Source organism: Capsicum annuum, chromosome 3 (assembly GCF_002878395.1).
Source record: "Capsicum annuum cultivar UCD-10X-F1 chromosome 3, UCD10Xv1.1, whole genome shotgun sequence".
Lineage (NCBI taxonomy): Eukaryota > Viridiplantae > Streptophyta > Magnoliopsida > Solanales > Solanaceae > Capsicum > Capsicum annuum.
The window spans coordinates 125,916,294-125,988,382 of NC_061113.1; the positions used below are offsets into that span (position 1 = coordinate 125,916,294).

At 35.4% G+C, this 72,089-nt stretch overlaps 2 protein-coding genes across 12 annotated transcripts; one reads left to right on the forward strand and one right to left on the reverse strand.

Moving 5' to 3' along the window:
• The first annotated feature begins 30,509 nt into the window (after nt 1–30,509).
• Nucleotides 30,510–32,151, forward strand: LOC107863585. The gene is made up of 2 exons (XM_016709578.2): nt 30,510–31,280; nt 31,474–32,151. Exons 1-2 carry the CDS (start codon nt 30,836–30,838, stop codon nt 31,959–31,961), a joined length of 933 nt encoding a protein of 310 aa, XP_016565064.1. The 5' UTR covers nt 30,510–30,835; the 3' UTR covers nt 31,962–32,151.
• An 11-nt stretch (nt 32,152–32,162) lies between these two features.
• LOC107863584 (2-hydroxy-6-oxononadienedioate/2-hydroxy-6-oxononatrienedioate hydrolase) lies at nt 32,163–57,422 on the reverse strand. Of its 11 annotated transcripts, none has more exons than XM_047408285.1 (9): nt 56,963–57,101; nt 52,227–52,452; nt 51,967–52,096; nt 44,186–44,284; nt 38,118–38,604; nt 37,154–37,493; nt 33,263–33,361; nt 33,015–33,135; nt 32,163–32,583 (listed from the first exon to the last, which is right to left on the reverse strand). In XM_047408285.1, the coding sequence occupies exons 3-9, from the start codon at nt 51,977–51,979 to the stop codon at nt 32,399–32,401; spliced, it is 1,344 nt and encodes a 447-aa protein (XP_047264241.1). In that variant the 5' UTR covers nt 51,980–52,096; nt 52,227–52,452; nt 56,963–57,101; the 3' UTR covers nt 32,163–32,398. The 11 variants fall into 11 exon arrangements, with proteins under 11 accessions (XP_047264241.1, XP_047264239.1, XP_047264244.1 ...); XM_047408283.1 differs by having other exon boundaries at nt 38,118–38,613; XM_047408288.1 differs by lacking the exon at nt 44,186–44,284.
• Nucleotides 57,423–72,089: the final 14,667 nt, after the last annotated feature.

A 72,089-nucleotide genomic window follows, 5' to 3' on the forward strand; every position in this document is an offset into this window, starting at 1 on the left:
CTACACTTAGTATCTAAAATCCTTAGGAAAAATACTTTAAAAACCTTTTCTTTATTGGTAGAAAAGAAATAACTCATCTGTAAGGGAAAATACTTTGATCTTAAGGGGGTACTTTCAAAAGTTTTTCATAACTAGTAGGGAAAGTACTCAAAAGCTATTTATTTAATTTTACTAGTAGGGAGGTTCTCTTAACCGACATAAACTATGCGAGCTACATGGAGTCCAACATTTTTTCCTCTTAAGGAAGAAACCTCACACTGGGGAGCATCATACTCTTGCCAGGGAGTATCACCTCAACTCAGTGATTACTATCTCAGCCTTGGGCCCATAAATCTCAATCCTACGGTGGCACGTAGTTTTGGGGCATGATACCTTAGGATCATACCCAACTCGGTGCTTAATACTACTCCCTTTAATATGCTACACTTAACTTATTGGAAATCTACTATTAAAATAATCTCATGGTTTATAATGAAACCAACTATGAAATTTGTAATCACATGCAGTGAAGTGGATTTCAAATCTATTATGACCGTCAAGGTCAAACTTTCTCAATAATCTCAAATTAATCAAATCATGGGTGCTTATAGCACAAAAGTTCTTAAAATTACAATCTCAAGTAGGGTTTAATGACCCATATTTCAATCTCAGGTTAAGATATATCAAAATGCATACTAGATATCACAAAGATTCATAAATCATATAGAAATCTAGAAATTTTCAGCAATATGCCTATAGCCTCAACATACTCATGTACTTCAATTTCTAAAACATTGAAAACATCATAATCTCAATAATAACAACATAGGGCAAAAACCCATACTTTAATTCCATAATAAAAAATGTAAAATCATATATCTTTGTAAGTAAAGATAAGTTTTGGGCATAACGATGGAAGGGTTGTCCTTGTTCAAACCCCACATACCTTAGATTATGAATTTAGATGAACAAGCTTGCTTGAGACTCTCTTTCATACTCTTGAGTGAGGGTTCTTGAAGCTTTTGACATGGGAACCTTAAATCTTAAATCAATTTGTAAAAACTATGGTGAAATCTTAAGGTTCTTGAAGAAAGATTTGGATCTTGCTCTTGAGGGTTAATCTTGAGATGAAACCCTAGTTTTTTATTCTAGAGAAGTATATAAAATTTGTTCCTTGAATCTGATGTATTTAGATGTGAAAAGGGAGGAAAAAGACCCAAAATCCCTTTTAAAAATGACTAATTCATTGAACAGATGTGTGTGATAGCCTGGGCGACGGTCTATCGCTAGCTCGACGGCCCTTCGACCTTCCCATTATACTTGGCCAGAATATGACTTTTCTGCCTCTGTTGCGACGGTTTGGGTGATGGACCATCGGCCTTTCCATCACGCCTTTCCAGAAGGTAGGTTCACTACCTCAACTACGATGGTTTGGGCGATGGTCCATCGGCCTTCCTATCATACCTGGGCAGTTCAGACAGCTTTCTGTAAAATGGCCATAACTTTTTACTCCGATGTTGGATCTGAGCAAAATTAGAATCATTGGAAAGCTAATTAAATTTTCCACACGATAAAAGTCAAATTTTGGAAAATTCTATATGATTTAAACATTACTCACTTTTGAAGTCACCCCTTAATCTTCTAGAGATAACATTTGGATTGAAGGAATTTTGGGGTATTATAACTTAGCTAGATTTTCTAAGTCTAGTAACTCTTTGGGCACGTTTTAAGGGACTTAGGCGATGAGATTTTGTGGGCTATTACAATATCTCCCCCTTTGGAAGATTCATCCTCGAATGTTGGATAGGAATTTGTTAAAGTCTTACAGGTATGGAATAACATTGACATGATCCATCTTCTGAGAAGGGATATAACTGAACCACAATATTTAAACTTCTATCGTGAAACTGAATTCAGAGATGACTTAACCGTACTTGCTTTAAGAAGCTGATTCATACTGAGAGTTTTTGATTTACTTGGAGTGTTCATGAACCAATCATATATATATAGAATTGGGAAGTAATGACTTAGGTAGGTACGAATCATGAGATATCAAGACTTAGATCGTACCAGGGTATTACACCGTTTGAGCTAATATACTTAGAAAATTTTGATTATGCGCTGAATACTTAAGAATTGAATCATGAATAAATAACTAAACCTGAAACATGATGCTTGGACTGAACTAAATTCACAATTTATATGGATAGAATAGATTATCTCTTGGAATGGTCACAGGCATGAGACTTCAGATAGTAGGACCGAGCAAAAAGGTGGAAAAGCCACAGGAACTTGTTTACCTAACTGTTAAACTGGATTGTTGGTTGTACTGATTGAATTATACTAGAAACTTATACTTAACTGGAACATCTCTCCAGCTCTCTTTCTAAAGAAGTTCTAGTAACATTAGGGAGTAAAGAACCTTGGACACGATCTAAACAAGACATCTGACTATGAAATCTAAACATTGACTCTACTCTATAGCATGGAATATAGACACATCACTCATAATCTAGGATAGAATTTCCTGGTCTAAGGTAATGCAATTTCTTATTTCCAAGCTTAGCAACATATCCTTGAATACTCTCTCAATTAAGTTATTCCCCTTATTTACTATACTCATTTCATTCAACTTATAGTTCTCACCTGGGCGTTGATAAATCCTTCTACTAATGTGTAAAGTAAATTAAATCCTCTCACAATGATCGAGCCTAACTCTAAAACACAAGATACGACATGCTGCACAATAATACTAGTCTAAACTATGAGATTCAATCTTCTATCTCCTCTTAGAGCTCACACCCTAAGTATAGCATGCTTTACCACTTCAATGACTAACTCTGAACCCTTATTATGGATTCACTAACGCATATTGTGACCCTTCTCTTAAATCCCAACATGACATTAAGGCCTATCTTTATAACAACGTATGAATTTCAAGGAAAACACCCATACAGGCATACTTTACATATTCTCTAAACCAATATCAACACAACTCGTATGCGCTACTCCAAAAACATACACGCCCAGATTTCAACTAGCCATAACATGTCTTAAAGACTGGGCCCCAATCTTACTTCACACTTATAGCCTTATCTAAAATAAGCATACAAGAATCTCTTCTCAATAATAAATTACTCATCACCACTATCATTACATAAAGAGGAGTCACAAAAGGTTAAAACATGAGATCTTGAGACATTAAAGAATACTATATGTAACTTGACACTTAACTGAGGCCTGAGGAATAGAGAGTCAACATCATGGATTCATTAAAGTGATCTAAATTGAGAGCCTACACTATTATAAGCTGAACCTCATTGATCATTAGGAGCGTAACATGAGTTATGGAAGCTGAGCATACTGTAAAGTGTGAGTACTTGGGTCATGGACTGCATAACCTTGATTTGGAGTTCATAACCTATGGAATGTGATCCGACTACTGAATGGACTGGAATTCGTCATTTAGGGACCATAAGAGCACATAATTCTCTATCACATGTATGAACATAAACTATGATCATGAAACTAAAACGTAAGGCATGAATAGGTTCCAGGATAACTGAAATCACCCTCACTTTCTGAAGTTCTATATCATGCTAGCACTACTATTTGAATCGTTGAACCTAACTTAGTTACTTATCCTATTATCTCCCCCTTAGCTTTTAAGTCAAATTTAGGAAAATTCTATATGATTTAAACATTACTCACTTTGGAAGTCACCCCTTAATCTTTTAGAGACAACTTTTGGCTTGAATGAAGTTTGGGGGACTACAACTTAGCTAGATTTTCTAAGTCTAGGAACTCTTTGGGCATGCTTTAAGGGACTTAGGCGACGAGGATTCTGTGGGGTCTTACAGAGGTAAGGAACTTTAATCAGTGCCTTAAATAGCTTAAGCGAGGGTTGTGAAAGTTGAGGCATCATTTCCACACCTACATCGCGAGGTCAATAATGCAAAGATTGAAGAACATGGTGAGGCTGCTGAGGGTGTTGATCCTGCTGCTCAGATTGCTGTTTCTTTTTGTTTTATTGATCTTATTAATTTTTGTTTTTTTCTGTTGTATGGATGGCCATGATTGTTCTTTAAATTTCAGTCAATCAATGAATATTTTTTATTATTATTAGACTTGTTTTATATTTATGTAAATAATGAAACGTACAAATCAATTAAAGGACTGGCGATTCATACAACTTATCAAAAATTTTTGGTACAAATCCTAGATTATATTTTGAACACAATTAATATTAATTACATTTAGATGAAGAAACTTATGGGAAAACATAGTTTTTTCGAATCACATTCAACTTCAATTTGTATTTTCACTACTCGGGTATATGAAAAATTCTCTAGTGCCATCAACTTCAAAGTAAAAGTTTCAAATGAAGAAAGAAAATGTTTATTGAAGCCAATTAGTTTCCTTCAAACTTATTAAAAAATTATCTTTTCTTCACTTGGATAAGGAACTGCAACAAATAATATGGCTACAACAGAAAGTCACTTCAAATGAAGCATTGAAACAAAATAAAATAATTATCATGTTTGACACTTCAACTTTCTCTTTAATGTCCACATTTTTAACTCTACAAGTCCAATTATCCAAGCACAAACCAAAAAAATAGTATTAAATGTGATCATACATTGACATAACTAAATACATTGATGACTAGATTCTCAACTAATAGTCTTGATAAATTGAGCAAGGATATAAAAGAAAGTTTCTAATCAAATAATAATTGAATATAAAAAGAGAAATTAAAAAGATATTTGAACACACTCCAAAATGGAAAGTAAAAAAGAATGGAGGGAGGATTCTTCAACATCTTTTAAAAAAAAGCACTATTTACATAATAAATGTGCTAATTCATAATGTAAAGATATGTTAAATGAATCTTCATGTGCCAAGTAATATGAGTAGGAAAAAATAAAGTTGAAATTGTCCATGCTTACGTTTACTAAAATCATCACAAAATGTATAGTAAACACGTCACTATGCATGGACAATTTCAGTGTTTACAATACGTTTATGATAATTTTAGTGAATGCACAAATGTTTACAAACTTTACAATACGTTTACACATGTTCATTATTCCATTCACTAAATAAAAATAATGAATAAAATGATTCAACAAACTTTGATGGGTGGTACACTGCCACTACGCATCACATAATAATATGAATGTAACAATTTCAAAAGTTAACATAAAAAATATTAGACTATTATTTGTACCAAATTGTCCATATTATTCAAAATGAATGAAAAATAATGAATTGCACATGAATGAATTAAATCAATAAAGTTGATTGGGTGTTATTTGTGGCATATCCAAACTTGTACATTTAGACAACAATGAACTTTCTTCTAGGTTAAATTACACAAAACTCAAACTTAAGAGACTATATTACTCAATATCCCTTACCTTTTAAAAAATTTACATACAATCCTGGTTTTAAACTTTACTCTTGAAACATATCAATAAAAATCCACATCCTATTTTTACTCCACCATTATGTAACGCCCCAAAAATTTATCCCGAGACGTCACACGATGCTTAGAACCACAATCCTAAGCTAACCCTTCAACTGGCATAACTCATAAGCAACTGAATGATATGCAAAAAATGACTGAGTTTACTGTGCGGAAACATAAAAATGATAGAATCTGGGAAAAATATAATATCAATACAACTTTTACATTCTGATAAAGTCTGAAAGAGGTACTGAAAATACATAATTGAGTCTAACTAATATTTGTGAAGCCTCTACTGTACTTACTATAGATAGCTGGGACGCGACTCCAACTATCTCTAATTAATACATATGAATAAGAAAATAAAGTACATCAATAACATCTAATTGAAGTCCCCGAAGTAGGAGGACTCATCATCTGCTGGCTGGAATCTGCAACTGTCTGAATATATTATACGTGCTGCAACTAAGCTGATACCTAAACTATGAGATAATGTAGCACATATACATATATGTTTATTAGTACTTTGAGGATATACTGTGTATATGGGGTGAATGCATAAGTAAAACATTATCTCATCATCATAATTTGTAAAACAATGCATGCTAAAAGTAAATGGCTCACATAAGCTTAAATATCTGAAATACTAAAAATAATAATCATGAGAAGCAAATCATGCTTTATAAATCAAGTGAGTCATAGCATTTAGTTCTAAAAATTATACTTGTAATCTCCCTTTAAATCCTACTATCTAAGTGTAGAAAGGACTTACTCAAAATCTAAAATCTGAAAGCTAAAATTTGAAACTATTGTCTTACTGTAAAGCATAATCTGAGTAAAACTTGTGAGCCTTACACTTAGTTTTTCTAAAAGCTTTTCTGTTACTCTTTCTATTCTAAAATCTGTAGTCTGTAACCTTTAAACCTTTAGGAAAAATACTTTATCTGAAGAGAGATACTTTAAAACTATTTATAACAGCTTATTATAGGGAAAAATGTTCTACAAGAGAGGTTTTCTTAACCGACATAAACCATGAGAGCTACATGGAGTCCAACGTCTCATCCTCCTAAAGAAGTAACCTTATGTTGGGGAGAGGTGTCATACTCTTACCAAGAGTATAACCTGAGCTAAGGGATCACATATATAACTATCATCCACATAGAAGTGGAAATAATTTAATAATATGTACCTACGTAGGCTACGTAGTTCTATGGAAGTAGGATGTGCTAAACCCATATTTTTCACTCGGTGCTAAATACTACTTCCTTTTTATTTGCTACGCTCATTCTACTAGAAATCCACTTTAAAACTAGCATAAGGGTTTATCTAAATCCAATTATGCATTAATCTGATAAAATTTATAATAATCTGAAAATTGGATTTCAAAGCTAATCTAAGAATCAAAATATCAAAACTTTATTGTAAATCTGATATAATCAGCTCATAAGGTGCTTAAAGCATCATTTTTCTCAAAATCACAACATATAAAATTAGGGCTTAAAACTCATGTGTCAAACTCATGTCAAAGATCATAATAATCATGTTTGATAATGAAAACAATAATAATTCATCTCAAAATCTGGAAATTACTGCAATAAGCATGAAAATATAAAAATAAACATGCAATTCAACTTTAATTCACTTGAAATCTCATAATCTTGTAAATGGCAACATTGGGTATGAACCCTAATTTCCAATTCATGGGAAATCATATAAAATCTACAAACTTTGAAATTTAAACAAATTTTGGACACAAGGATGAAAGGAGATCCTTGTTCATAAACCCCACATACCTTGATTGATGATTAGATGAAGAAGCTCGAATTATTAATACCAATTTGAGTTCTTGAAAATGAATTCTTGATTATTTTGCCTTGGGAATCCTCAATCTTAAGCTTTCTTGGAGAAACCATGGTGGAATTTGAATTCTTGGAGAAGGATCTTTGAACTCTAGGATTTTTGTTTGAGAGAAAATTGATTAATATAAGCCTAAAGTGCTTAGAATAGGCTTAAATCTTATGTTTGGATGAATTGGGGACTTGGGTATTGACCAAAATACCTTTTTTAAACTCCTAAACGGATCTAGAAAAATGACCAAAAATCTTTATTTACTGGGGCACCGCGATGTACCACTATCATTGTGGCTCACTGGAAAAAAGGACGAACGAGAACTAGGATTTCTCTGCGACGCAGAGCTATCGCGGTGCGCTGTAATTTTTTTGCCATTTTGGCCATTGGCGTGACGTGCCAACATCGCGTTGGTCTATTAGATTTTGAAAAATGGGAATTTAGACCTCTCCACTATAAACTGATGTCGCGTAGGTCCACTGGAATTGACAATTATGAATTGTGCCTTCACTATGATGCGCTGAGAGTCCAGGTGGCACACTGTTTTACTTAAAATGCTCTAACTATTTTACTAAAAATGCTCTAACTTCTTCAAATTCTCACACAAGGAAAAGTCAAAATCTTGAAAATTCCAAATGTAATAAATAGTATTTATTTTTAAAGCTATCCCTTAACATTCTAGGAACAAATTTAAGCTAGGAAAAATATGGGGTATTACAATATCTCCCCTTTGGGAACATTCATCCTCGAATGTGGCTAATTAGGTTGAAATTTCTGAGGAATCTGAGGCTATAAGCTATCATGCACAACAAAAATAAACCGTATGATTGAATTCCAACGTAGTAGGCTACTGAATTGATCTGTGAATGCATGAACTTTCATGAGAATAGCTATATGGCTGAGATCAAAATAAAAGCGTCAACTTATGAATAACCATTACTTTAGGTTGGATCTTATTTCATAAGGAAAGAATGAGAGGTTTTTGACATGAAAACTCGGGGTATTACAATATCTTCCCCTTGGGATCGTTCGTCCCCGAATGATATTGATTTGGTTGAAATACTAGGAAAAGACTGAGATGATACGCAAAATACTTATGAACTAATCATGACTTAATATCTGAATCTGAAACTGATGCATGATGCATATACTGAAATGGCCATACTCACAAAATTTCAGGTAGTGAGACTAGACTAAATCTGAAGATGGAAAAACCATAGAGATTCATTTGTTTGACTGTTACGCTAGATTGCTGGCAATACGGACTGAATCATACTGAATGCTTACACCCAAATAGGGTATTTCTTCAACACTCTTATCTAAGAAATTCCTAATGCTATTAGGGAGTAAGGAACTTTGGGCATGATACGAACAAAACCTCTAAATTCAAAAATCACAATATTGCTACATGTCTATAGCATGGAACATAGATCTATAAATCATAAGAGAGAATAGAATTACTAGGCCTCAAGCAACACAACTTCTTATCTTCAAGATTTGCAACACTTCCTCAACTATTCTATTCCCTTAAATATGATAATCACTTGATTTAACTTATAATCCTCGCATGGCATTGATAACTCCATTTTCTAAAGTCTAAACTAAACTAAATCCCCTCATCAAGGTCAAGCCTAACTCGGAATTCACAAGGCACTTCACATAACACTAGCCTAAACCATGGATTCAATACCCCAAGCATTGTCACACAACTACTTACTCTAGGATGATTCTTCCTATCACCTTAACAACTAAATCTAACCTCCTACTAGAAATCCTCTAATGTATAACACACGTATCCCTTAGATACCAACATAACATTCAAGCTTATTTTCATATCTACACATGCACTTTTAAACAAATACCCATAAGAGCATCTCTCCCATATTCTCTAATACCTATATCAATAACAACCTCCATGACCATTCAATTCTTAGGATGATACACATACAATATTCTTAACTAACCGAGTCATACACAAGAAAATTAACTTCACCTTAAAAATTATTTCAAACTTACTGACTTACATAAAAACAGCTTACAACAATCTTTCTAAACATAATACATTTACTACTCCCATCCATAAAATTGCTCATCGTCACTATCTTGACCAGGGAAAGGTCACTGAAAAGTTAGAATACCATGGCCCAAAACATAAAGGGATACCAAACATAACTTGACACTTCACTGGGTCCTGAGGAATAGAGTATTCACGACATAGATTTATCAAAGAGATCTAATCTGACGATGCACATAATATAAATCTAAATTTCGCTTATCATTAAGAGTGTTGCATGAGTACTGGAACTGAACATACTGTAAGGCCTGAATTTGGAGTTCATAACTTATGGAATGTGATTCCAACTGCTGGATGGACTGGAACTCCTCTTACTAGGAACTGAAAGAGTACATGACTCTTTATTATACATATGAACATTAGCTATGGTCAGGGAACTGACACGTGAGGCATGAGTAAATATTAAGATAGTTGAAGTACTAAATTTTGTACTGAGATGAGAATGGGTTGAGCATCATCCTCTCTTACTGACTTTCTATACTACACTGGTATCACTTACTAGAATCTAGAAGTCTGGTTTGGTTACTCATTCTATCATCTCCCCCTTTGGCTTTAAGCCATCAATCTAAGTCTGTGAACCACTAAATAAACTTCAATCTAAACTGCAATCACTTTACTCTTGAGTCTGGAGTATATTCAATACACATAAAACTAAACTTACCCTGAAGAACTGTATCTTAACGTATAACACCCAATGCTAATACCTCCGTCAGAGATACTACTCTATCTTTCTATAGATAAATAATCATCATATAATATCTTGAGCACTTACTAACTTAGAATCTACATGGGTATCACCATATCCTGAGTTCACACTATCTAGAGCTTTCAACTCCTTTTACTATTTGCTCAATCTTCAAGGATTCAAGCTTAGACCCTAACACTTAACACGGTTATAATCAACCTTTAATAAACCAAACTACTCTTGTCATAGCTTACTAATAACGCATCTCTAAACTTGTATTTCTGAACCATGAGAATCAAGATCATACCAAAAAAAGGCTCAATATCACCTACCCATAACATCATGTTAAATTTCAAATCAACAAACTTAAATTCTTACATGCACTGTTCAAGCCTACTAGATCACTTCCATATAATTAGCATCATTAACCAAGAAATCATTATATCCACCTTGATGACCATCAACTGTTCAAACTTAATGTCTAGGGCTAAACATAATTTAACCCACCATCTTGCATACAATTCTCACTTGAAAGCTATAAAATAAAATATCAAAAAACACTAGCCCACTAGAATCTCACAACAACAATAATCGGTCATAATCATATGGTCTATCTTATCACAATCCATTAACACATCCTCCTTCTACACATCATTACTATCTACCCTTCTATACACCTAAATTACTATCATAGCTCTATGAGTTTCAACTAAATTCTTTTTGGTAATCTCAAGGAAAGCCTAAATTAATGATATCAAACCACCAAACACTTCATTAACATCCTAAACCTTTCAAACACAATAATTACCATCAATAACTCTTTTCGTGCTTCAATCAAGCAACAATTCACCTTAACTAATAACTCCTCCTCTTCCTTTCACTAAACTAACACAAAAAAATGTATCACCTCAACACAAACTCGTTAACATGAATGAGTTTATATCTATACTTTCTATCAATTGACACTATCACTTTTCTCATCACTACTCTTCTGTACCAATACTTACAATTATAACAGGGTTCTACTATTTATAAATCATAACTCTGAGGTTCATAATATCCCTCAAATGCATACTATATTTAACTGTCTAGGTTCATACTATCTCCACTCATGAGCATTATCTGTACTATAGGAATAGTGAGGAACCTGAATGCATATCTAATTTGGTCTCAACTGAATAACTCTTAAGGATGAGAACATAGACTTTCAGCTCAAGGAACTTAACACACTAGGGAGCTCCTCTCAAGCTCGTTGTGTGACATCTGAAACTTTTCCTAGCAAATCTGAGAGCATTATCTAGCGAGGAATTGGAACTTGCTAATTATATTATCTCAAGAATAATACATAAATGAGGAATTTTGGGGTAACACATGAATAGACAGAAGATTCTGATAAAACAACTTTACTACTTGATCTAGAGTAAGAAAGAAAGGAAACTTTTATTAAATCCCTCGTAGCCTCTTGAAGAAAAGTATAGACGTCTCCATACCATTCCGCAAGACTCTATTAGACGTGGCTTCACAGATACCCTAGGACACTTGAACCTTGTACTCTAATACCAAGTTTGTAACGCCTCAAAAATCTATCTCGAGATGCACACGGTGCTTAAAACCACAAGTGATCCCAAGCTAACCCTTCTACAGGCATAAATCATAAGCAACTGATGATATGCATAAAAAGACTAAGTTTACTATGCGGAAACATAACAATGATGGAATCTGGGAAAAATACAATACCAATACAACTTTTACATTTTGATGAAGTCTGAAAGAGGTACTAAAAATATATAACTGACTCTAACTGACATCTGTGAAGCCTCTACTATCTGACTATAGATAGCTGGGATGCGACTCCAACTATCTCTAATCAATACATATGAATAAGAAAATAAAGTACATCACTAATATATAACTAAAGTTCCCAAAGTAGGAGGACTCATCATGTGTTGGCTATAATCTGCAACTATTTGAATATAGTATACGTGTTACAACTAAGTTGATACCTATATTATGAGACAATGTAGCACATAGACATATATGTGGATCAGTACTTTGAGGATGTACTGAGTATATGGGGGTGAATACATAAGTAAAACATCATCTTATCATCATAATTTGCAAAATAATGCATACTAAATGTAAATGACTCACATAAGCTAGAATTTCTGAAATGCTAAAAATAATAATCATGAGAAGCAAATCATGCTTTATAAATCTTGTGAGTCATAATATTTAGTTCTAAAAGTTGTACTTGTAATCTCCCTTTAAATCATACTGTCTAAGTATAGAAAGGACTCACTCAAAATCTGAAAGCTAAAATTTAAAGCTTTTGCCTTTTTGTAAAGCATAATCTGAGTAAAATTTGTAAGCCTTAACACTTAGGTTTTCTGAAATCTTTTCTGTTACTCTTTCTGTTCTAAAATCTGTAGTCTATAAGCTTTAAAACTATAGGGGAAATAATTTATCTGAAAAGAGATACTTTAAAACTATTTTGAAAAGTAAAACTATTTTAAAAAGCTTATTATGGGTAAAACTGTTCTGCAAGGGAGGTTCTCTTAACTGACATAAACTATGCGAGCTACATGGAGTCCAACGTCTCGTCCTCCTAAGGAAGAAACCTCACATTGGGGAGAGGTGTCATACTCTTGCCAGGGAGTATAACCTGAACTAAGTGATCATATCTGTAACTATCATCTATATAGAAATGGGAATAATCTGATAATCTGTACCTACGTTGGCTACATAGTTCTGTGGAAGTAGGATGTGTTAAACTACACTTCCCGCTCGGTGCTAAATACTACTCCCTTTTTATTTGCTACGCTCATTCTATTGGAAATCTACTTTAAAACTAGCATATGGGTTTATCTAAAACCAATTATGCATTAATCTGATAAAATCTATAATAATCTGAAAAGTGGATTTCAAAACTAATCTGAGGATCAAAAGATCAAAACTTTATTATAAATCTGATATAATCAGCTCATAAGGTGCTTTAAGCATCATTTTTTTCAAAATCTCAAAATATAAACTTAGGTCCTAAAACCCATATACCAAACTCCTGTCAAATATCATAATAATCATGATTGATAATGAAAACAATGATAATTCATCTCAAAATCTGAAAATTACTGCAATAAGCACGAAAATATAAAAATAAACATGCAATTCAACTTATAATTCACTTGAAATCTCATAATCTTGTAAATAGCAACATTGGGTATGAACCCTAATTTCAAATTCATGGGAAATCATATAAAATAATACAAACTTTGAAATTTAAACAAGTTTTGGGCACAAGGACGAAAGGAGATCCTTTTTCATAAACCCCACATACCTTAATTGATGATTAGATGAAGAAGCTCGAATTATTGATTTCTTTTTGAGTTCTTGAAGATGTATTCTTGATTATCTTGCCTTAGGAATCCTCAATCTCAAGCTTTCTTGGAGAAACCATGGTGGAGTTTGATTTCTTGGAGAAGGAGCTTTGAACTCTAGGATTTTTATTTCCGAGAAAATTGATGAATATAGGCCTAAAGTACCTAAAATAGACTTAAATCATATGTTTGAATGGATTGGGGGATTGGGTATTGACCAAAATACCCTTTTTAAACTCCCAAATGGAACTAGAAAAATGACCAAAAATCCCGATTTACTAGGCCACCTCGACGCACCACTATCGCAGTGGCTCACTGAAAAAAGGACGAACGAAAACTGGTCTTTCTCTGTGACGCGGAGCTATCGCTGTGCCCTATAATTTTTTTCCATTTTGGCCACTGGCGCGACACGCCAACGTCCGTTGGTCTACTGGTTTTGAAAAATGGAAATTTGGACCTCTCCGCAATGCGTTGATATTGCGGAGGTCCACTGGAATTGACAATTATGAACTGTACCTTCACCGCGACGTGCTGAGAGTCCAGGTGACACATTGTTTTACTAAAAATGCTCTAACTTCTTCACCGAGTGTCAAAATTGGGCGAATTTGGTATCGATGGAAAGCCTATTCAATTTCCCACACAATGAAAATTTGAAATATTGAAAAGTCAACATGGAATAAATACTATTCATTTTGAAAGTTATCCCTTAACATTCTAGGAACGAATTTAAGTTAGGAAAAATGCGGCGTATTGCACATTAACTCATGCAAGGTATTTTTTTCCAAAGATTTTCTTTACTAAAATCTCTCCGAAATTATAATCAATTAAAACATCTTCTATCTCCAAGCCATTTTTTCCCCAAAGATTTACTTCCCTAAAATCTTTTCCAAATTATCATTAGTTAAAATATCTTTCATCTCCATTACTCCATCTTCTTCAAATCATCAATGCACTACATTAAATTATAAATTTTTTCAGTTATTTTGAAAAGGTAGGTTAATTGTTTAAATGGGTTTTAAATAATATTAAACTACACATATACATATATAAAAATTTTAATTTTCATTAATCCAACGTAGATACAAGTTGTACATAGATTTTGTTAATCCGCTTGATACATATATAAAAATATTAATTTTTTGAATACATTGTTATAGTGTAGCGGTGATTCATATGAATGATACTTTTGTTATTAGTACATACGTGATACATTTGTTGATAGTGCATGAGTGATATATTTTTCTGTTAGATTATTGGTGATACATTTGCGGTCAGATTATTGGTGATACATATGTCCTAAATGTTTCTATATCTATTATCTTTTTTTATTCATTTATAAATGGATTATACACTTAACATATGAATGAATGAATCATCTTTTAAATTGTGTTTTTCTCAGCACATTTATTTTAACTATAAAAATATATTACTAATATAATAGATAATGTCTTAAAACTAATACAGATAATATTGATATGAATCACAGAACTTTTATAAACATTTAATATGAATCATATAAATTTCAAACTCACACTCTTTAAATATGAATCAGCAATTTCAAACTTCAACTTATTTGTCAAGTATGCTAAATGTATCATATATATTGAATTTCTAATTTTGAAAAAAAAATCATAGAAATACAATCAAATGTATCACACATATTTCAAATGTATCACGTAGCAATCCTTCGTCATCAAATAATAATTCAAATAATATTTCAGATTTCAGATATATCACGTATTTAGATTTTGCTTGAAATTTAAAAGTTGATTGGGGATATAAGTAAACAGCGAGCAACGAGACAATAATGCGGATGAGTGCAAATCATAAGAACACAATAATGGGAACCTTTCTGTGTTTCCCCATTAGTCCTTTCGCGAAGGAATAGAGATGAGATAACACCCAAAAACTGAAGAAAACACCTCTAAGAAGCTTGCTCTATTGTGGGAAAGGATTATGCACAGTTTTAAATGTTCCCACTGCAATTGCAATCATGTTGTATCAATATGATTGTGATTGATGGAATCATTAGGACAGTCCAACGGAACTCGTATAGCTCTGCAAATTTGTCCTCTCTATCATCAGGCACAGAAACTTTTGATGTCAATGTAAAGAAGGAAGAAACTCAATTTGACTCGACTGTTCGCTTGAAATTTGAAAGTTGATAGGGGGTATTGCTAATTTTTTTAATCTCATTAATTCAGTGTGTAACTGATTGTGCGTGATTTGCTCCACAGAATAAAAGAGAATAGTTACTTTCTTAAATAAATATCTAGTCTGTTAAATGTATCACGTTAAAACAGATGTATCATAATTTTGAAAAACCGAATATGATGTCATTAACCAAATAGTTGGGATAAAATGTAATAACACTTAAACATTCAGGGATTTATGTAAGTTACTCTTTTTTCTAAGTATATTTTTTTTCATATTAAGCAAAACTTCACCACAATCCTAACTTGTATATCAAGCCCCAAAAAAGGCACATGAAAATTTTTCATATGCAGAACATATTGGACCCAAACTTAAGGATACTTGGAACATTCTTCTTAGTAGGAACAGACCCAAACTTGAGGATATGAAACATTGTTCTTTATATCTGTTACATTAGATAATTAGTAGGAAGATGAAAAGACTTGAGGAGAGAGTGGGGCACAAGACAACTCTTGAAAAGAGTTGTGTCAGCTAGTGTTGGACTAAATTTAGAGATAGGCCAATGGTTAGTCAAAATCTGTTAAATATTAAGGATGATTTCATTATGGGAGGGTAATTTGGGTATCAAAAAATTGTGAATTAAAAATAGGACCCTCCCTTACCATTTTAATTACGAAAATATCGGTCAAATAGTATTTTTTTTGTGCCATTAATGCGAAAATCCTTCGTGCTAAGTATAATTTTTGTTCAAATAAATCACAAACTTGTTGAAGGTTATGATGGTTGACAAACAGGTGTAACTTTGAATTTAACAGGAACTTATATGAGCCTATCCCCACCTCGCCGTACCCACCCCTCTTACCACTAATTTCATTAACTTCTTACCATGTGTATTTAAGATGTTAGCTATATTTTTAAAGACTTACAATAATATTATCTCTTGATAAACCAAAGTTAAAATATTGATGTGTCCAGAAGAACCAGATACTCTACCAATTAATAAAACATGAAAATTTTAATAAAAATTAATCTTTTTTTTAAAGGCTACTAAGTGGGTGTTTGGCTTAGCTTTTAAGTTGGTCAAAATAGCTTATAAGCTATTTTTTGCTTAAAAAAGTGTTAGACAAATGTTATAAGTTTTGGCTTTTTTAAGACAAAAATAAGAAGCTAGCATTCCTAACTTTTTTTTTTTTGAAAGATTATAAGCTATTAAAGTTGACTAAGTAAATTACATTTATGTCCCTTATAATTATTCCTTCTTCCAAATTTACCCTTGTAGCCCTAATTCTTCACTACTTTATGGCACTCTTTTATACACCCATTTTTGTTCCATATTTTACCATACATAAAATAATACATAGATCAGCATAAAATTTATGCAAGTATTATCTATACGGATTATGGAAAGAAAAAACATGAATAAAAATATTATATTATTAGAATTAAGCAGACAATTGAAAGCTGCTATTTTTTCTTTTTGATCCTATACATGTAATCTTGTATTCAATAATATATGGTCTCAACTTTTTTTGAAAAAAAACAAAAAAAATTGGAGGTATTTATGTAATAATGTTGGTCCATATACCAATAAATTTGAAAATAATATTAGTAATAACTATAAAATTATTATTAGTTTTGTATTATCAATCTCATAAAACTCATTACTAAGACTGTATACATGAATCCCCCTATATATACAAAAAGAAATAATGATGTGTTAAATTTATTGGTCAAAATTGGACGTAACTATTGTAGTGCCCCGATTTTCTGAATTAGAATGCTACACGATGCTCATGACCCCAAGGGACCACAAGCTAACCCATGACTGATATCTGTACCTGTACACTACATATATAACGTAATAATACGAAAAACATGAACATATAGGCCATAAGGTTCAACTGAATAAAGAATTTGTCAAAACATAACATCCATATGGGTGAAAGATACCCAAAACAGCTGAAGACTGAATCAAATCTGAACATAAGTCTAAATACTGAATCTAAAAGACTTTAAGTACTGTCTGAATAAGGAGTTGAAGGAATATGACTCCAACTAACTCCGTCAACTGATAACTAGCTAAAATAATAATGAATAAATCAAATCATATTGTCCTCGAATAAAGAGGACTCACTGAATCTCTGCGACTGTAAATGCTACTGCTAATGCTGGTCTGGAGCTCGTGTCTCTGAACCTATGGTGTAACATGAAAAATGCACCATAGCACAAATGCATCAGTACAATTGGAGTACTGAGTATACGAGTGAGGTAGGCTAATGCAAAGGGTTTACATGCATGAATAATGCTAATTGACTGCTGATATGAAGGTAAGAATACAAACATACGTATATAGTAACTAAGATCGTGAGTACGTGGTAGCTAAATCTGTATGCTAATACATGACTGGAACTGTAGTTATGATAAAATGAGCGACTGTATATGACAGTCCTGAATCTGGTAGAACTCCCTGAGTCCCGTGCTATAACTGAATTTGACTGTATCTAACAGTCCTGGTATACTGATATCTTAAGAATTGTCTGAGTTCTTTTACTGAGACTGATACTGAAACTATGGGAGGTAGTTGTTTAACCGACATGCCCTATATATGTCATTATGGCTAAGATGGGGTCAAATCTCTGCCCTAACTGGAAGGGTGTCAATACCGCGCCACTGGCAAGGACAACATGTGAGCAACCCTCATATAACAGATAACTCTAGTAAGAACGGTGGGAACCCTCGTAAAAAAGTTAAGCCACCTTATCTACCCTCATATAACAGGCTGCGATGTCTCAACCTATGCTGGCTACATAGTTTTAGAATGCAAGGATGACTGCTAAGAATCACACCCTCATATACAGGTGAATTCCCATCCTTGGGTTCACTCGGTGCTAACTCCTACTCCCATCTGAAGAGACTGAACATGATTTAACCGACTGTACGTAAGTGGAACTTACTGAATTCCGTTGACTGACAGAATACTACTGATATCTAATAACTGACTGAGACCATAAGGTTTTCTGAGTCACATGACTGACTGAATTCTACTGAATCATGGCTTGATTTTGTATATCGTGAAACATTACATGGCTCTAGGCACACAGCTATAGTTTTTGGGTACGAATATCCCTAGGACTCGATAGAAGAAAACTGACACATATGACATGACTTGATCATAAGATTTGAGTCCACAATTCATAATATCATAAGTAGGGGATATCATATTTCACATAGTTATTCAACATCTTAAACATTATAAGGAATGCATGGATATATTTCGTGTACATATTGTATATCTCCATTACATTACATCCATTATACCACCATAATAGCAACACATGAAAAGCATGGGATTCATATTGAAGTATATATCTAACATGGACTTGTCATTTAGACATCATAGAACCATACAAACATGAATTTCTAGCATCCTAAGCATTTTATCAAACACCTTGCATGCATTCTTTAAGGCATAGGTGAGTTTCATACTTACACCATATTAAACCAATTAAAGTTCATGGTTTTCAATTAACAACCATGTATATTTCATGAAAACACCTTTAGACATCACATTGAAACTTAAACAACAATCGTCAACATGTACATACTCATATCACCACAAAAAGTTTACAAAATAATATTTAAAACATGGTTCTTGAGATCTATGAACGGATTGGATCCATAGATGAACACTATGCATACCTTAGAAAGGAAACCTTGATGATTTGCTGGAGAGTTCTTAGATTGGGAAACTTAATTCTAAATTATCTTGGAAAAAGGTTTGAATCTTGATTTTAAGAGATGAGTTTGGTGGAAACCCTAATCTTGTGGTTGAGAGCGTAAGAGAGGGTTTTTGAAATGCTTAACTGAAGAAAATAATGGGAAAAATTATGCCTCTTTAGGGTTATAAGTCATGGAAGGTGAAGGAAATGACCAAAATACCCTTATAAAATGAATTCCCAGTTGTTGAAAATCATAGCTGACGACATTTGTGACAAGGCATCAAAAATGTCGTCAATGGGAAAAATTATGCCTCTTTAGGGTTATAAGTCATGGAAGGTGAAGGAAATGACCAAAATACCCTTATAAAATGAATTCCCAGTTGTTGAAAATCATAGCTGACGACATTTGTGACAAGGCATCAAAAATGTCGTCACACAGAAGCTGGAATTGATAGTTTCTGCTTAAGTCTGACGACCTTCGTGGTAGGGCATCACGAATGTGATAAGCTGCCACAAATGTCGTCACTTAGGAGTTAGTTTCTACCTAAGGCTGACGACCTTCGTGGTAGGGCATCACAAATGTGGTAAGCTACCACGAATGTCGTCACACAGGAGCTGGATTCTGCCTAAGGCTGACGACCTTCATGTTAGGGCATCACGAATGTGGTAAGCTACCACAAATGTCATCACTTAGGAGCTGGCTTCTACCTAAGGCTGACGACCTTCGTGGTAGGGCATCACAAATGTGGTAAGCTACCATGAATGTCGTCACACAGGAACTGAATTCTGCCTAAGACTGACGACCTTCGTGGTAGGGCATCACAAATATGGTAAGCTACCAGAAATATCGTCACACAGGAGCTAGATTCTACCTAAGGCTAACGACCTTCGTGGTAGGGCATCTCAAATATGGTAGGCTACCACGAATGTCGTTACACTATTTTCAGCCTGACATGCTGGAGTAAAATAGGAATAACTCTTTGCTCCGATATCGGATTTAGGCAAAATTGGTATTGTTGGAAAGATAATTCAATTATCTATCTGTTGATAGGTTAATAGCTCAAAAATTCCAAGTATAATGAGAGATATTCTCATTTGACGCTGACTATACCAATATCCTTCTCAAGAATTCAATCGGTAAGGAATGTTTTGATCCGTCTGATAGCTGGGAGTTTTTTGAAGCCTTAATATACATATAACCTACTCATAAAACTATAAAATAACCATTATTTACTATGCATGAGCTAGGTACATGGCTCTAATAATGGTTTGGATTTTTTGGGGTATTACCATATCTCCCCCTTGGAAACATTCATCCTCAAATGATGACTGCTTGAGAGGGGAGAAAAAATAAATGACGCATACACTGATCATGCTCAACTGGCACATGATTTTTGGACTGAATTGAATTCTAAACTGAATATAGCCCAACTGAACATACATATCTGATGCATGACTGATAAGCTAAAATCATGAATGCATGATAAGCTATGCACTAATACTTGATACCAATTTTATACTGGAATTTTGAACATGTAACTAAATAAGCTTAAGGAAAATGGTTACCTCGAGCTAAGTCTGAATTAGCAGAGAAAAGATGAGGTTACTTGGTTCGCATGTCTGCTTCTGCTTACCAAGTAGCTCCTTCTATGGACCGATTCTGCCAAAGAACCTTGACTAGAGGGACTTCTTTGTTCCTCAGCCTATGAGTCTGATAGTCGAGGATTCTAATTGGAATCTCTTCATAAAAGAGGTTATTCTGAATTTCAATGCTCTAAATAGGGACTACAACTGCTGGGTCACCTATGCACTTCTTGAGCAAAGAGACATGGAAGACTGGATCAACTGAGGCTAGATTTGAAGGCAACTCGAGCTCATAGGCTACCTTGTCGAAGCGACTAAGAATCCTAAAGTGACCAACATATCAGGGACTGAGCTTTCCCTTCTTGCCAAATATCTTTACTCCCTTCATGGGAGAGATCTTGAGATAGACATAGTCATCGACCTCAAAGTTGAGATCCTTTCTACGAACATCTGCATAAGACTTCTATTGGCTCTGAGCAGCCCGAAGTCTTTTTCTGATTAACTGAACTTTCTCTAAGGCATCGAATACTAAGTCAGGCCCTATGACTGCGGTCTTACTAACTTCGAACCAATCGATCGAAGACCTATATATCCTACCATAGAGAGCTTTGAATGGAGCCATCTGAATACTGGAGTGATAGTTGTTGTTGTATGCAAACTCAATCAAAGGCAAGTGGTCATCCCATCTTCCCTAAAAATCAATTGCACACCCCTTAGAATATCTTCTAGAGTCTGAATGGTCCTTTCTGCTTGACTATCTGTCTGAGGACAAAATGTTGTACTGAGATGAACTTGGGTACCAAGACCCTTTTGGAATGCTTTCCAAAAGTGAGAGGTAAACTGAGTACCTCTGTCTGAGATGATAGATAGTGGAACACCGTGTAATCTGACCAACTCACTAATATAGAGTTTGGCATAATCCTCGGCTGAGTAAGAGGTACGAACTGTAAGAAAATGAGCTGACTTGGTCATTCTGTCTACAATGACCCAAACTGAATCATGCTGATGACGTGTTCTAGGCAAACCCGTCACAAATTCCATGTTCACTTCTTCCCACTTCTAAGTAGGAATAGTGAACTCCTGAATGGAACCACTAGGTTTTTGATGCTTTATCTTAACCTGCTGACATGTAGAGCACTCAGCCACAAACTCTGTAACGTCCCTCTTCATCCCACTTCACCAATAGATCTCCCGCAAGTCGCGGTACATCTTAGTGGCCCCTGGATGAATATAGTATCGTGTACCATGTGCTTCTACAAGAATTCGCTGCCTCAAGTCATCTACATCGGGAACACACAGATGACCCTGACAACGAAGAACACCATCTCCCCCTTGGAAGAAAACCTCTACTTTCTGACTCTGAACAGACTCTTTAGCTTGACAAGGCTAGGATCCCTGTCTTGCTTCTCTTTCACCTCATAAACTAGAGATGACTCTGAACTACTCTGAACACATACACCACCCTCTGAAGAGTCGACTAAGCGAACGCCTAGTCTGGCAAGCTGATGAATCTCCTCAGATAATTTCTTCTTACTATCCTCAAAATAGGAAACACTACCCATGGACAGTCTACTGAGTGTGTCGTTCACTACATTGTCCTTGCCAGGATAATAAAGGACACTCATGTCATAATCATTCAAGAGCTCTAACCACCTTCTCTGACAAAGATTGAGATCTTTCTAGGAAAAGATATACTGAAAGATCTTATGATCTGTGAAGATGTCTACATAAACACTGTATAGATAATTCCTCCAAATCTTTAAGGCAAAGACAACTGCTGCTAACTCAAGGTCATGAGTAGGATAATTCTTCTTATGGGGCTTTAACTGTCTGGAGGCGTAGGCTATGACTCTACCATACTGTATGAGGACACAACCTAAACCTACTATGGATACATCACAATATACTATGAATCCATCGGAACCGTCAGGAAATGCTAAAACTGGAGCTGAGGTGAGTCGAGTCTTCAACTCCTGAAAACTCTTCTCGCAAGGTTCTAACCACTGAAACTTGATCTTCTTCTGAGTTAATCTAGACATAGGAGATGCAATAGAATAAAATCCCTTGACAAACCATCGGTAATAGCCAGCCAAACCCAAGAAACTCTGGATATCTGATGGAGAGACAGGACGAGGCCAGTTTCTTACCGCTTCAGTTTTCTGAGGATCTACTCTAATGCCATCACCTGAAACAATGTGGCCAGGGAATGTTACTGATCTTAGCCAAAATTTGCACTTACTGAACTTGGTGAACAACTGGTGATCCCTGAGAGTCTAAAGAACAATTATGACATGGTCTGAATAATCACGCTCTGTGCGAGAATAGACCAGAATATCATCTATGAAGACTATGATGAATGTATCCAAGTACTGCTTGAACACCCGATTTATCAAGTCTATGAAAGTTGCACGGGCATTGGTAACACTAAAGGACATGACTAGAAATTCAAAGTGACCATACCGTATACGAAAAGATTTCTTTGGAATGTCACATTCTCTAAGTCTGAGCTGATGATAGCCTGATCTGAGGTCTATCTTGGAGAAATAACTGGCACCCTAAAGTTGGTCAAACAAGTCGTCTATCCTAGGTAGCGGATACCTGTTCTTGACTGTGACTTTATTGAGCTGATGGTAATCAATACATATTCTGAGAGAACCGTCTTTCTTGCGCACGAATAAGACTGGCGTACCCCATGGGGATACACTGGGCCTGATGAATCCTTTATCTAAGAGATCCTTCAACTGATCTTTTAGCTCTTTGAGCTCTGTTGGTGCCATTCTATATGTCAAAATAGAAATAGGTTGAGTATCTAGGAGAAGGTCTATGCCGAAGTCTATTTCCCTTTTGGGAGGAATGCCTGGAAAATCTTCGAAAAAGACGTCAGAATATTCATTAACCACTGGGACTAATTTCAGACTGGGAGATTCGGAACTGGAATCCTTAACATGCATGAGATGATACACACACCTCTTAGAAATTATTTTCCAAACCCGAAGGTAGGAAACAAGCTGGCCCCTAAAAGACGAAGTGCTACCCTTCCACTCTAGGACGGGCTCATTCAGGAATTAAAACTAAACTATCCTATTTCTAGAGTTGACTATGGCATAGCAGGAATGAAGCCAATCCATGCCGAGAATGACATCAAAATCAATCATCTTTAACTCGACTAAATCTACTGAAGTGGATTTCTGAAATATCATAACCGGGCAGTTCCTGTATACCCATCGAGCTATAATGGTTTTACCCACTGGGGTAGAGACTGAAAAGGGCTCTACTAAAATTTCAGGACTGATTCCAAAATCGCCTGCTATTTATGGAGTGACAAAAGACAAGGATGCACCTGGGTCTAGCAAAGCATAAAAATGAACATGAAAAATCTGTAACATACCAATAGCGATATCAGGAGAATTTTCCTGATCATGTCGGTTCTGAAGAGCATAGAGTCTGTTTGGGCGTTGCCCACTAGTAGCACTGGAAGTGTACCCTGCTGGTTCGGGCGACCGAACTGAGCTGTGGAATGATTCTGCTGACCCTGAGGGCCTGGCCGAGAAAAGTCCCTAACTCTATGTCCTGGCTTGCCACAACCAAAACAAATGCCTTGACCCACTCTACACACACCCTGATGGTGTTTACCACAGGTCTAACACTGAGGATAAGTGCGGGCACTGCTAACACTACTCTGAGATTTAGAGCCTGATGCCCTGTCTCTGTTGCCGTCCCTGAACTTCAGCACTGGGGCACTAGCGAAGGAAGGGGCTGGAACTACTGACTTAGGATGAAACTGGGAACGATCTTCTCCCTCTAATTTGGGCTGAGCAAAACTGAAACTTTCTTCTCTTGCTCTCTTGTTCTGTCTCTCCCTAGTCTTAACCTTCTGCTCCTCTATCTGTTGAGCGTGGGTCATGAGCCTGGATAAAGTCATATTGCTATTCAACATCGTAGATCTACACTCATTTACCACGCTATCATTCACCCCTGACACGAACTTGCTCATCTTAGTCCTGTTGTCTGCAACCACATGAGGGGCATATCTGGCTAGCTGAGTAAATCTAAGAGAATACTCACTAACTGTCATATTTCCCTGCCTGAGATTGATGAACTCAAGAACTTTGGCCTCTCTCAGCTCTTGGGGAAAGAATCTGTCTAAAAAAGCTGTGACAAATTCTTCCCATTCAACAGGACCTGTATCCCCTAACCTTTCTGCTAACCACTACTTATACCAAGTGTGAGCGATATCCTGCAATTGGTATGCGGCTAAATTGGCACTCTGAGAAGAAGTGACTCCCAATGAATTCCTAAGGATCCTCGTCTGGCTTAGACCTAAAGAAGGACGGAGGGTTCATTCGGGTGAAGTCTTAAATCCTAGCTGCTACTGAATTGGCCATTGGATTAGCCGGAACGACTGCTGGTCGTTCATTCTAGGCAGCTACAGACTGAGCAAGAGCATTAAATGCAGTCCTGAACTCCGCATGAGAAACATGTTTGCCCAAAGGATCTTCGGGCTGAGGAGCTGGCTGATTTCTTCTCTTTGAAGGCATATTTCTGAAATAAGAGAAGAGCGGATTAGACTGAGAGACTGACTTGAAATTATGCTTACTAGCACGATATGAATACTGAAGAAAGGGAACTGTTCCTAAAATATCACATAGCCTCCTGTACATAAATGTAGTGCACAACACACCCATGTACAAGACTCTATTAGATGCGGCTTTCTGACTTTCTAGGACTCTATTGAACCCTAGGCTCTGATACCAAGTTTGTAATGCCCTAATTTTATGAATCGGAATGCTACACGGTGCTCATGACCCCGAGGGATCACAACCTAACCCATGACTGATATCTGTACCTGTACACTGTATATATAATGCAATAATGCAGAAAACATGAACATGTAGGCCATAAGGTTCAACTGAATAAAGAATTTGTCAAAACATAACATCCATATGGGTGAAAGATACCCAAAATAGCTGAAGACTGAATCAAATCTGAACTTAAGTCTGAATACTGAATCTAAAAGCCTCTAAGTCCTGTCTGAATAAGGAGTTGAAGAAATATGTCTCCAACTAACTCCGTAAACTAATCACTGGCTAAAATAATAATGAATAAATCAAATCATATTTTCCTCGAATGAAGAGAATTCACTGAATCTCTGCGACTGGAAATGCTACTGCTACTGCTGGTCTGGAGCTCGTGTCTCTGAACCTATTGTGTAACATGAAAAGAAAGCACCATAGCGTAAATGCGTCAGTACAACTAGAGTACTGGGTATATGAGTGAGGTAGGCTAATGTAAAGGGTTTACATGCATGAATAATGTTACCACAGCCCGCTCCTCAGCTTACCACATTTGTCGTCAGAAGGATTCACAATTGTCGTCAGCTATTATTTTCAGAAGGCATCAAAAACGTGGTAAGCTATCAAAAATATCGTCACACAGAAACTGGAATTGATGGTTTCTGCCTAAGTCTGACAACCTTCATGGTAGGGCGTCACGAATGTGGTACGCTACCATGAATGTCGTCACTTAGGAGCTGGTTTCTGCCTAAGGCTGACGACCTTCGTGGTAGGGGGTCACAAATATGGTAAGCTACCATGAATGTCGTCACACAGGAGCTGGATTCTGCCTAAGGCTGACGACCTTTGTGGTAGGGGGTCACAAATATGGTAAGCTACCACGAATGTCATCACACTATTTTCAGCCTGACATACTAAAGTAAAATAGGAATAACTCTTTGCTCTGATATCGGATTTAGGCAAAATTGGTATCGTTGGTAAGCTAATTCTATTATCTATCAGTTGATAGGTCATGATCTAAAAAATTCCAAGTATAATGAGAGATATGGTCGTTTGAAGTTGACTATACCAATATCCTTCTCAAGAATTCAATCGGTAAGGAATGTTTTGATTCGTCTGATAGCTGGGAGTTATTTGAAGCCTTAATATACATTTAACCTACTCATAAAACTATAAAAGAACCATGATGTACTATGCATGATCTTGGTACATGGATCTAATATTGATTTGGATTTTTCGGGGCATTAGAACTATCTTTTTCAAACACAAACATTCAACACTTAAACTTTTTTAAAAAAAATAGTTTTTTAGCGCACAAATTAATTTTCATTCATGTAAATATTTTATATATATATAGATATATATTAATTTTAATTTGAATCATTTTAGCAATAAAAATTAATGATAATGAACTTTATATATTATTAATAGCTATAAGGGTATTTCAGGCATTTTCACCAAAAAAAGTGCTTAAAAGCATTATTTATCAAACACATCAATAATTTTTTTTCAATTTCAGCACTTTTATCCAAACACTTAACTGCTTATTTTTAAAACTAGTTAAATATACGTGCTTTGCACGTGTGTCTCATGTTAATTATTAATAAATTTTTATAAAAAATAAATTATTGTATGTATGTTAGAGTACTAAGTAAACAAATTTTTAAGAAAATAACAGAAAACTTTTAAGATAAAACTATACTTAAAGAAAAATGATAACTCATCGCCACATTTTTTCTCAAAAATCACTTTAACTTATTTTTGTTTCGTATCATATTGTCACAAAAAAGAATGATTCTCAATTTATAAAAATTCAAATTTAAAAATTTTTCCTTCAAAGAAAGACACCAAACTATGAAAAAAATTATTTTTCTTTCATAAATTATTTAACATATTAAATTCAAATAAACCTAAACACTTAATTCTAAACTATTGATGTGACTAAATATTTTAAAGTAATTATAATACAACTTTAGTTTATTCCATTTTATTTTTTGTCATCTTTACTATTTAAGACTTTCTCTATGTTACTTTTTTTTAATTTGTGTGTTCTACTATAATTAATTTTACAATACGCGTTATGGAATTAGTAATACCCTTTTTCCGTGTACAAACAAATTATTAAAATAACAATTTTATTGTTTTGAGCTAAAGTAATTATTTTCCTACTATCATATATTTTAGGATTCTTTAATTATTAATTATAGAGAAAATTATAAAGTCATAGTCTAACAATACAAAATTTATAGAAAATATACATGAAAAAATATTTGGACATAAACAAGTGAGAAGCTACATATTCCTGCAACACAAATAGAGAAAAAAAAAAGGCATTTATTATCAATAGAAAAATTGAGAAAGATGAAGAATAATACACATATTTATTCTTTAATTTTTATTTACATCTTCAAGAAACGAAAAAAATCTTGAATGACAAAATCAAGATTTAGAATTCTTTAATCATAAATCATAAAAAAATCACAAAGTGATAGCCTAACAGTGCAAAATTTATAGAAAATATAATTAAAATACCTGATTATAAGCTGTTGAAATACATATTCCTACAACACAAAATAGAAAAAAGAAAAAAGAGAAAGATGAAAAATAATACAAACATTTATTATTTAATTTTTCTTTATATCATCAAGAAATAAAGAAATCTTAAACAACAATAAAAAAAAATTATAAAAACATAATTTGTAATAAATTAAATCTACATATGACTGATATAAAGAAAACTGTAATATTAGGAGAATAATATCTCTACGTTGATGAGAAAGGAATAATAATCAATTTATAGAAGTTCAAATTCTTTTCTTCTAAGAAAAGGATTCTTTAAATAAGGAAAAAAAATATTTTTTCTTTTGAAAAAGTAACAATCAATTATGTTATTAAATTATTGAAGGTACTATATTATGTTTTTAACTAAATAAATTATTTAGGGTAGTTTTTTTTTTTCCTTTTAGGATCACAACGTGAAAAGAAGAGGGGGGGGGGGGGGGGGCGTATATTATATTATATTTAATATATTTTAGGAATCCTTAGTTTTATATATTTTAGAAATTAATATTATAAATATAATTATATAATAAATTAATGATGTGAAAAGAAGATTTTATTTATTGCGGAAACTTTTAATGAAGGACAAAAAGTTCAAATCACTTTTCTAAGGGTCTTCACACTTTTAATTTACTAGTTTAGGTGTACCTGCCTCGCGCGTGTACCTCGCTTTATTGAGTTCAAACGTTACACTAAATAGGATATTTGTTTAAATAATAAGGATAAATACAATAATTAAATTCAACATCTTTTGGAGAATTTATTTAATTAGACCAAACCTTTACCAAAAAAAATTCTCAAAGTTGATCGATATTCATCTATCACCTGTAAACTGCAACAAAACAATACGAAGAACACATAATTTCATAGTAGAGGTAAATTTGTTAGATGAGAAGAATTATACCTGAATATGTGAATCTTGTTGGTTGGTGGATAGATAAAGAAGGTTAGTTATGAGCAATAGAAATTAATATATTCTTCTAAAAGGACACAGAACGATAAGAACGTAGAATAGAGGTAAATTTGTGAGATGAGAAGAATTATACTTGAATATGTAGTAGGTTAGCAGATAAAGAAAGTTAGTTATGAGCAGTAGAAAATAAATTACATTGAGTTAACATGACACATTAAGCTAAATTAAACTAAGCAATTTATGCTGGCGTAGCAAGTAATATTGTATTTAAATTAGCAAAAGGGAGAGATGATATAACGATAAAAACCTGAAAATAAAATTGATGAAATTGCGCTGAGTCGAAAAACAATGAAAGATCGCAACTATTTATAACGATGAACAATGAAAAAGATCAAGGGTTTATATAGAAGGACAGAATATGCAAATCAAAGATCATACAAATTTGAATGTGTAGGAGAAAAATGATTTTTTGGTTGAAAGAAAAGGACTTAAATTAGAATCCAATTTTGAATTGGTGCAGCCACACGCACATTCAAACATGCAATTCCTATTTGAAATTGTTTTAAGGAAGTTTGGTACTTTTGCTTCACATTATAGCATAGAAGTCCATTAAGGACTTATGAAATCACGCATATCTATAGTGGATAGAATTCGTGGTTTTAAATTGGAAGAAAAAAAACATGTTTTAATTAATTAAGTAAAGAAAAAAGCTAAATTTGATTGTTTTAACAAAGTAGGGGAAAAAAACATGGGTTCTAATTAAGTTAAGAAAAAAGCTAAATTTGGTTAGAATTTAATTGTAGCAAAAATTTAGTATATTTATTTTGGAGAATTTAATTGTAGGGAAAATGATAAAAGATAATTTTGTCTAAAGTGGATTGTTTTAATAACGGACAAAAAGTTCAATTCACTTTTCTAAAGGTCTTCACACTTTTAATATATTATAAATATAGATTATAGATATAAATTATAAATAATAGAAAAGTTCAGCACTTTTAAATATCTTTTAAAGAATTTTTTTCCAGCCTATTCAAACGGGCTTTAGTCTAGGATTGGATAGTAGCAGCAAAACCAATATAAAATGAAATTTTTTATTATGAATTACAAAGCGTAATTTTATCTATCGTTTTATATTTTATTTATTTATTTATTTTATAAAACAAAACTATTAATTCCGAATTATAAAGCATAATTTTTACTACAGTGTAGTGCTTTTTTTTTTTTAAACTGTTTATCGGTAGGCTCCATTAAAAAATTTGTGTAAAACGTGATAAAATGTTTCGTAAAGTTTATTTTGATAACTTATTAAAAGAATAATTTATTTAAGTCACTTATCCATATCGTAGCTCAGTTTGATCGCGAGTTAAATAAATTACTTTCTCATGGACCCTGAGTTCATTTTTCAACACTGTCATGTTGCAAACTTTTGACTATTGTTCTGATTCCGGTCCCCCACTGATAGACTTGTGAGTCATAATATGGGGAGAAAAGGTACATCGATAACTTGTAACAGAACTTTGATAATATAAAGTGATTTCCTTTGCACAAAAGCAAGGTAGGAGTCTAATATGATGCAAAACAGCTTTACACCTTTGTCTCATCACTTTTATCAAGGAAGGAACCTTTGAAGGGCACAAATTCTATCACCATTTGTATCAATCAAACAGAAATCCTTTTCCTGAAATGGGTAAAATCTGGATTGAAGTCTGCCTGATTTCCGCCAGGGGACTCCAGCGAACATCAGCTTTGTGGAAGCTTCAATGGTATGCTGTTGGATGGATTGATCCAAACAAGAAGTACTGTTCCAAGATTGATTCTTCAGGCAATGCAAATCCTGTTTGGAAAACCAAATTCTCAATGTTGGTTGATACTTCTCTCCAGGATTTGGCCCTCCATGTTGAAGTTTACAGTAGAGAGCCCATTTTTCTTAAAGAAAAACTCATGGGAACAGCTACTGTGGTTTTGAAAGAATTTCTGGACAAGTACAATAAGAACTCTGAGGTTTCAAAGCCAACTGAAGAAGTCGGGAGCTTTCAATTGCGGAAAAAGAACTCGAATAAACCTCAGGGATTTGTTGATGTTTCTATCAGAATTTCAGAAGAAAAGGAAGAACCCAGTTCACAACCAGGTACAAACATACGTTGCCGTTTGTTCCTCTAGGCTCAATGATTTATTTGGTTATTCATCTTCTATGAAAAAGATCCTCAAAGAAAAGACACTAGTTTATATTGATTCAGATAATACTCTGGACCAAGAACCAGTACTCTCACAAATTTTGACTCGAGTATTTTCCAATTTGATGACATATGGTTTAAAACTAGGTGATGAGGGATTTAAGCTTGCGGATAACAGCAGTGGCTTCAACTTGGCACTGGCTAATGGATGTAAACTTGCATCAGCATACCCACAGCCACAATCTTTAACCCCGTCTCAAATGCCAGAGAACCAACCACAGCCATATCGCCAACATGCACATCCAGAGCCATATCCTACAAATTATTCCGATCCACATGCAGTGGGACCAAGCTATCAGCCACCGCATACTCCTCCACCACCTCCACCTGCTAATGTTGGTTATATTCCAACTTTCCTCCCAAGAACAGACAACATGCCGCCTAGTTACTTAAACATGCCACAGCCTGGAACTTCAGCAGCACGTAATGCAAAACTTGGTTTTGGAATGGGAGTAGGTGCAGGGGCATTAGCAGCCGGTGCTATGATATTTGGAGATGATTTCATGTCTGGTTTTGATCTGCCTCGTGGTTTGCAGGATCCCTCGCTCACCATATCCCTTGATCCCCCTTTTTGAAGATGTTACCATTTATTGAATTACAATGCATGCAATGAGACTATCACAAAAGAACTGCATTAGAAGTTTCAGTTTGTATCCCCAAGTTTCGGGCTTCTTGTGAAACAACTGAGATTTCAGCTTCTCTGTAATAAACTGAAGATTTTACAAGATGCATGGTGTGTTATATTACGTTGAAGAACTTTGTCAAGGGCTCAAGGGTGATCAAAGAATCCAATGTTTACTTAAGCAACTATACACTACGTACTTTGTATTATGGAATGCATTGATAGGTATTTATAGGATAGAGTATAATTGACAAAGCGCTTCGCGTTTTCCTATATATGAACTTAAGTAGGCAGTTCCAGTCTCGAACTTAATGCTCACCAATAGATGTCCTGCCAAGTTGAACCAGACGAAGTATTATCTGAAGTTGCTGGTTGCAGAAGAGACTCTTTTTACACCCCAAAAGCCCTTTCAAGGAATCTGTCAACAATGGATACAAATTCGTCCACCTTCTCTTCATGGGGCAAGTGGCCACACTTCTTGATTATTTCAAGACAAGATCCAGGAATGGCACGTGAAAGTCTTTCAGAGTTCCATGGTGGAACAAGCCGATCGCTATCACCAGTGATAATCAGAACTGAACCTCAATTTGCAAATAGAAAAGAAAAACCAGCATTAGGAAGTTTGTGTGTTTACTGTGTAACTGGGGTCTATTGTTTAACATGCAACTTTATGATAATATGTTTCTTAAAACATAGCATTATAACAAATCCAAGAATGTAAAAAGAATATGACAGAACGAAAGCTCATATGACACATTTTTTCCAATATAGGGGAGTAGCCTAGGAAAGAAAGGTGTAATCAAAGGTTATTTGGTAACCAAGAGAAGTTGGTCATATGGCAAAATTGTTTTTTAGTACTTAATATTCACTTGATATCTTGCTTACGTTTCTATTAATAGTTTCAAAATATATATATATATCAAACAAAAAGAACCGGGGGAGGGGTGCACAGCATTATAATTTTAATTATCAATTCAATTTGCAGCCACATAGATGATTTTCTAACCGGGACATAAGATTTTTCTCAGTCTCTTCGATAGTGGTGGTTTTGATGCAGATGCAGAATCTGTAAGCATAGCCACGGTATACTCCACCAGAGCCCTATCCCAATCTTTCACTCTGAGAGGCTGCAGATATTAAAGAGTAGAGATGACAACAATACACAGTAAAACCAGGTTGGATACCTGAGAAATCAAATACAAGCCCAAAAGAAAAAAATCGAGCTATCCTCAGGTCAGGAATAACTAGTTGTACCTTTGTATAGCCTTGCAAGACATGATCATCAACTTGTTTAGGATCATACCAAGCATTCCTAACAGCAGCTAAGCCAAACTTATCAATTATCATTCTTACCTGAAAGGAAATGGTAGTCATTTTTGTACCGGTTTTAATCAAGTTCAGTGGAGCGGAGATCAAGTATTTTTTCAAGAAGTGATGAACTATCAAGTGATTTTGGACGCACAGATTTGAAGAGGAAGACAAGTCTCAACCCCGGGAAATTATTCGACCTGGGCCATTCTTCTTTGTTAATTCTTTCATCTGTAAAAGGAGGTTTGAGGATGATGACTCAATTTTCTTCTTGATTTTTATATTTTTTTCATTACATAAGTATTATCATTCTTTCAAGTTCCTATTTTCACACGCTTGTTAATTAGTGGAGGACAGTTACCTCATTAGGATTACTAAGGTAAGGCCTAGCTCCGCTTATATGTACTTCTCTTTGGTGAGGATTTTATTTATTCTTATTATTAATAAATATAAATATGGGAATACACTGGGTTTGTTGTTGTTGTTGTTGTTGTTATTAATAAATATAAATATAGCTGCTAGGCACACTACTTAGTGGCATATTCACTTAAAAAGTAAAAGTGATAAAGTAATTTCCACATTTTGCGTTTGTTGCATATGACTAATGATACAAGTCGAATTGACTCCACTCTTTTGAGATCTATGCTTCAAGGACCACACCTAAGGATCAAAGACTTGGTCGTTCTAGGGAAGCAAATATGTGATTGGAAGATAGCTTGGGAAGGAACTACATTTGATGATATCATCCCAAGGAGTGTTGGACAACATCGTGTTTGGAAGATAGCGTGGAGTTTACGAGGTCCAATGAAACAAAGGAAGAGCATAAGTGTCAACATGTGGCTATTTGGGCTTTTGGGCCCACAGTCTTGAGTATTTGGCTTTTGGGTCACTTCACTTTTGAACCTAAGTGTAATAAATAGCCTAGACTATAAATAGGTAGTCTTCTCTTTATTTTAGGGTAAGATAACTTTGAATGAGTTTACACTTTAGAGTATTTATTGAAGCTTGTTGGGAGTTTTATTGATTGTTGAGAAACGTTGGTTGTGAGGGTTCAATGTCTCTCGGTCTTCGTAAGATTTAGGTGCTTGTAGTTGGATTACGTTTGAGGGCATCAATTTTGTATATTGTGGTTTTCCTACGTTCCTTCTCTTGTGTCTATTTTCTATCCTTTACCCTTTCATTATTTTCATTTCCTTTGTTTCATTTGTACTTGTGTTTCGTATTTTGTGAGTTTCCATCTTCGTATTTTCACTCGTGTATCATTTGGTATCAGAGTCGAGCTTGATTTCGTTCCCACGAAGTCAATCTTGGGTCTAGTTGTCTTGAAAAAACGAAAAATCACAAAAAAAGTTGACAATTCAGGTTTTCGGTCTTAGGTCAAATTTTGAATTTTGGATTTTGGTGTTTTCTTGTGTCTCTATTGTTAGATTCTTGTTTCCTAACACTATTAGAGTCTAAATAGCAAATTTGAGCTTAATCGGAGCTAAATCAGAGGATCTACCATTGTTGAAAGCTTGAGTTTGAAGAAATTGAAAGTGGGTTTTGAAATCTGGAAAATTTGATTAAGAATTTGAGCATAATGATGTCTGAAATGTGTTTATAAGGTTGAAAAGTTCTTGGATTCAAAATTTTATCGCATTACAAGCAAGGGTTAAAGAGTTGAAAATTTTGTGTTCTTGATGTTCTTGGCAAGATTCATATCTTCATGATGAATTTTCAGCAAAAAAATGGGTGTTTGGTCCAAGAAAGAGAAAGAAAAGGTGTACGAAAGTGTGAGTACAAAAGCACCTTTGAAGATCCAAAGGAATATTCTAAAGGAAGAGGACAAAAGGGGACCATAAAGGGCATTTTTGCCCATTGTACTTGCTGGTTCGGCTGATCTGCCTTGGGGATGCTTTGGAGGTGCGCCTGACCTGCTAAAGCAGGTCAAAGGCAGCCCAAAGCAGTAGCTCTTGTGTTGGTGGTGCGCCCCATGTGCGCTAGGTCTGCGCACATCCGCTTCAGCGTGTTCCAATGCACAACAAGCCATCCAACTCACTTCTTTGTAAGGTTTCAACCATCTAACTTCTTCATTTCTTGATCTTAACTTCATCTTTTGATTCTTAAACATTAATTAACAACTAATAATTGATCTATTAGTTGATTAATTAGTCCTTGAGTCCATTTTCCTTTTTATTCTTTTCTTTGTGTATTTTAGTGTTTCTTTCTTCGTCAATTTCGTTGAGTCAAGTCTTTTTTTACTTTTAATGAGTCATCCATAGTTTCTTCATCTTTTTTTCTCTCATATAATAAGAACCATGGGTGGTGCAACCTTTGAACCTTAGTGGAGGCCATGGATTTGCGACAAGATGTGAAACAAATGACTAGGGGATTGTCACACATAAATGAGAAGTTGTCAATCATCGATTGTCGATTGGAAAACATTGATGGTAGGTTGGCAAACCTTCGGTAACATTTAAAAGCCTATTATCCTACTCCTCGACCCCATGTCCAAACTCCCTCAAACCTACCAAATACTAAACAAGTTCCACAAATTGTTATCCGACCACTCCAAATCCAGTTGGACTAAGACAATTCCAACATTAAGCCTTTGTTACTCACTAACCAAGATACTAGCATTTAACCTAGTATCACTCCTTCATTTGTGCGGGTTCATGAGCGAACAATCTCAAAGAAAGATGCAAGGAGAGTCCCTTATGAAAATGAGCGTGAAGGACTAACAAAGTTCTTACCAAAGGATTCCAAACTTGGAAAGTACGACGACAAGTCGATAAAAAAGTTGGATTCGAGGACGAATCATATTCAATAAAGGGAGGATGATACAAGCTGAATTGGCTCCTTCTTTTGAGATCTATGCTTCAAGGACCGAACCTAAGGATCTAAGACTTGGTCGTTCCAGGGAAGCAAATACGTGATTGGAGGATAGCTTGGGAAGTTACATTTGATGATATCATCCAAAGGAGTGTTGGACAACAACGTGTTTGGAAGATAGCATGGAGTTTATGAGGTCCAACAAAGCAAAGGAAGAGCATATGTGCCAACATGTGGCTATTAGGGCTTTTGGGTCACTTTTGGGCCCATAGTCTTGAGTATTTAGCTTTTAGGTCACTTTTGGGCCCAATTAGCATTTAAGGTCACCTTTGGGCCCAATTGCAATATATAGCCTAGGCTATAAATAGGTAGTCTTCTCTTTATTTTAGGCTAAGATGATTTTGAATGAGTTTACACTTGAGAGTGTTTATTGAAGCTTGTTGGGAGCTTTATTGATTGTTGAGAAACGTTGGTTGTGAGGGTTCAATGTCCCTCTCGGTTTTCGTAAGATTTAGGTGCTTGTAGTTGGATTACATTTGAGGGCCTCAATTTAGTATATTGCGGTTTGCCTACGTTCCTTCTCTTGTGTCTATTTTCTATCCTTTACTCTTTCATTATTTTCGTTTCATTTGTGTTTGTGTTTCCGTATTTTGTGTGTTCCCATCTTCGTATTTTCACTCGCGTATCAACTAACAAGAACTAATAAGACTTCTTCCATCTATTCTAATAACATAATATCTCAAATTTATCCTCAAATAAAATGTCAGAAAGATCAAAGCAGTAATAGAGCTGCTAAGCCAAAATTAGCTGGTTATGTCTCTCCATGGACTTGCACGGCACCCATAACTCATTTGTACCTTCTTGTTTGACTTTTTTCAAGAAAATGGCAGGCAGGATTTCTCACTCAAAAAACAATTTTCAAAAATTGGAAACTAATTTAGTATAGACCTAATTTCAATTTCATAAGGCTGCACTGAAAAGTTAGGTTCAATAAATAGATTAGATGATCCAAAATAGAGGACATACCAACATAATACCGATGGCAGAACGCAAGAATGCAGATAAAGCTTTCTTGTATATAGAGGTTATCATGTCTCCCATCCCTTTCACCAAACGCGTTATTGTTTGTCCAATATATTGGGATAACTTTGACAAAATGCTGAAAATAGTGGTAAACCAATTCTCTTTACAGTTCACTTCCAAGTCCTCGCCTTCAGACTGGTTACTTTTTCCACTTGGATTGTCCTTCACTACAGGCCCTGAATTTAGGGGTGCTAGAATTGCAGGGGCAACAAGTATCAGGGCAGCAACTCGCTCAGGTGCTTCAAAATATGCTTCAACTGCTACAATGGAACCAGCTGAGTGTCTGGTATCTCATTAGTTACCAATAAAAGTCTCGTCTTTGATAAATCAAATAGGAAGAACAAAGGAAAGGAGGGCAATACTACAACCAAAGGACAAGTTGAAGCACATTATCCTTTCATTGGAATTACATCTGTACTTCGTCTTGACCAAATAATTTACTTTCTACTGTTTGCAGTAAATTATTAGGAATAGAAATCTAATCAGTCAATTCAGGAGTAACAAAGTTACAGATTATTTTAAATATAGAAGAGAGAGAGAGAGGTAATGTATATAATGACTGAATATAACCACCATTAAATTCTAACCTAAATGTTCATCCTAGAGTAGGCCAGTTATTCATTTGGAAACACACATGTGATTTTCGTCAAACTGTATTTTCACCATTCCCGTTCTTTCACACTTCTTTATTTTAGGGGTAGCAGAAGGATCATTGTCTTGTCATCGTGAAACTAATGAATAACTATAAGAATGCTATTTCACTGCAATAATTTCAAGCTAAATGAATTCACATCCTTTTTTTTGGATAAGCCAAAATATATAAATCCATAACATGTTCATAACGGAAAATTTAGATTCAGATTTGTCATCCAGAGAAAGATCAAAAGTAGACTTGAATAGAACTTACCCCACCAGGATTGCCTTCTGAGCTGCTAAGAAGTCAATGAAGTATAGAGTGGCCAACACAGAGAATAACATGGAGTATGGATTAAAAGGTCTGGTGTCTTCACTTCCCTGAGATGAATGGTTGACATGATTCAGCCTTGCCGTCAACCCAAAGGCGGGTCTGTCAAAGGCTAGAACTTTATTCCCAGTGATTTGTGCCAATGGCTTCATAGCTCGAATCCATGAATAAATAGAGGCACCAAACCCATGCAATAAAATCATTGGAAAATTCACTCTTTTATTAGCATAAGGAGGTTGAGAACTAGTTCCTTCTTCTGACAAGTTTGTAGCAACTGATTCTGCATCATATATCTTATGGTGTATTTGTACTCCTTTGAACTCACAAAAACAACTATCAGGATCTGCTAGAATAGCTGGATCTTGTAATTCTTCCTGATCTACCCCTGCTATCTGCCTTTTCCTCTTTGACCTTGTCCCAGGTAATATTTCTGGATTAACTTGTAAAAATAAGAAAATAGGAGATGAAAGAAAGAAGAATCCCAAGCTTTATCAATTTTTCTCAGCTGCTTCTAAATGCCAAAAGAATCTTATTGAGCTCAAATATGTCCCCCTTTGGCGTTACTTATTCATATTTGCTAAGCCTCTAATAACTGACAGGACTTTTAAGTTTTAACTATTACTTTTTTTTTTTTGGTTGGCTTCTCAGGAGGAATAAATTGGTAAACAAACATCCAACTGCAGAATAGTTATTTGCACTACTGAGCATTCATTTCATATTATATTCTCTCAGCCCCAAAAAGATTGGTGCTAATACTATTTCAGAACTACCATAGTTTTTCTTTGACTACAGCTTTTCTCAAATTATTTTTAACCAAATAAAAATTACAAATTATACTTGTATGTAGTTTCAAACTATGTTGCTCGAACTCTTCAAAAATGTCCATGGGTGTGTGTCGGATCCTCCAAAAATAGTGTATTTTTGGAGGATCCGACATGGGTGCGGCAACATATTTGGAGAGTCCGAGCAACTTAGGTTTCAAATACCAAAATCTTTTTTTTTTTGAAGGTAAAATATTTTATAATAAGAATCAGCACTAATGATTGTACAAAAGAAAATAATAATAAAAATACATCTAATAGAAGTATACCGCTGACTAGGCCTGCAGTGATTCTAACAACTCAAAAATCGATTTAGCCTCCTCTTGATACAAGGAGAATCGGTTCCACTTTTTTGAGATCTATGCTTCAAGGACAACACTTAAGGATCCAAGACTTGATCATCCTAGGGAAGCAAGTACGTGTTTGGAGGATAGCTTGGTGTACGAGAGGATCAATATCCATTGATACAATCCATGGGGCTATTGAGCAACATTGTGTTTGGATGATAGCTTGGAGCATTGTCTTGAGTATTTGGCTTTTGGGTCACTTTTGGTCCCATTTAGCATTTAGGATCACTTTTTGGCTCAATTGTAATAAATAGCCTTGGCTATAAATAGCTAGTCTTCGCTTAGAATGAGGCTAGTTGATGAATGATAATGAGTGATACAGTTGCGAGTGTTTATGAGAGCTTGTTGGGAGCTTGTTGAATTGTGTGAAATGTTGGTTGCGAGTGATTAATGTCACTCGGGGTCTTCATAAGAGTTAGGTGTTCGTCGTCGGATATTGTTTGAGGATCATTGGTTTAATATACCATTGATTTGCTTACTTTCCTCTTCTTGTGTCCATCTATCTACTCTTTGTTTCTTATCTTTCGATTTCCGTACTTTGTGTTTCGTTTTCGTACTTTGTCTGTTATCATTTGGTATCAGAGCGGAGTTTGGATTCGTTCCCACGAATTCAATCTTGGGTTTGTTATTGAAGAAAGAAAAAAATCACACAAAAAAAATTAATGTTCACGTTTTTGGGTTTAGCCCAAATTTTGAGTTATTGATTTTGGTATTTTCTTGAACTTCTAGTGCTAGTCTCTTGTTTCCTAGCACTATTTGAGTCAATCTCAAATTTGAGCTTAATCGGAGCTAAATCGAAGATTCTACCAATGTTGAAGCTTGATTTGAAGAAAATTGAAAAAGGGTTCTAAAATCTAAAATTATTGGTTGAGCTTTTGAGCTTAAATTTGCATGGGTTGAAGGAACTTGGATTTTCAAATTTCATCGAATTCCGAGTCTATTTTAAGGGTCATTGATGATGTTCAAGTCTTGAAAGAGAAGATTATTCAAAAAAGGTGTGTTTGATCCACAAAAGAAGAAAGAGAAAAGTGTTTGGGTGTTGGTACAAAGGAATATCCCAAAGGGAAAGGAAATATCCTAGGAGAGAGTGCAAAAGGGCTCACACACACAGAGTTCACACATACACACACAGTCGTCGTCCTTCACAGTTCACACACACACACGAGAGCAGCAACACAGTAGACATTTTCTGGCGAGACTTGCCGGAAAATCAACTCCAAAATTCTAAAATTGTTCTATTACATGAACCCATAAATGATTTTCCTGATTTTATACTTCAAAAAATCTGCAAAAAATTAAGTATATTGATTATTCTCTTAGTCCGTTCCTCTGCATAAGTATATTGATTATGCACTAGGGTTCGACTCTTAGTCCGTTCCTATTTGCGTTGGTGATAGACGTGTTGACACGGAGTATTCAAGGGGAGGTGCCGTGGTGTATGTTGTTCGCTGACGATGTAGTGCTGATTGATGAGACGCGGGCGGGTGTGAATGAAAAATTGGAGGTTTGGAGGCAAACCCTTGAATCTAAGGGGTTCAGGTTGAGTAGGTCCAAGACGAATATATGGAATGTAAGTTTAGTGAGGTGAGGCAGGAGGATGATGTCGTGGTAAGGTTGGATTCCCAGGAGATCCGAAAGAGGGATAGTTTTAGGTATCTTAGGTCTATGATTCAAGGGAATGGTAAGATTGATGAGGATGTCTCTAACCGTATTGGAGCTGGTTGGATGAAATGGAGGCTCGCCTTGGGAGTGTTGTATGACAAGCAGGTGCCACTAATAAAGGTAAATTCTACAGAGCGACAGTCCGTCCTGCTATGCTACATGAAGCAGAGTGTTGGTCAGTCAAGAACTCCCGCATTCAAAAAAAAAAGGTAGCGGAAATGAGAATGTTGCGTTGGATGTGTGGACTTACTAGAGGGGATAGAGTCAGGAATGTGACCATTCGGGACAAGGTCGGAGTGGCTTTGTTGGAGGATAAGATGCATGAAGGAAGGTTGAGATAGTTTGGGCAAGTGATGAGGAGGGACGCGGATACCCCAGTTCGTAGGTGCGAGAGGTTAGCGTTAGATGGCTTCAGAAGAAGGAGAGGTAGGCCGAAGAAGTATTAGAGGGAAGTGATTAGACATGATATGGAGCATCTTCTGCTTACTAAGGACATGACCCTAGATAGGAAGGTGTGGAGGTCGCAGATAAGGGTAGAAGGCTAGGTTGTGTGCGTGGATTTAGTAAGTAGTTAGAAGAGCTCAGGTTGAGTCGGGCTAGTAAACCTAGGATAGGGTCCAAAGATAGGAGCCCGGTCAGGCGGGCGTGGGTCTCTTTCTCCTATTGTGCTTATTTATTTTATTTCTTATTGCTCTGACTTCTATTTTTATGTGTCTTATTCCTTGTCATGTTATGTCATCCATCTTGCTTCTTATTTAATTACGCTTTGGTCTACTTTTCTTTATCTTGAGCCGGGGGTCTATCGGAAACAGCCTCTCTACTTCTCTGGAGGTAGCGGTATGGACTGCGTACACTCTACCCTCTCCAGACCCCCCTTGGTGGGAATACACTGGATTTGTTGTTGTTGTTGATTATTCTCTAATTTTCGGCAATGGTTTATGGGTTCCGGCAACGGATTTGAAAACATTAAATGGAAAAAAAGACGGCTAAAGGAGTGGGGAAAGTTGCGACGGCTACGGGGAGGGTGGGGGGTTGAAGACAATGAGGAATGGGGGGTTATGAAGAAGATGATGACTTAGGGGGAGGGGCTTTTCCTTTTTTTAAAAAAAAAATTAAAATATTAGGATAATTAAAAATTATATTAATAAAATAATTTAAATATAAATTTTTTAATTAAAAAAAAGTAAAATATTATTCTAACTACTATTCACGTGCCCAAGGAGAGTTTAACACATTCTCCTTGCCAAATCAGTATTTTGTGCCTGATAGATATCAATTTTAGCACTTGAGGTGTTTGATCGGTACAAGCCTTAGTTGAGGGGTCTAAGTGAATTTTCAGGACAACTTTAAGTGTCTTCCGATGACTTAAGCCTATGTATATACATATATATATATATGTATATACATGTATGTACAAATGCATAAACATATGTAAATTTAATATAGGTATCTGGCGATGACTATTGGAGGGTAGGGGTGTTTTTTTCTTTTTTTTAATTAAAAAATTATTATTAAATAGATAATTAAATAGAAAAATAGAAAAAATCAGAAATTCCACGTATAATTTTTTTTTGCCACGTGTTTTTTTTAATTGGTTAATTTTGCCATGTCAGGCGAGCGTATTACACACACTCTATGCCTATTGCTGATTAGGCAAAAAATGCTTGATTGAATCAAAATTCGGGAAGGTTAGGGGCCTGATAGGTACAGGCCTTAGTTGAGGAGCCTAAGTAAATTTTCGAAACAAGTTTGAGAGTATGTCGATGACTTAAGTTTATAGGGGCAGCCCAGTGCACTAAAGCTACCGCTATGCGCGGTGTCCGGAGAAGGGCCCCACCACAAGGGTGTATCGTACGCAGCCTTACCTTACATTTCTGCAGAGGCTGTTTCCAAGGCTTGAACCCGTAACCTCTTGGTCACATGGCAGCAACTTTACCAGTTACTCCAAGGCTCCCCTTCAATGACTTAAGTCTATATATAATCAAATGCATAAACATATGTATATAGATGTATGTATATATATGAGAAAAATCCCTCCTGAACTTGTCCTCCAAACTCACTTTAGCACTTAAACTTAACTTTCGTTTATTTACCCTCTTAACATCTTTAAAGTGAATTATTTTCCCCTCTAATGCTGACGTGGCATTTAGAGAAAAAAAAGGGCGCGTTTCAGATTTTTCTTCTTCTTTTCCCACTTATTTTACATATATATATGTATATATATATATATATATATAAGAAAATACTCCTTTCTTCTTCAATACCCCCACCCCCCTTAACCTCTCATCCCCACCCCACACACCTACACCCCACACCCACACCATTTTATTCTCCAATACATCAACAAACAACAACACTCATTTTCTACAACAATTAATTTTTCCATTAACAACCTCAAACACATCCTCCAACAACAATCTCCTCTATTTTTTTTTTTCATTTTTCTCCATTAATACATTCTCCAGCGAAGAAATTAAAGACTAATTGCTTCATTAATTCAGTTCGAAGAATAACAAAATTGAAAGAAATTTTCGTAACTTTTATTTTTAAAGTTCATTGTTTCTTCTCTATTCTTTATTTATGTTTACATCTTCAAGGGTGAATTTGGTGGTTGAAAACTTGAGAAAGTTTGATTGAAGGTTGAGATGGTGTTTAATGGAGGAAAAATTTTAATCTGATATTTTTGTGATTGTTCTCTAATGGTGTTAATTAAGGAAAAGGGAAAAAATAAATTGGAGGTTGGGATGGGGGTTGGCTGGAAGAAGAGAAAGAAATGGAGGGGGCAGGAGCGGGGGTGGGTGATTTGAAGAAAAAGAAAAATGAGGGATAGGGGTGGAGGAAAATTGAAATTAAAGGTGGGGTGGGAGGTTAACGAAGGAAAATTAGAAAATAATGGAGGTAGGGTGGGTTTGACAGAGGAGGAGAGCTGGTGTTGGGGGAGGACGTAAAGAGGGGCGGGGTGGGCAAGATGAGGTGGGGGTGTGAAGAAGAAAGAAAATGGGGGTGGGGGGTGCGGTGCACTTTTTATTTAATATATATAAATATGTATGTATAAATATAAATAAATATATATATTTATATAAATAAAATAATATATATATTTGTTATTTTTTTTCAAAAAAATATATAAAAATAATGTGGAAGGGATTAATTTTTTAAAAAAAAGATAGTAATTTCTTACGTGGCAATGACGTGGCTCCAACGTGGCATTGACGTGGCATTGATGTGTAAGCAAGTGTAACACACTCTCCGTTGTGAGAGCGGTATTCAGTTTTGAGGGCTGAAAATAATTCACTTCAAAGATGTTAAGGGAGGTAAATAAATGAAAGTTAAGTTTAAGTGCTAAAGTGAGTTTGGAGGACAAGTTCGGGGGGAAAAAGATGTCTTTTCTCTCTATATATATATGTATATACATGTATGTATGTATGTATATACATACATATATATATACATCATGTCGGGATAGGGAACAAGGCTTAACATGCGTTTCAAAATTTTAGCCTGGATTGTGTAGCTCAACTATCATAACATGTACCCTCGGGCTATATAGGCCCCAGCTCTCATCCCCTGGTCGGGCCCAGTGCGTGTAGTCACACAAGCTGGAGAATAATCTCATATATATGCACGGGGGACTCGAACCTCCTAACCAAATACTAAGATGAATTAAGCACTCAATCATGTAATGATTTATAAGGACTCGAACCTCCCTGGGCACTTTGACCCCCACGTCGGCAAATGCAGTTTCCAATGTCAATCGCCCGGACCTCCACTTTCACAACTCAGCTACACAACCCTTATTAGAGCCCAATTAAAACATTTATCACACAATCTCGTTCATGAACCACATTTCACATTACGACATACATTGTTGGTATTGTCATACCAACTACACACTTGTAAGGTAACAAGAACATCCCAAAACAACTTTCCGTTAACTTGGGGAAAACAACTCCCTTTGTTCATTAATACAAGGTAGAGATACCGACTCCCTTTGTTCATTAAATCAGATCATTGTGTTTCAAATACCTCTTTATATCATGCAATAGTTCACGACTAGTTCAATTTTACAAATTCCCACATTTCTCATAACTCAAAACCAATTTCACACTATAGGGTTGGGGTCATAACCACTTCAAAAGTCGCAAGTTAGGGAAAATCACAATTCCCTAGTTCATTCGTTATAACCATGCACCCACAAGTTCAAAACCATATTTAAAGCATGATTAACATATATAAATCATAGGAAAACACTATTCAACAACAAGCATTCAAACCCCCAACCTTTGTTTTAAAACCAACATAAACATCTCATGAACAATACTTTAAAACACAAGCTTTTACAAAATTAACAATGAGGGGAGAGTAACGTGCCTTAAACACCAAGAAATTTGGAGAGAAATCGACCCTTGAGTCCTTAGATAACCAACATGATGAAACCCTAGCTTGACTTGCCTAAGGGAGTTTAGAGAGCCTTTTGGAGTGTTTAAGAAGTTACTTGATTTGTTTCTAAGTGCTAATGACACCCTGATGAGGTTATAAGACGTGGATTTCAATTTGGGTAAAAGGGAAAATGTCCAGGATGTCCTTAACTTAAAAGCTGAAAAAAGTGTAACCAGGACAGTAAGTGCAAAATCCCAGGAATTCCAAGGACCCAAAAACCCCAAGGCGTTACACACTTGCTCCCCGTCCGCGCCTTATCTGCTCACGCAGGTCACTCCAGCAAGGCCCTGCCTTGGCTTGCAAAGTGGCACCGGCGAGGGTATATGCACACCTGCGGCCACAGCTCATCAAACGTATGTTAGACACTTTAAAATTGCTTTTCACTCAGGTTCAATCATACTAATCCCATTTCTTGATTCTTAAACTCATTTCTTGATTCTAAACGCTAATTATAATTGGTTCATTGAGTCCATTTTTCTTTCTTGCTTTTTTCTTTGTATTTTTAATCATTTCTTTCTTCTTAACTTCTTTGAGTCAAGTCCTTTTACTCTTAAATGAGTCGTTTATATTTGCTTCATCCCTTCTCTCAAGTGTACTAAGGACTATGGGTGGAGCAACCGTTGATACCATCTTGGAGGCCCTCCTAGGGATGTGACAAGATGTGAAACAAATGACTAGGGGATTGTCACACATGAATGAGAGGTTCTCAAACATGGATTGTAGAATGGAAAGTATAGATAGTAGGATGACAAACATTGGGGAACATTTAAAAGCCTCTTATCCTACTCCTCGACCCCATGTCCAAACTCCCTCAAACCTACCAAATTTGAAACAAGTTCCATAAACTGTTGTACAACCACTCTAAATCCAATTTGACAAAGACAATTCAATATTAGGCCTTTGCAACCCTCTAACCACGATACTAGCATTTTACCTAGTATCACTCCTTCATTTGTGCAGGTTCATAAACAAACAATTCCAAATGAAGATTCAAGGAGAGTGCCTTATGAAAATGACCTTAATGGACTAACGTTGTTCTTACCACAGGATTCCAAACTTGGAAAGTGTGACGACAAGTCGCTAAAGAGTTGGATTCGACGTCGAATCAATTTCAAGAAAAAGAGGATAATACAGGCCGAATCGGCTCCACTCTTTTGAGATCTATGCTTCAAGGACACACCTAAGGATCCAAGACTTGATCATCCTAGGGAAGCAAGTACGTGTTTGGAGAATAGCTTGGTGTACGAGAGGAGTTATATCCGTTGATACAATCCATGGGGCCATTGAGCAACATCGTATTTGGATGATAGCTTTGACATTGTCTCGGGCCCATTGTCTTGAGTATTTGGCTTTTGGGTCACTTTTGATCCCATTTAGCATTTAGGATCACTTGAGCCCAATTGTAATAAATGGCCTTGACTATAAATAGTTAGTCTTCTCTTAGAATAAGGTTAGTTGATGAATGATATGAGTGACACACTTGCTAGTGTTTATGAGAGCTTGTTGGAAGCTTGTTGAATTGTGTGATACATTGGTTGCGAGTAATTAATGTCACTCGGGGTTTTCGTAAGAGTTAGGTGCTCATTGTAAGATATTATTTGAGGATCACTAGTTTAATATACCATTGATTTGCTTACATTCCTCTTCTTGTGTCTATCTATCTATTATTTTATTTCTTATCTTTCGATTTCCGTACTTTGTGTTTTATTTTCGTATTTTGTCCGTTATCACCTCTCAATTCCACAATATTGTTCTTTTAGGAATTAAAGCAGTAAAAGTGGTGTTGAAAAAATTTTCGAACTTTTCCTATCAGTGCAAGAAATCCAGAGCCTTCATGATATCCTCTTCGATAATCAACCAGCAATTTTGATGGAAATCCATAGAGAACCTATCCGGACCTGGAGCTTTATCACTTGCACATTGCTTGATAATTTCTAGCATTTCTTCTCCAAAAGGTTGAAGCCATAATTCTTCCCTCGAGATTACTTGTGGGTGCCCATATTATACCTAATGTCTAATTCTCTCCATCTGAAAATTAGTTCTGGTAGAAATGCAAAATTTTTTTTTAATCTCCTCATGATCTTCCGTGATTCCCATCAACCCGTAATTTCCCAATTATGATTGCATCTTGTAAGCATTTGCCATTGTAGGAAAGAGTTTGGTACTTCTGTTAATAACCGTGATATTTCTCTCCAAGCAAGTTCATATTTGGTAATATCCTTCAACTCCATTTTTAAACAAGCCCTATCATCTCATTCCTCCTCTTGTATTGTTTTTCCTCATAGTTCATATTCCTGCGTTCCAAACACCAAAATAAGTTTAGTTCAGCTTCCCTTTTTAATAACTGACACTTTTTTTATAAATGAAATCTGATAACCTGAAAGTTTGACCACCAATTCTTTACTTTGTCAGAAAATCATTCCACCTACATCCGCCAATTCTTGACTTTGAAAGTAATGTCCTGATTTCTCCCACTCACCACCATAACAACTGTAATGAAACAACAACATACCCAGTGTATTCCCCATAAGAGTGGGGTCTGGGGAGGGTAAGATGTACGCAGTCCATACCGCTACCTCCGAGGAAGTAGAGAGGTTATTTCCGATAGACCCCCGCTCAAAGTAGAGAACAGTAAAAGGGATGGAAAACATAATAGAAAATCAGGAATAAGAAATAATAAAATAGACATCAGAGAAATATGAAATACGAGACATAAGGGCGACACGGAATAAGAAAATAGGTACTAAGACATAAGACCTAGTGCACCCACCTAGTAATAACCTACACTCCCATAACCAGGACCCTATGAACACGGACCTAGGCTTACTAACCCGGCTACACAAGACTCTCCAGACTGCAAGCTACAACCCATACAGCCGCATTAGCCTTCTACCGTTATCCGCGATCTCCACACCATCCTATCTAGGGTCATGTCCTCAGTCAGCTGGAGCTGCTCCATGCCATGTCTAATCACCTCTTTCCAGTATTTCTTCGACCTACCTCAACCCCTCCTGAAGCCATCCAAAGCAAGTCTCTCACACCTCCAGACTGGGGCATCCACACTCCTCCTCATCACATGCCTAAACCATCACAGTCTTTCTTCCTGCAATTTGTCTTCCACTGAAGCCACTCCCACCTTCTCCCGAATAGTCTCATTTCTTACTCTGTCACCTCTAATAAGCTCACACATCCAACGCAACATTCTCATTTCTGCCACCTTCAATTTTTGGATGTGCGAGTGCTTGACTGGTCAACACTCCGCACCATACAACATGGCCGGACGGACTGCCACTCTATAGAATTTGCCTTTAAGCTTAAGGGGCACCTTCTTATCACACAACACTCCCGAGGCTAACCTTTACTTCATCCACCCTGCTCCAATACGTTTAGAGACATCCTCATCAATCTCACCATTCCCTTGAATCGTAGACCCAAGATACTTAAAACTGTCCGTCTTACAGACATCTTGGGAGTCCAACCTCACCACCCCTTCGTCCTCCTGTCTCAAGTCACTAAACTTACATTCCAAATACTCAGTTTTGGACCTACTCAACCTAAACCCCTTAGACTCAAGGGTTGGCCTCCAAACCTCCAATTTGTCATTCACACCCTCTCGCGTCTCATCAATCAGCACCACATCATCCGCAAATAACATATACCAAGGCACCTCGCCTTGAATGCTCCGCGTCAACACATTCATCACCAATGCAAAAAGGAACAGACTAAGAGTCGATCCCTGATGCAACCTGGTCTCGACCGAAAACTGCTCTAAGTCTCCCCCCACCGTTCCCACCCGGATCTTCCCTCCATCGTACATGTCCTTAATAGCTTTAATATACGCCACCGGGACCCCTCTCACCTCCAAGCACCTCCAAAGAACCTCCCTCAGGACTTTATCATATGCCTTTTCTAGGTCGATGAACACCATGTGTAAATCTTTCTTCCTTTCTCTATACTGCTCCACTAATCTCCTCACCAGGTGCATTGCCTCAGTCATTCAGCGACTAAGCATAAATCCAAACTGATTCTCCGAAATAGACACAACCCTCCTCAACCTTTGCTCGATCACTCTCTCCCAAAACTTCATAGTATGACTCAACAGCTTAATACCTATATAGTTGTTGCAGCTCTGAATGTCACCCTTGTTTTTATAACGAAATCATTGTACTCCATCTCCAGGCCTCAGGCATTCTCGCAGTCTTGAAAATGCCGTTAAATAAATTTGTCAACCACCTTAAACCAGCCTCACCAGCATACTTTCAAAAATCCACCGGAATCTCATCGGGCCCCGTGGCCCTACCCCTTCTCATCCTACGAATAACCTTTTTGACCTCCTCAACCTTAAAACGCCTACAGTATCTGAAATCACGACTCTCCTCCGAGTGCTCCAGCTCCCCCAACACAATGCCTTTGCCTCCCTCCTCGTTCAAAAGTCTATGAAAGTACTCCTGCCATCTCTTCTTAATGTGAACCTCCTCCACCAAAACACTATCATCCTCCCCCTTAATGCACTTCACTTGATCGAGGTCCCGGCCCTTCCGCTCCCTAGCTTTAGCAAGTCTGTACAACCTCATTTCCCCATCTTTCACCTCTGACCCCGCATACAAGTTCTCGAACGCTACCGACTTAGCAGCCGTAACTGCTAATTTAGCCTCCTTCCTGGCTACTTTATAAGCCTCCCTATTCACCCTTTTCTCCTCCTCATCTTTACTCTCAATTAACTTAACATACACCTCCTTCTTAATCTCCACTTTCTTCTTCACGTCCTCATTCCACCAACAATCCCCCTTATGCCGTCCTGCCCAACCCCTTGAAACACCCAACACTTCTCTGGCAGTCTCCGTGCTGTCGCTGGCAGCCCTATCCCGCATAGTATCCACGTCCCCCCATACTCTCCCACACCCCCTTTTCCGCCACCTTTTCCCCTATCTCCAAAGCATTAACTGGCATCAAGTAGCCCCACTTAATTCTAGGTTGACCCTCCCCGACCCATCTCTTCTTGCACTTCTTGATTAGAAGCCTATGCTGGGTCGAAAGATGCTCACTCAGAATGACTTTACAATCCTTACATAGCCCCCTATCCCCCTTCTTAAGCAGCAAAAATTCAATCTAATCTGGGTCTTGGCTATCGCGCTGTGGAAGGTAATCAGGTGATCCTCCTTCGGAAAACTCAAATTCACTATCACCAGCCCAAAGGCCCTCGCAAAATCCAACAGAGCAGCTCCCTCACCATTTCTATCACTGAAACCAAAACCTCCATGCACATCGTCATATCCTCCCGATAAGACCTCAATGTGGCCATTGAACTCCCCTGCTATGACAATCTTCTCTGAACTAGGCACGCTCCTCACCACCTCGTCCAACTCCTCCCAAAAACTCGCTTTCACCTCCTCCTCCAAGCCCACCTGCGGCGCATACACACTACACACATGCAACGCAAAACCCCCAATAACCAACTTAATCTTCATCAGCCTATCACTGACCCTCATAACCTCCACCACTTGCCCTCTAAGCTCCTCATCCACTAAGACGCCCACTCCATTCCAATGCCTCACACTCCCCGAATACCACAGCTTGTACCCATCCACATTCCTAGCCTTAGATCCTACCCACCTAGTCTCCATCACACACGCAATATTAATCCTCTTCTTCTTAAGAATCTTCACCAGCTCTACGGACTTACCATGTAGGGTTCCAATGTTCCAAGACCCTACCCTCAACCTATCTTCTATCTCCTCACGCCTTCTTCTAACACCCTTCCCCAAACCCGCCTTAGCGCCTGACCTATACCCCGAACCCACCCCAGCCCTACCCTCCTCACCCCCTCCCAGACCCTATTCCACCATCAACCCCTCCAGCCACTACTCAACCAAAACAAAGCCCCAAACCGACGTACCGAAAGCAACGGGCTGGAAAAAGTAAGAGTAGGCGCACACAAAGTACCCTAATCATCCTAGCAGCTAAAACAAACGCAACAAACACAACAATCACCACCACTAAGCCAAGCAACCAATCACCACTTAACCTCGCAGAACAGGAAAACAAGAAATAGTAAAGCAACAACAAACGGAAAACAAGAGCAGAATAGTATAAAGAAATCAACACAGTATGTAGTGATTTAAACATCAAAGAAACTAAATAGTAAGCAGTAGATAAAAGTCAATGGTTTAGATGTCACCGGGATACTCCTATGTGCTGCTAGTGATTCCGGCAATTTTGTTGTCGAAATTGGGTGCCAAAAATGGGTCGTCGGACAAGCCCGCCGGTGCATCGCTGGAATGATGCCGAAGTGTCCTCTGGAACTTGCCGGAACTGGGTCGTCGAACCAACCTGCTCCGACCAACGATGCACCTTTACCCGTCGCCAGAGTTGAGTCGAGTCGAGCCAACGGAAAACCTAAGCCCGCCGGCGATAATAGTGTCTATGGGAGGAGGGCAGAGAAGAAAAGAGAGAGAATGGGGGTAGAGACGGGGATGGGGAGATCTGGGAGGAGAGAGAGAAGCTAGGGAGAGAGGACCTTACCTGTTGTCGGCATATGTACATCATCGTTGGCATCGCCCGTTAGACGTTGGTTGAATGAACGTTGATTGAGTGAACATTAGTGAGAGAAACGTTAGGTGAGAAATAGTGAGAGAAACGTTCAAAACAGAACCTGTTAATTCAAAGAGTAATATAATAAAATTCTTTTACTAATTATCCTAGGCATAATCTCCAGTTTTATCATTCTAAATTTTTCATCAAACATGGAGGAGAATAACAAACTATCAGTTCTAGAATACCACCTTGATTAATACCTCTGAACCCTGTGCATTTCCCCCTGCTGGAAGCAGATCAATCAATTTCAATTTCTCTATGTAGTCTGAAAAATCCTTCATCAAGCATGTGATTCTTGAACTATTCTTCTTTTCAGCCACTAATCTGGTGGTGTTGAAATCTCATCTAGCACCCATGGCCTCTCACATAGTCCCCTAAAGCAGCAAGTTCCCACCACAGCTACTTCCTTTCAGTCTTCGTGTTGAAGGTGCATAAACACCAGTTCGATGACAAGAAAAAATTTGTGAGATAACTTGAAATTTGATGGTGATGCTAAAGACTTCATAGATAGTATTATCCCCTACCGATATCTATTATTCCACATCATAAGAATACCCCCCCCCCCCCCCCATACACACACTCTCTTTTATAACCATTAGCTTCTAACCACCCAAAGGTTAACAATCTGTCATCCAAAATGTACCACACGAATGATCTAACCTCCTTATCCACTTTTGTTTATTGAAAGCAATAAGCATTAGCTTTCCATTTATTTACCAATACCAACATTTTAGTTCTTTTTTTTTGACTGACTGTTTAATTACCCTATATAACCGATATTGTTTCATTGTTCTTTCTTGGTTTGCTGCTTCCTGGAATGCCCTAAAGAATTCTTTGTTCCTGACTCTTCTCTAACCAGTCTTCATGAACAGTGTAAAGGTATTGTGTTTGTGGCCCTGGAATTCAATAGCATACTGCCTTCTCAGAGAGACTACATTTTTATGAACCTACAAAGAAGCCTCCATTTCTGCTTGCTCTCTTTGAAGCTCTTCTAAATCTTCTATAAAAAAATTCCCCTGAATAAATCTGCTCCAAAATCTTGCACTAGAATGGACTCTTCCCTTGTAATTGCAACCTCGTTCCTTTGATTCATTGAACAGATGATTGCCATTGCATTACGAGCTATGGAATAAATTAGCCGATTATCTCTTGCACCACCAAAAGCACTAACTCATATTTATTGACCTTGTTGTTTGTTGCGACTTTGATGGCAAAATGGTCAAGATCCACAAGTGAATTAGTAATATCTTCTGAAATGACTTCATTGCAACAACAACAACAACAACAAAAAACCCAGTGTATTCCCACTTAGTGGGGTCTGGGGGGGTAAGATGTACGCAGTCCATACCTCTACCTCTGATGAAGTAGAAAGGCTGTTTCCGAAATGACTTCATTGCAACTGCCCCCAAATGATTGGATTTAGGTCCATATTAAAATGAGTATTTCATGAGCCAGCCAACTTGGGCCCGTGTTGAAGTTTTATCCGGTATTTCAAGTGCTCGGCAAGAATAGCCACTTCTTCTCAAATCAAAGGCCGAAAGACCATTCTACCCTTTCCGTCATTGCTTCTTTTTCTAAAAACACAAAAACCTTGTTCATTACAAACTCAGCTCTCTCACTTTTCTTTTTGCATTCTTCACTCTCTCATTACTCCATTATTTTCTTCCCTGCAAGGATGGCTGATACTTTGTTCTTGAATTATTGAATTGTGCTTCTTCAGTTGAGTTTGCAGTCAAAAGAGACTTGACTACAAACTTTCTCTAAAGAAGCACAATTCGAGTAACAAATTACTCATTGCCCTTGAAAAGGCGAATGTAAATGGAGTAACGAGGAAGAAAAAGAGAGTGATGAATTTTTATTTATTTTTTTAAAAAGGCTGCCCAGTGCACTAAAGCTCCCACTATACGCAGGGTCCGAGGAAGGGCCTAACCAAAAGGGTCTATTGTACGTAGTCTCAGCTTGCATCTCTATCAGAGACTATCTCCAAGGTTTGAACATGTGACTTCCAGGTCACATGGCTCCAAGGCTCCCCTTCGAGTGAGTGATGAATAAAAAAAGAAAAAGCGAGGGTCAAGTTTGTAATGAACAAGACATTTGTTTTTATAAGAAAGAAGAAGCAACAAAGAAAAAGGTAGATGTCTTTTGATGTTTAGTTTAAAGAAGCAGTTATCTGCTCGACCGTTCAAACACTAGATAAAACTTTAACATAAGATTCAAAAATGGTTAACCCATGAAATTTTTACTATTAAAATGGTTATTCCTGTACGTCACCCTTAAAATTGTCATTATTGGGCATGAAATTCATCTGGGTTGGGTAACAGCTCTTTGGCTCCTCAAGAACAAATGGTTGTTTAGTTGTTGCATGCCCAACATGTGGTTTCTCATTAACAAAACTTGATAATTCAAATTTTGAATTTCCTATCACCTATCCGAAGTCATGCATGCTTTTAACTACTAGAACAAAGAATTTTATATGCATTGTTGACTGGTCTATGGAACTGGGTGTTCAAAATTTGAAACATTAAAACCCATGTGATTGGTCCTGTAAGAGTTAATAATTAATGGGTAAAATTCTTGCCCCCATTTCTAATGTTCTTACCCGATAACCTCTTAACAAAGTCCACACGATAGCCAATTTTAAAATTTACTGTAGTTTTTTATTTTTTGCGCCATGTTCTTGCGACTTGCTCTATGCTGTTTTTGATAATGGGTTATGTCTCCATCCAAAAAGGTGGTTTATAATTCCTTCAACTTCCATGTCGATGGATCTTAGGATCTTTTTAGAGATCTTTCGCTTTAATACTTATCGATTTTTCAGACTAAGTTCCCAATGCCAAAGTCACCTACCAAGTATGTTACAATTTCTTTCAAAATGTTTTGGGACCATAAGCATTGGAAAACTATGGAGATGTACTTATATCCACCTGATGTAATCTGTTTAGCATACATGTGACATTTGGGTACCACTGTTTGAGTTTTAATGTGTCATTTCTCCATACCCATTCACCCACCATTTAGGTATTTCTTGGATGTCATGCCTCAAACTTTCCAACCACATATCTGCTCAGTTGGTTACTGTTCACTGATGTATGAACTCCTTTGATTTTGATTCTGCTATTCACTTATTTGCATGTTGGGTTTTCCTCAAAGAATAATCACGCTCCTTCGTTTTCCCAGTATAGCCACAATGCTTATAAATCTCCCCAAGTCATTGTATTTTCTAAAGTAATAGGAGTGTTCAGTTAACTACCATTTCCTGTAGATCATGTATTTAATCACGCTCTTGCGAATGATTGAGCAAAAACATAGTAAGTTAAGACTGACAGAAAAAAAACTTCAAAGAATCAAGTTAGACCTTCTTTCTTCTTACTTGCTTTCTCTTTTCAAATACCTAAATCTTATTTCAAAAAAAATTGAGAAATTGATGTGCAAATTTACCCCGAAAAATCAATCTCTTCAACACCCAAAAATAATATTTTAGTACTTTACATTAGGGGCGTCTTAATAAAATTAGGGACTAATCAAATTTTAATAAGAGGCACATCAACAACAACAACATACCTAGTGTATTCCCACAAAGTGAGGTCTAGGGATGGTAGAGTGTACGGAGACCATACCATTACCCCAGGTAAAGTAGAGAGATTGTTTCCAATAAAACCCAACTCAGGACGGATAACAAATATAACAAAAAGCATAAAAGCAAACAACACACAAGGGGTGGCACACCGCTAGATGATAAAGAAAACAAGACACCCACAAAGTAATATTATAAACTTGTTATACGAAATCATAGACATCACCAAAACACCATGAACAAGACTACAAGAGGTTACCAGACACTACATGCATCAATACAAATAGAGCACTCTTTCCAACTACTACAAATGTACTCCTACCTACTAGCCCTCTACCCTAATTGCGTCCTCCACAACTTCCTATTAAGGGTGATGTCTTCTGTAAACTGTAACTGTCTCATGTCCTTCCTAATCACCTCCCTCTAATATTTCTTCGGCCTACCTCCACCCCATTAAAACTATCCATAGCCAGCCTCTCACACCTCCGAACTGAAGCATCCGCATCCCTTTTCATCTCATGCCCGAACCAACGCAACCTCATAACTCGCATTTTTTCCTCTACCAAAGTCACTCCCACCTTATTCTGAATAATCTCATTTCTAACCTCATCACTCTTTGTATGTCCACACATCCACCACAAAGTCCTCATTTCCGCCACCTTCAACTTTTGGATGTGAGAATTATCGCTTGTCGACTGCCACTCTGTAGACATACAAAATAATACTGTAATAATTTAGAGTTGTCTTTTTTGTTTTTGCATGTCAGTTGTTTTTTTGTGTATATTTTTAAAAGACGCATAACCTTTGACTTCACATATTAATATGATTATTACTAAAAGTAAAGATTAGCTCTAGTTAATAAGATGCAAGCCACTTGTTTACAATACATTAACTTACATGTTGTTGTTAAAACTTTAAATAGTAATATGAAGTTTGAGTTGTTTAATTCAAAGTTCTAAAATTCAAATAGTTTTTTAATTTCTTTTTTATTTCAATAATTCTTTTAAATTATTTCACAATCTTCAATATTATTTCTAACTAAAGTTGAAATCATAAAATTTATTATTAAAATTTTTAAGGCCTCAAAATTTTGGGACTTACTTTACTATCCTTTACCCTTGAGTCACCCCTTTGGAAAAGCTTAATCAAGATGTATTGCTGGGTTTAAAATACACAGGCACAAAGCTGAACTTATGGAAGAAATCCAACACTCAAGAAAAGTTTATTCAAGAATCTAACAGGGAACGATAAAAAAGAATGCTTCGTGTTAGTTTATAGTTGAGCGACTTCACTGACTTGAAAGCTACATAAACTGCAATTAAAAATGGTAAAAGATAGTATAGCTATTACCTGGATATTCAGCAGGTGGGAAAGAAGAAGAAGAAGATGCAGATGGTACCATCGGGAGAGATCTCAAAATGGGGTTTTCCCAAATAGAAGGAAAGTTTAATTGGTTCCTCCTGATTTGTAATTGCAACTTAGGAGCAGCGAGACAAGCAGAGAGCAGATGAAGCAGACAAGTATTCATGTCGTAATTTACTTTTCCTCCTCCGATGCACACTCCAGCAATTGATCACTATCTCAAGTCAGCTGCTTTTCCGGTAATTGACGGAATACAGAAATTCAGCTGACCACTCACTGCCCAAGTACAGTCAGACTATGAGGATGGAATTTACTGGAAGATAGTACTATTGCTGGTGAGTGAAAAAAAAAATTTGAAAAATATCTTATAGTACTTGATTGATGTGTAGAAAATATTTTTCAGGAATATATTTTCTAATATTTAGTTGGTGAATTAAAAAATATTTTTAAAAAATACTATTAACTGTTAACTAGGATATCAGTATCTCTAGCAACTCAATAATTTGTAATAACTGATTTAAGCATAGCAAATAATATAAATATGAATACTAAGATATTACAAGTAACTAAACTTTAAGCAACTATTAATTAGCAAGCATAGGAGATATTTTTCAACATTTTGTCAGCATAATGTCAAAATATTACAATTAATAGAAATATAATTGAACGACAAGTTAATTCAATCGTGTGAAACAAGCTATAACAATGACAAAATAGAATATCAATTAGCAAAAGTAACATAGGTAAGTTTTCCTTTATGCACATAGAAATAACAATACATTCAACACATTGAAAACAAAAAAAAAAAATTGGACTTTACTATTTTTTATTTCAAGCAGTAAAAAATTGAAGTAAAACACAGTGAAAATGTTTTTCATTAATGTAATTTTTTTGAGTAATGTGAATTTGAGTGTTGTTGGGGTGGGCAAAGAGGGGTGGGGGTGGTCACATAAAAGTCACATCTATCATTTTTTAAAAATGACTTCCGACTCACGAGGAAAGTCATTTTTCATAGAGAAAAATGAGTCATTTTGAAAAATATTTCTCAATATTTTATTACAACCAAACAAGGCGAAATAAGAAAATATTTTTCAAAAAACATTTTTCATCGTACCCAACACACCCTAAGTCAGCATCTTTACAAGATAAAACTGAAGAATAGGTGTTGTTTAAATAGGTGTTTAACCATGAAAATTAAAAAAAGAATAGAGTTACGAATTGGAGTTGAGTTTGGAATTATGTTTGATCATAATTATAAATTGAAATTATTTTTAATTTTTTTGTGAGAGAAATGAAAGTTAAAAAAATAAAAATAAGTTTTCAAATACAATTTGAAATTCTTATGATCGATCACTATAATTTTTAAAAAATAAAAAAAGTGAAATATGCTCATGGTCAAACACCTCCTAAGTGTTAGAATATTGGAATTTTGGTGACAACTTTGATTAAAGGCAATGCCGAAGCCACTTAAAAATTAGCTTAAGTAAATTGGAGATACGATTAATATTTTTAAAATATCTTCAACTTTTTAAAAATATAAAACAATCCACAACTCATTTAATTCTAAAATAAAAATAAAATATCAAAATTTGTTAAAAAAAAATCAAAATTGTTCCTCTCAAACTCAAGCATCTCTTCTCTCCCAATAGTCCTAAAAGTTGTTGTCCTCATTTCACAGCAGATCGACGCATCACTATAAGAAAATAGTGAAATTGTGACAGACATTTTAGTCACAATCTGTCACAAATCATAACTTATGATGGATTTGTATTCGAAAAATATGCATCTCAGAACTTGGGGTCATAAATTTATTGTGACGGATTTAAATTCCGTCACAACATTATTGTGATGGAACTGAGACAGATCGTCCGTCACAATATAAATTCTTATATTTGACTTAAATTTCATCACAAATTTGTAACAGATTTTTGATAAAATATTATGTCATAAAATTGTGATAAAATAATTTCTGTAACAAATTTCTAAATCTAGTCACAACTATTGTGACAATATATTTCATTACAAATTATTCAGGAAATTGCATGTCATAGACCCAAATATGGGCGACTTTAGATATTTAATCTCAATAAGAAATATCTTTAAAAAATAACTTTGTTTACCTTTTAAGTATAGTACAAGTACCATTTTACCCCTCTCCACCTCAAATATATTTTTAAAACTTTTCATACTTATTTGTCTCTCAAATTTTATTTTTTATTATTTTTACTTTTTATTTTTTCTTTAATTTATTATTCTATTTTTTATTATTTTCACTTTTTTATTTTTTTATTTAATTTTATTATTTTCACTTTTTATTTTTTTCCTTTAATTTTATTTTCATGTTTTAATTCATTTGTCTCAAACTTTATTTTTTTCTGTTTTTTATTTTTTTAATTCATTTGTCTTTAACCTTTATTTTCCTTTTATTTTTGGTTTTTACCAATTCACTTTTTTTCCCTCATTTTTCTCAAACTTTGTTTTTATTTTTTCCTCTCATTTTTTATATTTTCAATTTTTTAAATTCTTTGCTTTTTTCTTAATCTTTATTTTTTCTTTCCTTTTTTTCTCCCTCTTTTTTTTTTTATTTCTCTATTTTGTTTGATCTTTTTTTTTTTCAGTTCTCTTTTTTCCCTCATTTTTTTCAAACATTATTTTTATTTTTCCTCTCATTTTTATTTTTCTCAATTTTTTAAATTCTTTGTTTTTTTCATGATCTTTTTGTTTTTTCTTTCCTTTTTTTTTCTCAATCTTTTTTTATTTCTTTATTTTGTTTGATCATTTTATTCTGTTTTCTGAACTTCTATTATATGTTGCTAATAATAAAAAATTGGATAATCCAAAAAGGAATTTTCTTTTTTTGATATCAAAGCAAATTTAAGGGCATGAATTGTTGTTACGAAGTTCTTTGAAAAGTCTTGAGATAAGTCGTGTCTCTAAGGCGAGAGTTGTATAATATCTCATAAATAAAGACATAATGTGGTAGTGTCAACTCTTGCCCGTGGGGCATAATTTATTATTTGAAAGCCCTTGAGTAAAGTCTTGCCTCTAAGGCAAGAGTTGTAGAACATCTCATAAATGAAGACATAACGTGGTAGTGTCAACTCTTGTCCGTGGGGCATAATTTATTATTTGAAAGTCCTTGAACTAAGTCTTACCTCTAAAGCAAGAGTTGTAGAACATCTCATAAATAAAGACATAACGTGGTAGTGTCAACTCTTACCCGTGGGACATAATTTGTATTTTAAAAGTCCTTGAGCTAAGTCATGCCTCTAAGGCAATAGTTTTAGAACATCTCATAAATAAAAACATAGCATGGTAGAGTCAACTTTTGCCCGTGGGGCATAATTTGTAGTTTGAAAGTCTTTGAGCCAAGTCTTGCCTCTAAGGCAATAGTTGTAGAACATCTCATAAATGAAAATATAACGAGGTAGAGTTAACTCTTGCCTGTGGGGCATAATTTGTTGGTTGAAAGTCATTGAGTCAAGTTTTCCCTCTAAGGCAATAGTTGTAGAACATCTCATAAATGAAAACATAATGTGGTTGAGTCAATTCTTGCTCGTGGGGCATAATTTGTTGTTTGAAAGTACTTGAGCTAAGTGGCAATAGTTGTACAACATCTCATAAATGAAAATATAACGTGGTAGAGTCAACTCTTATTCGTGGGGCATAATTTATTGTTTGAAAGTCCTTGAGCTAAGTCTTGCCTCTAATGCAATAATTGTAGAACATCTCATAAATGAAATATAACTTTGTAGAGTCAACTCTTGCCCATGGGGCATAATTTATAGTTTGAAAGTCTTTGAGCTAAGTCTTGCCTCTAAGGCAATAGTTGTAGAACATCTCATAAATGAAAATATAACGTGGTAGAGTCAACTCTTGCCCATGGGGCATAATTTGTTGTTTGGAAGTCCTTGAGCCATGTCTTGCCTCTAAGGCAATAGTTGTAGAATATCTCATAAATGAAAACATAATGTGATAGAGTCAACTTTTGCCCGTGGGGCCTAATTTGTTGTTTGAAAGTCCTTGAGCTAAGTTTTGCCTCTAAGGCAATAGTTGTAGAACATCTCATAAATAAAAAACATAACGTGGTAGAGTCAACTCTTACCCATGGGGCATAATTTGTTGTTTGAAAGTCCTCAAGCTAAGTCTTACCTCTAAGGCAATAGTTGTAGAACATCTCATAAATCGAAATATAATGTGGTAGTGTCAACTCTTTCCCATGAAATATAACTTGTTGTTTGAAAGTCATAAGTCTTGCCTCTACAATGTAGTTGTGTCAACTCTTGCCCATGAAACGTAGCTTATTGTTCGAAAGTTGTAAATCTTACCTTTATAATGTGATAGTGTCAACTCTTACTCAGGAGATGTAACTTGAATGGAAGAAATAGAAGAAAAGAACAAAAATAATAAAAATTACAAAAAAAGAAGAAAATGAAGAAAAATATCAAAAAAATAAAAATCAAGGAAAATGTAGAAGTTGAGAGAGAATAATAAAAAAATAAAGGTTGATTAAAAAAAGATTAAATAAAAATAAAGGTCGAAAAAAATTTAAAAAGAAAAAAAGAAATAATAAAAATCAAAGAAAAATAAAAAAAAGTTTTTTTTTTATACAAGTAGACATTGAAAGGAATAAAGAAAAAAAGAAGGGTTGAGAAAAACTAAAAAGAATAATTACGAAATACTATATATATATATATATATATAGATATATATATAGATATAGATATAGATATAGAGAGAGAAGGAGAGAGTAATTAATTAAAAATAATTAACCGTCATGTTCAAAATGGAAGAGAAATAATGGTAATGCAGATACCGCTTCAGCAAAAAAGATAAATTCTTTTTATCTTTTACCAAGATATAGTAGGAACAAAAAAAAATACAATAGAGTAAAACAACAAACAACTTTTATAAGATTTTCCCACAACCAAAGGTGAAAAAGAATATAATAAAACACAAAAAAGTAGAAAAATACATATCAAATCACTTGAAGAGATAACAAAGAACTTACAAGAAACCTCTTAGGAATTCCAATTCACAGCCCAACCCATTTAATCTTTTCAGTTCTTTTTCAAGAAAATGTGAGCAAAAAAGAGAAAAGATAAAGGAAAATCAAGAATGTATATTGCAAAAGAAGAGAGTAAAAAGAAGTAGAAGAAAAAAGATGTTACATAGAGGGGAATGTGTAGCACACTATAAGAGAACGAAAAAAGGCTAAGGTAGAGCCCCTTCATACAAAGTAACACACTCACTGTGTGTATAATGTATAGTTAGGGAAGGAGTGATGTGTTTAGAGAATGTGATGACAAAAACAACAATGGCGTCTTTAACCAGAAAGGTTATTTGTCATACACACACATTATTATGCACTAGTAATTTCTATTAGCATATATACATCCAAATAAAACTAAGATATATATACAAACACCTAAGACAAGGACATTACTAGACAAATGATATTATGACAATATGGTCGATTTTAAGTTAAATATAGGGTAAATTGGTAGATACATTACTTAGAATTAATAATAGAAAATGCTAGGTTCAGTGCTCAAAGTATTATGCATAGTTATATATTATATGTAGATTTGTAAAACTACTTTATCTGATAGTCATACTGGCAAGTTATTTGTCCATGTTAGTATAATCATTTGTTTGGCATACACTTAGATTTGCAAGACATACAGAAAATATTTAGTAACAACTTGCAAAAAGAAAATAATACAGACCAAGTATTAAGAAAATATGGATTGAAATAACATGTATAAACTAGGAGCCTTTGGAGTTTGTTGTGTCTACTAGTGGTACGTGCAATTGTACAAAGAAACCACTTCAAAATTTTATGCTTTCCAGTTTCAAGAAGCCATACACCTATTTTTTATGTAATCATGTTGGCTTTATGTACCTCTACATAGGTGTTGGTTATTTGTATCAGCTCTCTCCCTTACATTCACCTATGTATAAGTGTTTGCTGTTTGTATGATCACTATGCATTAAAATCAATATTCTCTTTATAAAATCACTCTTTATCATTCTTGAGGCTCAAATTCAAGACCTTTAATAAAGGCGGGATCTCAATCATCCCACTATTGGAGATGATCAATAACATCACAGTGACTAGAATGGAAGATGAAGAGAAAGACAGTGAAGATAAGAAGAAGGGTTGTGGCAGAAAAAGAAGTGCGACCGCAAGTTATAATAAGGAAAAGGCCAAGAGAGCTATTGGTCTCATGCTTTCAATATCTAAAGAATGAGATGCTTATTATCAAACTTACATTAATGCTCTTCGACTTGACATCAACAAAATGATCATCCCTTTTTTGGTGCAACTTCTTAAATATCTCCCATGAATTTGGTTCACGACCAATTTCTGTTGCCTAAAAAAAAGTTTAACAGTAAAATCAGAGATAAAGTTAAAAAATTAATCTATTAAAGTACGAAATTTACCAATTTTATAGTATGCTCCACTGTTGACCTAGAACCACCAGTATGCTTGCTTGGACCGGTGCCCGAACCACTATTTTCACTACATCAATTTTGAGTTGCAATATGATATTTGTTCTTAAACTCATTAAAAGCCCAATATGTTTTCTAGTTTTTCCAAACATCATCCAACATAAAATCGGGTTTGTTTATTTCTCTTCGCCAATGATATGTTCTTTTTGTATATAAGTTGGATGCCACCTTCTTAAAACGACCCAATTTTCTGAAATCAAAATGTCACACGATACTCATGATCCCGAAGGACCACAAGCCAATACTTTACTAATATCTGTACTTGAACACTACATAATATAAATAATAAGTGCGAAAACTGGCCATAAGGTTCAAAACATCTAAAAATGCTCAAAATTGAAAATTGAATACTGATACACTTGTCCGAAAAACCTCTAAACTGTCTGAACTATGGAGTTAATGGGACATATCCCCAAATAACTCTGTCTACTGAAATTAAACCAAATCTGATACGATAATAATAAAAATAAGGATCATCCTCGACTGAAGAGGACTCACTACTATGTCTACTACTGCTGACTAAGATTGAGTTGCTAAGGGTACTCTGGATCTTGTGCCTCTGAACCTATGGTGTCAAATAAAATACCATAGAGAAAATGTGTCAGTACGGGAATATACCGAGTATGAAGATGAGGTAAGGCTAAAAGCAAAGGCTTATGCATGAACAATTACTTAACTGAATAATCATGAGAGTACTGAATGAGAACACATACATGAATGCATAAACCATAATCACAATCATCACGACTCTGAGTACTGAAACTCAGAAATTGTATTACTGATATTTGAACTCACTACTAATACTGAGATACTGAACAACTAAATCATCTGATACTGATAAATGAGTACTAAGGTGAGATCAGTCTTGTTTAGCGAGTGATCTCAAGATCTGATATCAAGAATACTCAACTGAATCTGAGACTGAGATCAAGTTTATCTGACGGGTGATCTTGAGATCTGATAATGAGATTACTCAAATGAATATGAGACTGAGATCAAGCCTATCTGACGGGTGATCTCTAGATTTGATAACAAGAATACTCAACTGAATCTAAGACTGAGATCAAGCCTACCTAACGTGTGATCTCTAGATCTGATAACAAGAATACTCAACTGAATCTAAGACTGAGATCAAGCCTATATAAGGGGTGATCTCGAGACCTGATAATGAGATTACTCAACTGAATATGAGACTGAGATCAAGCCTATCTGACGGGTGATCTCTAGATCTGATACAAAGTAACTTTATATGGGACCAAGCCTATCTGATGGGTGGTCCATAAATTAATGGAACTATCTGAGTTCCTCACTTAGATAGATGATTGTATTTAACAGTCCTAATTTCTGAAGATTGATATTGAAACTGTAATTATGGGAAGTAGTCACTTAACCAATATGCCCCGAATCTCAACTGGTGGGTTCCAACCTGTAACCCCAGCTAGAAATGTATCAATACCGTGCCACGGGTAAAGACCTTTCTGGTCAAACCTATTTGACGGGTGACCTCACAAGAAATCAAGCCTAAGGCAATATAATAGTCAAGCCTATCTGACGGGTGACTAGCCTTTCCTGACAGGTGACTCTTGCATCTTACGCTGGCTACGCAGTTCTGGAGTTCAGAGATTACTCCTAATGACTCTGCCTTTCTGATGGGAAACACCATCCCTGCCCTCGCTTGGTGCTAGCTCCTACTCCTAACTGAAAGACTTTGAACTGATTCTTAACTGAACACAAACTAAGTTGAATCTGATACTGATCATGTTTCTCGAATGATCTGACTGAGTTAAGCTAAATTCACTTGGTTTCGTATCTGAGGAATTTTACTGAATCTCGTTATCAAACTTAACGACACTAAGCTTGGGATAGATTACTCAAATACTACTGAGGACTGAACTGAACACTTGAATACTACTAGATCTGAGCTGAGTACAGAGCTGAGGCTATATCACTAGCTATATTGAGATTACGACGATTACAGAGATTACTGAGATTTTTTTAAGTTCTGTATCTGTTTGAGAATACAGAGTTCTATAACTCGCTGAGTTCTGAGAATCATGGCTTGACTGGAATTATTATGAAAACTGACACGGGCTCTGAACAACAACTAAATTATCGGGTATAAATACCCCCAGGACTCGATAACATAAAAGTAAAACATAACCATACTTGAATAATCAAGACCATGGACAATCATTCACCATCACAATCACTAAGGCATCACTTCAAGCATTTAGGAATCCTAAATATGTAATAACATAGGAGGACATGCTATTGGGTCATACTCCATCCAACAAGGCCTTGCATCAAGCACTTCGCACATATTTAAGTCTTGGCATGTACCGGAGAACACATAATTGGGGAATTTCATGCTATCATGTTACAATTCATTCATCAAATACTTAGCATATATTAAAGTCTTAGCATGTATCAAAGAGCACATAATTGGGGAATTTCATGCTATCATGCCATACATTTACTAAGGCTTTTCAACAAACACTTGGTATGATGGGCTTACACACAATTGGAGATTTTTAGTCAACATGCTATAATAGCTCTAATTCATTCACATAAGCATTTTATCAAGCATATGGGGAGCATGCTTTGCTTATTCAGTAATTTCTACACTTAATTAACATGAACACATCATTTAACAAGCAACTTGAAGAGGGTTTGTTATGAATATCACATGGGTATCATATACTAGGGTCAAAGCTTGAGAACCTTGCAAACAAACATGAATCAAAACTCAATAATAGCATGAGCATCAATTTCAACTCACTTCGATCATGAAAACTCATAAACATAAAATCTTTGAAATTTAAAAAAAGGGTTCTTGAGATTCTTGGATGAAAGGGACCCAAGAATCAACATCTGCATACCTTAGAGAAACTCTTTCTTGAAAGTCCTTGGAGAGATTTTTGATTTCTTGATTTCTCTTGAAGAAGAAGGAAGGGTTTTGATTTTGGAACCCTAGCTCTTGTTCTTGAACAACTTTGAGAGAAAACAATGATATTTTAGGTAAAATAAGGCCAAATCCCGTGTTAAGGAGTATATATAGGTGTTGGGGAAAAACTCTTTTCGCCCTTGAAATTAAACTGAGAAAAACTGGTTTTACATACTGGCGTGATGCGCCATAATCGCGCCAGCTCACTGGAATTGGACAATCGGGAAACTGCTTGATGGCGCAACGCGGTGAAAATTGCGTTGCCACCTTGGTTGCAAACTGGAAAGGCACCGCGACATGGTGGAATCGCATTGGTGCACTGAAAATTGACAATTCTGAAATTAGGCTTTGGTGCAATACGCCATAATCGCGGAGGCTCACTGGATTTTGACGATTGCCACTTTGGCTGGCTCCGCGACGCGCTAAAGTTCTAGGTGGCACACTGTCTCACTAAAATAGCTATAACTCTTTGCCCGAGTGTCGGATTTGGGCGAATTTTGTATCAACAGAAAGCTTATTCAATTCTCTACATGACAAAAAGTTAATATTAGGGAAATTCTACACGGTTCAAAATACTTCTCACTTGGTAAGACACTTCTCAACCTTTTTGGACTGAATTTACGCTTCACTTGACATGCTCTAAGGCTCAGACTATGAGAGAATTTTACTGGGTCTTACATTTCTTCTAGGTGCATTCAATTATAGAGTTCTCTATAGGATTCCACTGATATGATTTTCTAGAAAAAATTTAGTTAGAGACATAAACACAACAACAACAATTATAAATTTTTAATATAAAGCAATATTTACCATGAATTCATGCTAATAGAATTCACGAGTGGATTCAGTAACACCCCTCCATGTGTATCCAGCAAAATCTTATCGTTTCTTAAAATTTTCTGTGATTGTCTTTGAGATAGAATGACCATTAGGGACAAACCTAAAATATAATTATAAAGAGTAAATTATACATTTTATGAAATTTATTTTTTTAAAAAGGTAAATAACTTTTATAAAAATATCTTCTCTTACTTTTCCCCGACAACTGATATGACCAACTGCCTAGTTGTTGATGAACTGCTACTAGACCTAATAGGGATATCTATAGTACTAGGAGTATCAAGAGAACCAGCAACCAATGATGGCGCATCACTCATATTCTAAAATGACAATTATTCTATAACTGCAAAATAAAGTTCTTGAAAAAAGAAACTTTTAGCCTTCATAACTCAAGTTTTATTTCTTACATGGCTTAAGCAAGACACAATAGTGAAGACTCCACCGACTCTAAATAATAGAGAATTTCCAACGATCAGGTTGGATCATTGATAAATATGATCGGATATTTATAACCATAAGTTCCAATAATAATGAAAGTGATAACACAGAAGATTTACACATTGCTAAAAAAATTTTATAATAAAAAAATTTCAATAAATAGCAAAGTTCATATGTTGCACAATACAATGACAGATTAATAATTTTTATATCAAAATTAATCAATCTCCCAACAAGTGATTCATAACGGCCAAATTTATATAATAGTACATTCAAAATCATATTCACAAAGAAATACAAACATTTAAAAATTAGATTCTTCTTCTTTTCTTTTTATGAAGTTCACATTCCTCTTCCTCCCCCCCTCCTCATCATGATCACCATCCTCATCACCATCTTCATCCTTGTCCTCATCCTTATTCTTATCTTCGTCCTCATCATTCTCATCATTTTCATCCTCCTCCCTACCATCCCCCTCTTTCTCATCCTTCTCCTTCTCCATGTCAATAAGCATACTATCTGGATCATTCAATGTATTAAGTATTTCATTTTTATCAATATCAATCTTATGTATTTAACTATTATCCTTTTGAGAAGCTTGATCATTCAATGTATGAGGTTGCTCTACTTTTCTGGGAACATCTACAATAGAGCGGGCCTTTATTGGGAAAATGACTAACCATTCACTCACTATATTTTTTATAGTAGGATAAATTTCAAAATACACCTGATATGCTTGCACAACCATAATAAATGATTCATATTTGTTAAATACTCTTCTCTTGTTAACATCAATAAGATTATACTGTGGATGCACTCTTGTACCATGTTTTGGTCTAGGATCAAACCAAGAACACTTAAATAACACGGTTCGCTTGAATGGTAATGAATTATACTCTAGTTGCAAAATCTCTATCAATCGACCATAGTAATTGATATTATCTGTACTATGACTAGAGCCCTTGATGCATACACCACTATTCATCGTAGATTTATTTGAACCGTATTCTTCAGTGTGAAACTTGTCACTATTTACAACATATCCATTAAAGGGTTAAACCATATGTAATGACCCTTTTGCAAGATCTTTCATGATTTGATTGGTAATACCGAAAGAAGGATTCCGTGTCTATTGACATTATAAATAATTCGACATCGATTAAGATTATATTTTATGAATAATAATGAATAATTAAGAATGATTTAGACCTATTAATGCTTATATATTTTTCAAACTAAGTTGCAAACTCTGTTTCAAGTTTAGCATCAATCTCGTTATCTTGAATATATAGTTGTATTTGTTTCAAGATGTCTTAATAAATTCTGAAGGAAAAAACCTAATTTAATTTCAATGTCAAATTGTTTATTGATATTTATAGATGACTCATAATTAACTTACTTGATATATGGTTTTACTTTATCACAATTCAACAAAATATATGTACGAGCTGCATGATATTCTTTGTCATCTAACCTCCTCTTTTTCAGCTTACCAAAACCTCGATCAGCCTGCTTAAAAATAAAAAATATTTCAGGATGGTCCTCTTCAACTCCACCATCATTTAAATTTCGTGGCACTTTTCTATGTAGTGTTAGAATGTGTGACTTAAAGTAGTGCGCACAAAATAAAGATGCTTCTTCAACTAAATAGGCGTTGTTTATAGAAGCTTCAATTTTATTCTTATTTTTTACATCATTTTTGTATTTACGAAGATTTCTTCAAACATTAAAGTATGCCAATATGGTATAATTGATAAATTTATTTACATATATTATTACACATAATTAACTTTATTTATCTCTCAGTCGGAGACATCCATTTTCCTTGAACCGGGCCCGCTAAACGTGCTTCATAAGCTAAATGGATAAGAAGATGTTCCATAGAATCCTAGAAGCTGGAGGAAAAATGCGCTCAAGCTTACTCAAGATGAGAGGAATATTCTTTTTTAATTGTCTCATGTGTTTCTCTGTAATTGCTATAGAGGTAAGATCTTTAAAGAAAAGACTCAACTCTGTCAATGGTTACCACATATTTCGTGAAAGCAATTTTTGAAATGCAATAGGTGTTAACTATTTCATAAACACATGACAATCATGACTCTTCATGCCAAAATGTTTAAGCTTGTTTATGTCAACACATCTTCCCAGATTAGACACATAATCATCAGAAAATCTCAACTCTTGCAACTATTTACAAAGCACTTCTTTAGCCTTATCATCTAGCATATAACAAACCTTTGGATACTTTTTCGCACTTTCATTCTGATGTAACTCTGGACGATGGCAAAGTAGTTTTAAATCTACTCTAAATTTTGCATTGTCCTTTGTTTTTCCCTTGATATTCATCATAGTGTTGAAGATATTATCAAAAATTTTTTTCTATATGCATCGATCAAGGTTATGCCTAATAGAATTTGTTTTCCAGTAAGACAAGTCCCAAAAGATACTTTTTTTTCTTCCAACGACATGCACTATTCTTTGAAATTTTTGCATTTATCGTATTAGAACCAAGTTCCGTCACTTTCATGAGTCACAAGTCCTCAATCTCCTGAAGTATTTGTAAACTCAATTGTTCAGTAAATGCAATTTTCTGTACAGTTTGACCTCTCTTGAAACACTTTTTATTTCATCATTATAGATGATTTGGTGGTAAGAACTTTCTGTGATTATCAAACCATGAGATCTTTCTACTATTAGGTAGTGAAAAAATATCTGAATCTTTCATATAATAAGGACAAGCTAATTTTCCTGCTGTACTCCAACCCGATAATATTGAATACACAGGAAAATCACTTATGTCCACATCAATGCAACTTTCATTTGAAATTTATTCTTACTTGAAACATCATATATTTGAATTCCTTCCTCATATAATCCGTTTAACTCTTGAATGAGAGGCTGCAAAAAGATATCGATTTTCTATTTTGAATTTTTTGGATCAGGTATAATCACGGACAAAAACATGTATTCATCCTTCATGAACATCCAAGGTAGCAAATTATATGGTGTAACTATCATAGGCAAGAAGAATATTGTTGGCCAAATTGACCAAATGGTTGAAAACCATCAGTTGACAAACCCAATCTAACATTTCTCACTTCAAATGCAAAAAAAGGGTGGGCCTGATTAAATTATTTCCATGCTGGAGAGTCAGAGGGACGACACATCACATCATCCTTTTCATTTTCATAATGGCATCTCATATGTTTTGCCGTAGCATCGGATTCATACAATCTTTGTAAACACAGAGCTAAGGAAAATAATACATTTTCTTATAAGAAATATTAGTTTTCTTCTTGGACCATTGATGTTTTGATCTCTTAAATCGAGTGTGAGAACAAAACTTGCAATTGACAAGTTCATTATCCTCCCGCCAATAAAGCATACAACTATTTTTGCAACAGTCAATTTTTTCAACTAGCAAGACCAATCCTCTCATTAGATTTTTGGTACTATAAAAACTATCCATCATTATGTTATCAGTTTACATCAATTCTGATATAAATTGACACAACTCATCATATAATTTTTCAAAAAAATGATGTTCCGCCTTTAGATTCAACAGACAAGCGACGACAGACAATTGTGTGTGTCCATGTGGATTTCTCAACCAAATTTATTGTTCCGATCTTTGAGCAAATTATAAAGATTTTATGTTGAGGGATTTGGATCCTCTTATATGTTACCATCATAAGAAAGCCCATCAACACTAAGACCATAGCTCAAAATTCATTATGAGACTGAGAATTCATAGTTCCACCTCTTCTTGATGATTATCAAATACACTTGGATCTGGAATGTAACTTTGTCCATGCTGATGCTAGTGGTAATAATTTGGTACAAAGCCATTATTTCTAAGATGTGTCATAACTTTAAACTCATCCAAAATATTTTTATTTTGACACTCACGATGATTACAAGGATATCTAAATTTTTCACCATCCATACATTTTGGATGACTTTTAGCAAATTCAACAAAGCTCTCAACCCCATCAATAAACTTAGGATTTATGAATCCATCTTCCAGTAATCTATTATACATCCACTCACGGTCAGGATTATTTATATCATGTACTCTCAAACCAAATAAATATGTTAAAACTTACGTGTTGATAAGTTATTTTCATATAACAGTAGAACATAGGTGCTAATCATCAATAAGGATTCCTTGCGCACACATACTCCAAAGCAAAAAACTATGAGGTGCTAAGAGTGAACACACAAACATAATAACACATAGAAGAAAATTATATTAAAAGACCTACAGTTCCTTCAAATTAGCACAGACTTAACAGAAACTGGAACACAATAGAGAAAAAGATGAATATGGGTAAGAACAATATATTTGGAATTCAAGCATCGTTAAGAGTCACAATT

Bases quoted from the DNA above. Each gene is read 5' to 3' on its own strand.
- LOC107863585 (XM_016709578.2), top strand. From the start codon at position 30,836: ATGGGTAAAATCTGGATTGAAGTCTGCCTGATTTCCGCCAGGGGACTC. The intron at 31,281-31,473 runs GTACAAACATAC...GTTTAAAACTAG, and splicing joins AGAACCCAGTTCACAACCAG to GTGATGAGGGATTTAAGCTT.
- LOC107863584 (XM_016709573.2), bottom strand. From the start codon at position 57,140: ATGAATACTTGTCTGCTTCATCTGCTCTCTGCTTGTCTCGCTGCTCCT. The intron at 33,362-37,153 runs GTATGTCCTCTA...ATTTCCTTTCAG, and splicing joins CTGCCATCGGTATTATGTTG to GTAAGAATGATAATTGATAA. The intron at 33,136-33,262 runs GTACAACTAGTT...TAATATCTGCAG, and splicing joins TCTTGCAAGGCTATACAAAG to CCTCTCAGAGTGAAAGATTG.